At 45.0% G+C, this 56,695-nt stretch overlaps 1 protein-coding gene across 2 annotated transcripts; it reads right to left on the bottom strand.

Annotated features, from left to right (window-relative positions):
* Positions 1 to 6,023: 6,023 nt before the first annotated feature.
* LOC134352762 (zinc finger protein 229-like) lies at positions 6,024 to 54,219 on the bottom strand. 2 transcript variants are annotated; one of them, XM_063060195.1, is made up of 4 exons: positions 53,975 to 54,219; positions 47,855 to 47,988; positions 44,579 to 46,479; positions 6,024 to 12,361 (listed from the first exon to the last, which is right to left on the bottom strand). In XM_063060195.1, the coding sequence occupies exons 3-4, from the start codon at positions 45,683 to 45,685 to the stop codon at positions 11,246 to 11,248; spliced, it is 2,223 nt and encodes a 740-aa protein (XP_062916265.1). In that variant the 5' UTR covers positions 45,686 to 46,479; positions 47,855 to 47,988; positions 53,975 to 54,219; the 3' UTR covers positions 6,024 to 11,245. The 2 variants fall into 2 exon arrangements, with proteins under 2 accessions (XP_062916265.1, XP_062916264.1); XM_063060194.1 differs by lacking the exons at positions 44,579 to 46,479; positions 47,855 to 47,988; positions 53,975 to 54,219 and adding an exon at positions 27,639 to 27,745 and having other exon boundaries at positions 6,025 to 13,360.
* Between the last annotated feature and the right edge of the window lie 2,476 nt (positions 54,220 to 56,695).

Below are 56,695 nucleotides of genomic sequence, written 5' to 3'. Positions count from 1 at the left end.
CAGACACAAACACGAGGAATTCTGCAGGTGCTGGAATTTCAAGCAACATACATCAAAGTTGCTGGTGAACGCAGCAGGCCAGGCAGCATCTCTAGGAAGAGGTACAGTCGACGTTTCGGGCCAAGACCCTTTGTCAGGACTAACTGAAAGAAGAGATAGTACGAGATTTGAAAGTGGGAGGGGGAGGTTCATTATCACTGTCTGATATGATGTGACATTTTGCAGCACCAGTTCTGTGCAAAAATATAAGATTACCTATTGAGGAATGTCGGCACGAATTCAGTGGAGCAGAAACAATGGTTTACAGGACAGTCAGGTTTGTGGATATTGGGTAAGAGGTAGGAATGAGCAGGAATGATAGGTCAGGATGGGAGATCTCCAGAGGTCATGAGTTTAGTGATGCTGCAGAAGACAAGGGCTCCTGTTCAGGGGTAAATGTGAGGAGGGGTCTGCGAGATGCTAGCTGGCTTCAACAAGGTAGAGGTCAGTGTGCCGGACTACAACAGCACCCAGCTTATCTGTGGGTTTGATGGTGAGGTTGGGATTATTGAGGAGAGAGTGGAGGGCAGTGTATTCAGAGTATGAGATTCAAATAGGAGAGAGATAGTTGTTGTCTCATCAGCCGTTAGAGATGAAAAGATCCAGAGCGGGCAAATGTGTGTGATAATGAAGTAGTGTTCATGGACCAGTCAGAAATCTGACTGTGGAGGAGAAACTGTTCACAAAATGCTGAATGTGGGCCTTCAAGCTCCTGTAGCTTTTCATTAGTGGTAGTGATGAGAAGGACCCTATGGTGAGGGTCCTTAGTGCTGGATGCTGCTTTCCCGAGGAACCATCGTTTGACGATGTCCTCAATAAGGAGCCTTGTACCCAAAACGCAGCTGCCTGTTTCAATCCTGTACTTTGGAGCCTCCATACCAGATTGTGATGCATTTTTATGTGAGGGCCAGTTATAGCCTTATCCATAAATTCAAACCTCTGAATTATGGTCACTGCTCCTAAAATGCTCCCCCACCCCCCAATGAAGTTCTAACATCTAGTCAGGCTCGATCCTCATTACAAGGTCAATTACTGTCTCATCCCTAGCTGGGCTCTCTACATTTTGTTCTATACGTCTTCCCTGGGTGCATCTTATAAATTTTGCCCCATTTAAGACATGGATGCCCACATGGGGACAAACACACAGACATAGTCACCAGATATGGAGGGATATACACAGAGTGGGTCATCATACCCTCCTCCCCACCTTGCCTTCACCTGTCACACAGCAGCTCTGCGGCTGTGCTGGAAGAGAACTGACAGATGCGGGGGGGGAAACAATCTCTTCAGTCCAACATGTCTGTGCTCACCATGGTGACTTAAATTATCCCCTTTGCCTCCACGTGGTCCATGTCCCTCCATTCCCTGCCTGTCTGTGTGTCTAAGTGGCTCTTAAATGTTGCTGTTGTTTCTGCTTCCAGCCCCTCTCCTATAGCAGTGCGTTCCAGGCACCCACCATTCTGCATTCTGTGTTTGTTTTACTACATTGATGTAAATACATGCTGGTATTTTATGTATTTATGCACATTTTATGCCATATTTGAACTTTAAACAGTCCTTATTCTTAAATAATTCTTTATAATACTTGAATATTGTCTTACATTGCATATTTGTTTGTTTGTTTATTTATTTATTTATTGAGATACAGCAACAGGCCCTTTGGCCCTTTGAGATCGGCAACCCCCGATTTAATTCTAGCCTAATCACGGGACAATTTACACTGACCATTTAACCTACTAACTGGACTTTGGACTGTGGGAGGAAACCAGAGCACCCAGAGGAAACCCACGCAGTCATGTGGAGAATGCCAAGTTCCTTACGGGCAGCAGCGGGAATTGAACCCAGGTCACCTGCACTGTAAAACATTGTGCTAACCATTATGCTACCATGCTGCCATACACATGCACCAACATACCACAGCAAATTCCTAATATATATATAAATGTACACAGGGAATCAAGTTGATCTTTGCTCCTGAATGATGTGTGGCCTGGTCTGTGTGGAGGGCAAACAAAACAAAAACGTTTCACGGTATCTCGGTACTTGTAGACAATGATAGTAAACCAATACCAACTGTCTATGAATATAAAAATTACTTGTGTAGCAAATCACCTTTAAACTTACTCCCCTCAGCTTAAATCCAAGACCTCTAGTCTTGATTGCTATTAGTTTTAGTTTACTATTGCCACATGTACCGAGATACAGTGAAAAGCTTACCTCACAATACTACTCATGCAGATCAAATCATTACACAGCGCATTGAAGTAGAACAAGTCAAGAATAATCATAATGCAGAATAAAGTGTAACAGCTACAGAGGAAGTGTGGTGAAGGAAAATAATGAAATGCAGAATCAAAATGAGGTAGCTTGTGAGGTCAGAGTCCATCTTATACTAGGGAATCATTTACTACAGTGAGGCAGGAGCTGTTCTTGAGCCTGTGGTACGTGTTTTCAGTCTTTTGTATCTTCTGTCCAACAGGAGAAGTGATAAGAGAGAATATCCACCCAAAACAGTGACTGCCGGTTTTTCTGCATAGATGCTGCCTGACCTGCTGAGTTCCTGCAGCTCATTTGTGCCTAGCTGCAGGTTTCAAGCATCCACTGTCTCCTATGCCTCCAATTGACATTTTAACCCTGGGCAAAAAAAAACCTCTAGCTACTCCATAAATGCTTTTCATATATACATTAGCAGCCACTTTAGGTACCTCCTGTATGTAAAAAAGTGGCCACTGACTGTAAACTCTCAGTCTATTGCTGCTCTAGTTCAAGGTTCAATATGTTGTGCATTCAGAGATGCTCTTCTGCTCACCACTGTTGTTACACGGGGTTATTTGACTTACTGTCAGCTTGAACCAATATGGTCATTCACCTTTGACCTCATTCATTAACAAGGCATTTTCACCCACACAACTGCCGCTCACAGGATGATTTTGTTTTTTTGCACCATTTCTGTGAACTCTAGACTGCTAAGCGTGAAAGTCCCAGGAGATCAGCAGTTTCTGAGATACTCAAACCATTCCGTTTGGCACCAACATTCATTCTGTGGTCAAAGTCACTTCTATCATATTTCTTCCACATTCTGATGTTTAGACTGAAGAACCAAACTCTTCACCATGTCAGCATGCTTTTATGGATTGATTGCTGCCACATAAATGGCTGATTAGATATTTACATTAATTATAATAATGTGTACAGGTGTGGCTAATAAAATGGCAAATTGAGTGCAGTTCTGAAATTTGTTGTTTCATAGGATCAGTTCAGTGCAAGACAAAAAAATTACTGTTTTAGAAAAGGTAAATAGTACAAAAAGAGGGCAGCAAGGTAGTGCTCATAGGCTCATCTTTGTGTTTCCTTTCTCTCTCTCTCTCTCCTCCCGCTCTAAGCCTATTTCACAGGGTGTTAGAAAGAGGGATGAGATTGATTGAAACAACATGCTGAGTTCAACCAGTCTTGCTCAGTCCACCTGAATCTAAACACTGCCAGTCCTTGGACGTGGAGAGGGCAGGATCATAGTCATAGTCATAATTTATTGATCCCAGGGGAAATTGGTTTTCTTCACAGTTGCACCACAAATAAGTAAATAGTAATAAAACCATAAATAGTTAAATAGAAATATGTAAATTATGCCAGGAAATAAGTGCAGGACCAGCCTATTGGCTCAGGGTGTCTGACCCTCCAAGGGAGGAGTTGTAAAGTTTGATGCCCACAGGCAGGAATGACTTCCTATGACGCTCTGTGTTGCATCTCGGTGGAATGAGTCTCTGGCTGAATGTACTCCTGTGCCCACCCAGTACATTATGTAGTGGATGGGAGACATTGTCCAAGATGGCATGCAACTTGGACAGCATTCACATTGGGGTTAAACTTACAAAGAGACTTTTCACTTAGGTATGGAAAGGGATTCACTCCAGTCACAAAGGATTACCAGCACATTCATACTGGAGGAAGGGTGTTCATTGATTCCAAGTGGGAGGAGAGACTCACTTGGTCAGCCAGTCTGTGGAATCACCAGTGAGTCCACAAGTGACTGTAGGAGCTGGATTCCACGGTAATTGTTCCTTAGAATTGTATCCAGGATTGGACCGGGTTTACTATCCCAGCCTGGCATCCTCCTGATGATGTTTACAGCTCCTGGAACTGGAATGATTTTTAATGTCCCTTACCAATGCGCAATAAATTGCCTTGATCTTATATTTAACATATCATTAACAAGAGAAAATCTGCAGATGCTGGAAATTCAAGCAACACAGACAAAATACTGGTGGAACTCAACAGGCCAGGCAACATCTATGGAAAAGAGTACAGTCGACATTTCAAGTCACATCCCATCAGCAGGACTGGAGAATAAAAGATGAAGAGTCGGAGTTAAAAGGTGTGGGGAGGGGAGGAAGAAACACGAGGTAATAGGTGAAATTGGGAGAGGGGGATTGGTGAAGTTAAGAACTGGGAAGTTGACTGGTGAAAGAGATACAGGGCTGGAGAAGGGGGAATCTAATAAGAGAGGACAGAAGGCCATGGAAGAAAGAAAAGGAGGGGTGGGCGCACGCACCGGAGGGAGTCGATGGGCGATGGGTAGGCAAGGAGTTAAGGTGAGATTGGGATGGGGAATGGTGGTGGTGGTGGGGTTTGGCCATAACCAGAAGTTCGAGAAATCGATGTTCATTCCATCAGGTTGGAAACTACACAGACGGAATATAAGATGTTGTTCCTCCAACCTGAATGTGGCTTCATCACGACAGTAGAGGAGGCCATGGATTGACATATCGGAATGGGAATGGGATGTGGAGTTAAAATGGGTGGCTACTGGAAGATCTCACTTTATCTGGTAGACGGAGCAAAGGTGCTCAACGAAGCAGTCTCCCAATCTACGTTGGGTATCACCGATATACAGGAGGCCACACCAGGACAAATCAACTCTTTCACCTATCAACTTCCCAGCTCTTTCATTGACCCCTCCCCCTCCCAGTTTCACTTGTCACCTCGTGTTTCTCCCTCCCTTCGCCCCACCTTTTAACTCTAACTCTTTGTCTTTTGTTCTCCAGTCCTGCTGAAGGGTCTCAGCCTGAAACACCAACTGTACACTTTTCCATAGATGCTGCCTGGCCTTCTGAGTTTCTCCCGCATTTTGTGCGTGTTGCTTTAACATATCATTGAAGCTTTTGTAGTCTTTATCGATAGGCAGAATTTGTCACTGTAACATGCCTTTTAAGACCTTAAGACATAACAAGTAGAATTAGACCATTCAGCCTAATGAGTCTGCTCCACTGTCCAGTCGTGACTGATATACTGTCCCTCTCAATCTCATTCCCCTGCCATCTCCCCATTCCAATGCCCTAAGTAATAAAGAACTTATCCACCCCCAGCTTTAAATATACCCAATGAATTGGCCTCTTCTGCTGTCTGTGATAACAAGTTCAACAGATTCACCAGCCGCTGGCTAAAGAACTCCTTCTCATCTCTGTTCTAGAGGGACAAGTTTCTATTCAGCGGCTGTGCCCTCTCGTCCTTGACTCCCCTACTAAAGGCAACATCCTCTCCACACCAACTCTTTAGGCCTTAATTTGGACCAATAAACAGGCCCTTCCAGAGCAGGTTGATGGAACATTCCCACCTGGTACAATGATGAAATTTATCCACAAATGGCAATTAGTGATAAGTGAATTGTACATTTGAAAGATTTAGGAAATGACAATGAAATAATATTTCAGATCACAAAATCTGCAGATGCTGGAAATCCAAAGCAACATGCACAAACTGCTGGAAGAACTCAGCAGGCCGGGCAGCATCTATGGAAATGAGTAAATTGTCAACGTTTTGGGCCAAGACAGAATCCTGATGAAAGGTCTCAGCCCGAAATGTCAACCGTTTACTCTTTTCTATAGATGCTACCTGGCCTGTTGAGTTCCTCCAGCTTTTTGTCTGTGTTGCTTCTAATATTCAAGATGCTGGGATTCTGAAATGACAACACGAAGTGCTGGAAAATGATATTTTTATTTACATTACAGAGACACAGTACAGTAACAGGAAGTCCCAGCCCAATGAACCCACCCCACTCATTTACACCATGTGACAAACTAACCTACTAACCCATATGCCTTTGGAATATGGGTGGAAACCAGAGCACCAGCAGGAAACCCACATGGTCATGGGGGGAACACACAGACTCAATAGACAATAGGTGCAGGAGTAGGCCATTCAGCCCTTCGAGCCAGCACCACCGTTCACTGTGATCATGGCTGATCATCCACAATCAGCACCCTTAGCCGGCCTTCTCCCCATATCCCTTCACTCCGTTATCTTTAAGAGGTCTATCTAACTCTTTCTTGAAAGCACCCAGAGAATTGGCCTCCACTGCCTTCTGAGGCAGAGCATTCCACAGAACCACAACCCTCTGTGTGAAAAAGTTTTTCCTCAACTCCGTTCTAAATTGGCTACCCATTATTCTTAAACTGTGGCCTCTGCTTCTGGACTCCCCCAACATCGGGAACATGTTTCCTGCCTTTAGCGTGTCTAATCCCTTAATAATCTTATATGTTTCAATCAGACTCCTTACAGACAGCAGTGGGAATTGAACCCAGGTCACTGGCATTATGCTAACCATTACATAACCGTGCTCAATAGACAAGAACTTGCTAAGGTTGATTTGGTAGATTATTTCCAGGGAAAGGGACACCTGGTGAGGAGACTCCTAAAAGTTCAAGGTTTTTAATTGAGACTTACTGGTCTGCATGTTCCTGTTGGAGTGAAGGGCAAGGGTGGCTGGAGAAGGGACCTACGATGGGTAAGGTACATGGCCTCCTCTATTGCTATGACGCCACCCTCAGCCTGAGGCAGCAACACCTCATATTGTCTGAGTATCCTCCAACCTGACAGTATCAATATTAATGTTTCTAACTTCCAGTAATTTCTCCCCCTCCCCTTCTCTTTCTCTCTTTTCCATTCCTCATTCTGGCCCCTCGCTTATTGTCACCTACCCATCACTACTCTCGTGTGCCCTCCTTCCCTTTCTCCCATGGTCCACCCTGCTCTCCCATCTGATTCCCTCTTCAGCCCTTTATGTTTTCCATGCAACACCTCCCTTCCTACTTCATCGCCCCTCCCCCTACCTCTCAATTCTGGCTTCTTCCCCCTTTGTTTCTAGTCCTGATGAAGGGTCTTGACCTGAACTATCAACTGTTTATTCCCCTCCATAGCTACTGCCTGACCTGCTGAGTTCCTCCAGTACTGTGTGTGTGTGTGTTGCTATGAATGATGAGGGATAATGAGGTTCTCGTCAGGAGGAGGAGGCATGGGTTAGTTACAGACAACTGGGGTCAAGTGAAACCCATGAGGACTATAGGAGATGTAGTGGTGGATGGATACACAATTGAAATCAGGAGGACAAAAAGTGGACATGGCAGAGAAAATTATGGAAAATCCAATGAAGAGAAAGCAAGTAGAGAGAGAGGTACACAAAGTGCTGTAGGAATTCAGCAGATCAGGCAGCATCCATGGAGAGGAGTAAACAGTCGATGTTTCAGGCTGAGCCCCTACAAAACCAAAGAGGACATCTTTGTGTGGAGCCTCAGGAGAAGAGCAAGTTCCTTTCTGAATATTTCTCCACTGCTTTTACCATTGGGTAAGACAAGGGAACACACACCAGTCCTCATACTGGGATCAGAAGTGGAAAGGGTGTGCAATTTCAAGTTCCTAGGTGTCAGTATCTCTGAGGACCTATCTAGAACCCAACATATTGATGCAGCTATAAAGAAGGCAAGACAGCAGCTATATTTCATTAGGAATTTGAGAAGATTTGTTATGTCACTAAAAACATTTGAAAATTTCTACAGATGTACTGTGGAGAGCATTCTAACTGACTGCACCACTGTCCGATCTGGGGAGAGGGGCTACTGCACAGGATCGAAGTAAGCTGCAGAGAGTTGTAAACTTAGTCAGCTCCATCATGGCCACTAGCCTCCATAGTATCCAGGTCATCATCAAGGAATAGTGCTTCAGAAAGGTGGTATCCATCATTAAGGACATCCACCACCCAGCACCTGCCCTCTTCTCATTGTTACCATCAGGAAGGAGGTACAGGAGCCTGAAGGCACACACTCAGTGATTCAGGAACAGCTTCTTCCCCTCTGCCACCTGATTTCTGAATTGACATTAAACCCATGAACACTACCTCACTACTTTTTTTATTTCATATTTTTTGCTCCACTGATTTAATTTAACTATTTTATATTTACTGTAATTCACCATTTCCTTTTTCTATCATTATTATACTGCTGCCTCAAAGTTAACAAATTTTACGACATATGCCAGTGATATTAAACCTGATTCTGAGAATGTCATAAAGACTTCAGATCCAAGGAGGGTTAATGGGGGTACCTTGGGGATAGTTTGCATTACAGCAGAGGATGTGCTGGATGTCATAAAATATGTCGAGGTAGATAAATCTCCAGGGCATGCTCAGGTATACCCAATATCACTGCAGGAAGCTGGAAAAGAATCTATGAGATCCTTGGCTGAGATATTAGCATCAGTAGTGATGGGGAGGTCCAGGAAGATGGGAGGATGACAAATGCTGTACCTATATTAAAGAAGGCTGGAAAGAGAACCCTGGGAACTATGGACCACTAGGCATGATTATGGGGACTGTTATGGCAGACAGGGTGCATCCAGCAAGGACACCCAGGTAAAACTCAGGTATAAAACAAAGTGCAATCACCATGATGAAGTTATACCATAGTCCTTTGAAATGTCAGGTGAAGGAATAGATATATAGAATATTGATATAGATATTCTGACATGTCAGTCCATGGCCTCCTCTAATGTCACGATGAGGCCACACTCACTTTGGAGGAGCAACACCTTATATTCCGTTTGGGTAGCCTCCAACCTGATGGCTTGAACATCAATTTCTTAAACTTCCGGTAATTGCACCCCCCCCCCAACCATTCCTCATTTCTGTTTCCCTCTGTCACCTAATCTCCTCCCTCTGGTGTTCTTCCCCCTTCCCTTTCTTCCCTCTCCAACCAGATTCCACCTTCTCCAGCCCTTTATCTCTTTCACCAATCAACTTCCCAGCTCTTTATTTCACCTCTCCTGGTTTCACCTATCACCTATCCTTGTGCTTCTTCCTCTCCCCCCACCTTCTTATTCTGACCTCATCTATTTTTCCAGTCCTGATGAAGGGTCTCAGCCTGAAACATTGACGGTTTACTCTGTTCCATAGATGCTGCCCGGCTTGTTGAGTTCCTCCTGCATTTTGTGTGTGTTGCTTAGATACTTATGGGCCTGATCTGTGCAGGTCCCCACCCCACTACAGTGAGATGAAGAGGAAGCTGGGGTCTATGTGTGTCCCAATGGTCCTGATCTGTGAGTGGCCCTACCCCTCGGCAGGGAGGTGGGGAAGGTCACAGCAGGGGGCAATCAGGGAGGTAAAACACACCCACCCTGAGCACTGAGGGGGACAGCTGGCCTGTGACTATCCTGAAAGGTCAAGCTGAGGTTGGTGAGGGTGTGCACTCCCACCCTTCCCATCCCACCTCAGTGCCCATCCCAATGGATTGTGAAGACGCAAAAGATGTCAGACAGCGTCTGAGGTTTGAGGCACAGAAACAGGTCCTTCAGCCTGAGTTGCCGACCCCAACTCATCATTTGGCCCATATCCTTCCAAACCTTTCCTGTCCATGAAACTGTCCAAATGACTTCTATACACTGTAATTGTACCTGATCTACGACTTCCACTACATTGTGCGCCAGATACCCACCTCCTTCCGAGTGAAAAACTTGCCCCTAGAGAGCTATTTAAATCTCTCTCTCTCACACACCTTAAACCAATGTCCTCTAGTTTTACACTATGCCCTTCATCACTTTATAAACTTCCACAGATGATGTCCTAACCAGGGGGAAAAACAGTAGAGGAAAGTGTTTTTTGTTCCCTACACAGAGAGTGGTGGGCGTGTGGATCTCCCTGCCATTGATGGAAGCAGCAGATACATTAGGGGCATTTAAGAAACTCCTAGATAGGCACATGGATGATAGAGAAATGGAGATCTCTGTAGGAGAGAAGGATTAGATTGACTTTAGAGTAAGTTAAGAGGTTGGCACAACCTTGAGGGCCAACAGGCCTGCTCTGTGCTATGGTGTTGTATGTTCTATCCTCTATCTGGTTATAACTCAAGCCTTCTGATCCTGGTATCTTCCCTGTGAATCTATTTTGCATCTTTGTCTTCTTAAAGTTATCCTTCTGGACAATTAGCTGACCAGAACCGTACACACAGTCCAAGTGTGGTCTCACCGACATCTTACAGTTGTGACATGATGCACTGACTCTTGCACTCAATCTCCCAAGCAGTGAGGGTAAGTGAGCCAAAGGCCTTCCTCACTCCAGCCACCCGTGTTGTCACAGTCAGGGAAATCTATACACATAGGTCACTCCGTTCTCCAATGTGCCCCCGGGCACTGCCATTCACTGTACAAGTCCTGCCCTGGTTTATCTTCTGAAAATGCAATACCTTGCATGTGACTTAAGCTTCCCCCTGCGAGTTCCTTGCCCATTTTCCCAAGCGAGCCAGGTGTTGGGCCCTGGAACCACAAAACAGGATGCTCTAAGAGCTCAGTGGGTTGAGTAGTGTCTGTGGATGATAAAAGTGAAAGTTTATGTTACGTTTTCAAGACCCTGCGTCGACTGGCAACTTCAGCCTCCACGGATGCTGCTGGACACTCAGTGGGTTGTGCTCCCTGCTTTGTGTGACCATCTTACCACAGGTAAAGGCCATTCAGCCTTTCCAACTGCCCCACCAGTCAGCAAGGTCATGAGTGACGGTGACCTGACACCACTTTCCTGCCGTCCAACATCCCGTGATCCCTTCAACATCGCGAGTTTCCCACGGAGGTTGGTGACCTCCCACTTTCCCACATTTGACACTGCTGAGTTCTGGTCTGTTCCTTCAGCTTGTCCGCATCCCCTCGAAGTCTCTTCACATCCTCAAGCCCAGTTCATTCACACAAAACAGATCTATTTATAATCGATGCAGAAGACAAATGTACCTGCAGTCCCAGGGGAAACAACCCAAATGTGCCCAGTAACCGGGGTCCAAACCTGGATGTGATCAACAGCAACAATAACTGCAGAATCAGTTCCTGCAGTCACTTGTGAACTCACCGCTCTCTCAGCAGCTACAGTGTTTAAATGCCCCACGTATGTACCGCACATTTAAACTTTCCCTTTAGTATGTGTTCTTCGGTGTGACCACAGGTGAGATGACAGTGCAAAGTTCTTCCCACATTCAGGGCAGGTGAATGGTCTCTCCCCTGTGTGAATTCGTTGGTGCCTCAGAAGGCCATATGACAGAGTGAACCCTTTCCCGCACTCGGAGCAGGTGAACGGCCTCTCACCAGTGTGAATTCTTTGGTGCGTCAGAAGGACAGATGACCGAGTAAAGCCCTTCCCGCACTCGGTGCAGGTGTACGGCCTCTCTCCAGTGTGAACTCGTTGATGCACCAGAAGCTGGGATGACCGAATGAACCCTTTTCCACACTCAGAGCAGGCGAAGGGCCTCTCCCCGGTGTGAATTCGTTGGTGTGCCAGAAGGCCAGATGAACGAGTGAATCCCTTCCCACATTCGTAGCAGGTGAAAGGCATCTCCCCGGTGTGAATTCGGTGGTGCATCAGAAGAACAGACAACCGAGTGAATCCCTTCCCACACTCGGAGCAAGCGAACGGCCTCTCTCCGGTGTGAATTCGTTGGTGTCTCACAAGGCCAGACGACAGAGTGAATCCTTTCCCACACTCCGAGCATTTGAACGGCCTCTCCCCGGTGTGAATTCGCTGGTGTGTCAGAAGGACAGACGACCGAGTGAATCCCTTCCCGCACTCGGAGCAGGTGAACGGCCTCTCACCGGTGTGAATTCGTTGGTGTGCCAGAAGCTCGGATGAACGAGTGAACCCTTTCCTGCATTCAGAGCAGGCAAAGGGGCTCTCGCCAGTGTGAATTCGCTGGTGCGCCAGTAGCTCAGATGACCGAGTGAATCCCTTCCCGCACTCAGAGCAGATGAACGGCCTCTCCCTGTTGTGAATTCGTTGGTGTGTCAGAAGCTCGGTTGACCGACTGAAGCCTTTACCACACTTGGAGCAGGCAAAGGGGCTCTCTCCGGTATGAATTTGTTGATGCACCAGAAGCTCGGATGACCGGGTGAACCCCTTCCCGCACTCAGAGCAGATGAACGGCCTCTCCCCTGTGTGTGTTCGTTGGTGCGTCAGAAGCTCGGACGACCGAGTGAACCCCTTCCCGCACTCGGAGCAGGTGAAGGCCCTCTCCCCAGTGTGAATCTGTTGGTGCATGAGAAGCTCGTACGACCGAGTGAATCCCTTCCCGCATTCAGAACAGATGAACAGCTCCCCAGTGTGGACTCGCTGGTGCCGTTGCAGGCTGAAGAAATGCTTGAAAATCTTCCCGCAGTGAGTGCAGGTGAACGGCTTCTCCCCAGCGGGAATCTGCTGGCGGTTCATCAGGTCGCCGGATCACTTGACGTCCTTCCCGCAGTCAAATGTGTCAGGAGGTTGGATGACTGAATGAACCCCCTCCCACCATGTGAGCAGGAGAATGGCTTCTCACTGGTGAGTCACCAGGTGGGATGAGAGAGTGACTCTCTTCCCACATGCACACCCGGTGAATGGCATCTCCCCAGGGCAAATTTCCCAGTGCCCCATCCTGTGAACGACTGACTCCCTTCACTCACCTGAAGCAGGATGACAATGTTTCCCCAGGACCTGAGCGATCAGTCAGTAAAAAGAGGGCAAATTAATTACTTTTCTCAAGTGGAAGCAGGTGGAAAGAAGATTTGAATATTCTCAGGGAAACAGATCAAGTTTATCTCAGTCAAAAGAATGAATGTTTCCTGGTGCAGAAACAAGGATGTGGTGAACACGTTCCCAGTCACAGATCAGGTGAGCTCACCTCCCCCAGCGTGTCACACACGGTCTCTCGTTGCAGTGGGTGTTCCTTTCCCAATCTGCACTGGAGTGATCACTGCCCGCTCCTTCACAGACTGGGAGTAGTTACATGGCTTCTCTGCAACTTGGTTCCTGTTCTCACATCAGTAGTTTCTCCCCTCCCCGCTGTAGACAGTGCCTCACTACCCAGCTGTGTCACGGTCGGTGTCCTGCAACAGCCCTCACTGCCTGGGGTCTGAAGTGAAACAAACCAGCATCTCTCCTTCCACGTTCACAGGCCGATGATATTCAGGTGCTGGGGAGCTGAGTGGGGTGTAGATCTGATGTGATATTCTGTCTGAGATACCCAGTCGCAACTCCTCCACCTTTGATGTCCTGTAAAAAGTTACAAAAATCATCAGTAAGTACAGGGTAGTGACTCAGAACAGATCACTTTAATCTCCTGGGTGGGCTGCGATTCAGGTGGTAGCTCTCTGACTATGACACTGTAATTGTGACATTTAGACGTTCAGCCCATCGAATCTGGTCTGCCATTCCATCACGGCTGATTTATTATCCCTTCCAACCCCATTCCCCTGCCTCCACCCCATTTGAAGCCTGATTGATGAATACAGGACTAAAGGTGTTATATTTGAATGGATGGGAAAGTTTGAATTGCTGTGGGTAGAGCTAAGAAACTAAAATACTGCAAGGGTAAAAAGACCCTGATGGGTGTTATTTTGCAAAGATGTAGTCTGAAAATTGCAATGGGAGATAGAAAAGGCTTGTCAAAAGGGCTATGCTATGATAGTTATAGGGGATTTCAATATACAGGTGGATTGGAAAAATCAGGTTGGTGCTAGATCCCGAAGAGAGAGAATTTGAGAATGCCTATGAGATGGCATTTTAGGGCAGCTCGTGCTTGAAACCATGAGAGGAATCAGCTATTCTGGATTGGGTATTGTGCAATGAACTGGAATTGATTAGAGGGCTTAAGGTACAGGAACCATTAGGAGACAGTGATCATAATATGATAGAATTCTTTCTAAAATTTGAGCAGAAGCTGAAGTCAGATGTATCAGTATTACAGTGGAGTAAAGGGAATCACAGAGACATGAGAGAGAAGCTGGCAAAAACTGACTGGAAAAAGAACACTAGCAGGAATGACGGCAGAACAGCTATGGCTGGAGTGTCTGGGAGCAATTCAGAAAGCACAGGATAGGTACATCTCAAAGAGAAAGTAGTATTCTAAAAGGAGGATGAGGTACCATGGCTGCCAAGATGTCAAAGCCACCATAAAATCCTAAAAGATGCATATAATAGAGCAAAAATTACTTGGAATTAGAGAATTGGGAAGCTTTAAAAAAAATCAACAGACGGCAACTAAAAAAATCATAAAGAAGGAAAAGATGGAACATGAAGGTAAGCTAGCCAATAATATTAAAGAGGATACTAAAGGTTTCTTCAGATCTATAAATTGTAAAAGAGAGGCGAGAAGAGATATAGGACTGCTGGAGAGGTAGTAACGGAGGACAAGGAAATGACAGATGAACTGAATAAGTACTCTGCATTATTCTGTAGAAGACACTAGCAGTATTCCGGAAGTTCTACAGTGAGTGAGGTGGTTGGGAAACTGAAAGGTCTGAAGGTAGATAAGTCATGTACCAGATGGTGTACACCCCAGGGTTCTGAAAGAGGTGGTTGGTGAGATCATGGAGGCATTTGTAATGATTTTTCAAGAATATCTAGATTCTGGAATGGTTCCAGAGGACTGGAAAATTGTAAATGTCACTCCACTCTTCAAGAAGGAAGAGAGGAAGAAGGGAGAGAGGAAGAAGAAAGGAAATAAGGATGTGATTTCGGGGTACTTGGAGGCACATGATAAAATAGGCAGATGTCAGCATGGTTTCCTGAAAGGAAAATCTTGTCTGACAGATCTATTTTAATTCTATGAAGAAATAACAAACAGGACAGTCGAAGGATTTTCAAATGGCCTTTGACAAGGTGTCACACATGATGTTGCAAAATAAGTTTAGAGCCCATGATATTACATAAAAGATACTAGCATGGACAGAACATTGGCTCAATGGCAGGAAGCAAAGAGTGGGAATAAAGGGAGTCTTTTCTGGTTGGTTGCTCGTCATTAGTGGTGTTCCACAGGGGTCTGTGCTGGGACCACTTCCTTTTACTCTATATGTCAGTGATCTGGATGATGGAATTGATGGCGTTGTGGCCAGTTTTGCAGACGGTATGAAGATAGGTAGAGGGGCAGGTAGTGATGAGGAAGCAGAGAGACTACAGAAGATCTTAGACAGATTAGGAGAATAGGCAAAGAAGAAGCAGATATAACATATTGTCAGGAAGTGTATGGTCATGCAATTTGGTTGAAGAAATAAAAGCATAGACGATTTTCTAAATGGAGAGAAATACAAAAATCTGAGGTGTAAAGGGATTTGGGATTCATGCAGGATTCCCTAAAGGTTAATTTGCAGGTTGAGTTGGTGGTGAGGAAGGCAAATGCAATGTCAGCAATCATTTTGAAAGGACTAGAATACATAAGCAGGGATGTAATGTTGAGGCTTTATAAAGCGCTGGTGAGGCCTCAGTTGGAGTATTGCGAGCAGTTTTGGACCCCTTATCTACAAAAGGGTGTGCTGACACAACCACAGAACAGAGGCACATTCCTTTAGAATGGAGATGAGGAAGATTTTATTTAGCCAGTGGTGAATCTGTGGGATTCATTGCCACAAGCAGCTGTGGAGGTTGATAGATTCTTGATTAATCAGGGCATGAGGGGTAAGGGGGAAAGGCCGGAGATTGTTGGGGGGGGGGGGAGAGACAGAAATAGATCAAGCATGATAAAATGGTGGAGCAGTTGATGGGCCAAATGGCCTAATTCTGCTCCTATATTTTATGGTCAAATCAAAAACCCATCAACTTCCACTTTGAATATACCCATTGACTTGGCCTCCAAAGACATCTACGGCAATGAATTCCACAGATTCATCATCCTCTGGCTAAAGAATTTCCTCCTCCTCTCTGTTCTGAATGCCCTGTTCGGAGGCTGTACACTCTAGTCCTGGACTCCCTCACTATAGAAAACATCCTCACCATATCCATTCTGTCTAGGCCTTTCAATATTCAATAGGATTCAATAAGATCCCCCTCATTCTTCTGAACTCTAGTAAGTGCAAGCCCAGAGCAATGAAACACCCCTCATAAATTAACCCTTTCATCTGCAAATCATTCTCGTGAACTTCCTTGGCTCCTTTCCAACGCCAGCACATCTTTTCTTAGATAACGGGCTCAAAACTGCTCACAATACTCCAGGTGCAGTCTGACCAATTGTCCTTTGGGGGGCGGACTTATTCTACTGGTTGAAAGCTGCTTCCGTCATGATTGGTTAGTTTAGAAACTGCAGCTGCTTTTCCCATTAGTCACCTGATGTCCAGTTTCATATATCCTGGGTATAAAATACCCCTTGGAAGAAGCTTGCTCTCTCGTCCTTTGTTTAAGGCAAGCAGCACACAGAACCATTGGAAAGGTATGCTCTGTGTATGCTTTTAGCCAAATATGTTTGTTGAATATTCAATCCTGTAGATTCTGTAACTTGGGAACATAAATGTTTTGTGGAATTTTTACTATTTGTAAATAAATGATTTCTGTCTAACTCACCAGACCTGCGAACCTGATTCAACGTCACATTCAATGCAACAGGGTTTGTTGTTTGAGCAGCAATGCATTTCTTTAAAAGAGAGGAATTAACCCCCATCCCCCAAAGGAGAGACGCAGAGTCCTAGGGTGGGGAGGGAGGGGAATAATAACGCAGGCTTTGGAAGTCTCGCTAACCTACTGATGGGTTATGGAACACCAATAGATTGGTCAGACCACTTAGGTTTCACTGTGGTTGAAACTGGACATCACATTGTTTCCATACTTAAAAAGCTGGGTTGTCCTAGGAGAAAGTATAGCCAGTAGGATGCCTTCTGACTGTTTGCAGCAATTGTAAGATATCAGTATAAAAAGATTGCCGGTCTTCAAAATGAAGTTGAGGACTTGAATCTGTGCTGTGTTATTCTGAGAGGATCACTGTTGATGGCTCAGACTTGGGCTGCAAAGTTACAAGATAATATGGAGATAGCGCGTCGAGCAGGTTGGCAGCCTTACCCTGTTGAGGTTCGAGCTTTAATGAAGCAGCACGATGATCCTACTGTGCAGCTGTGGAATGGGGCCGTCTGGTTGGATGACAAAAATAAGGGAGAGAGGGTAGCATGGAGCCCTCAGTTTATCCCTTGAAATTATCACCCTCCCCTCTGTTTATCTGAAACAGTACAGGCTAGGCCAGTGATCATGCTTTCCCACACCTGCCCTGGGGGACATTGGCCTGGAGCTTCTTTCTCCCAGGAGGGGCAGGGGGAAGAGCATCAGGAATGTGTAGGGGATGTTAAAAGACAACAGAGATCAGGAAATCCTCCACTAAGGAATTAGCGAGTTTAGGGGATAGGCACAGACTAAACACAAGGGAGTTTTGGTCCGTGTGTTTATTGAGGATATGGGATGAGGGAGGTACCTATCTAATAGAGAGATGGGTGCTTTAGGGAGCCTATTGTCCCAACCCGTGATCAACAATGCCCTGAGGACGCTACTTGCTTCCCTTGAGCATAAACTTTCTCAGCTGTTCTCCGATAAATGTACTGTTTCTCTGTGAGAAACTAACTGTCTGTTTTAAAGTTTTGCAGTTACCATACAAAGTTTTTAAAAAGAGTACAGCCTGGGTTTGCATCTTACATTTCTAGTCTGTTACTTTGTTTCTTGTGTTATTTTTAGTCAGTTACTTTGTTTCTTATTTTCTTAATCTGTTATATTTTTATTGTGTATGTTACTTTGTGCTTTGTTACTTGTTTCCCCATGCAATTGGTTTAGGGATGATTCACATTTCATACTGGCCATGTGAATTTTCAGTTAACGGGGTAGAAATTTGGGCAACTTTATTCTGGATATGAGATGCACATTTTTCTGAGGGACATGAGCATTTGGAGAAAATTGTAGTAGTTCTGTTGTTTTTGTGTGTTCTAAATACCCGGTGATTAATCTGGACTGAGTGCTTTTCGTATCTCCCTGCATTACAGAATGGCAAAGTGGTAGATGCTGACTTGTGGTGGGAGATCTTGTGATACACTCTTGGGGATGGCGTTTGAATTTGCACAGTGGATCAGATTGCTGAATTTGAATGAGGGCTCCTTACTACATTGTGGAAGGGATGCTGCTAATATCAACCCCTTTTGATAACAAGAAATAAACGACTGTTGGGAGAAATTATCTGGCTTCCTAGGTTTTGGCATTCTGTTTTGGGAAAGCTGGGAGAGAGTAGTCTATTCCAGCTAACCTCAACCCAGAGTATGGTAACAGCCTTAAAGAACTTCAGCCTTCATAGCCTGATGGAGTAAATGCTTTCAGGGCTGGTATTTCCCTATGTTTTTTCTTGTGTGCCACACTCTGCTAGAGCATCGGTGACCACTTTTCAAGTGGTTGTCTTGAAGGAAAGATTCCTCCAAGTGGAGAAAAGTGGTCCCCCACGTCCTTCTCACAGCGCAGTTTTTTTTTTTACGAGGCCGAGTTGCGAGTCGATACTCAACCCGGCACAGATGGAAAGTGTGCCTGGGACTGGATTCGAACTCGGGAGCCTTCGCTCCGGAGTCTGGCGCTGATGTCACTGCGCCACCAGCCGGGTTTATTCCCCTATGTACCAAGTGTATAATTCAAAGGTCCTGACTCTTAAAGTGACAGAGTCCTGGTGTCGGTGGTTTGTTGATTACAGGTACAAGGTGACAAGGTGGATGGCAAGTACGAGCAGGATCAGTATCCTGAGGCGGCTGTGTCTACACCAAATGGTCTTGCGTAGGTGGGCACATGCTGGGTGCTGAATGGCACACTGGATATGCAGTTCCTAGGCCTACCCGTGGTTCCCACAGGGTAGTGCAGTTGATATGTGGCGCCGTAAGTATACCAGCCCAGTGCCCTGGGATGAGCACCTCGCCGGTCAGTTGGCATAGTAAGGGCTATAACAAAGGAAGAGTTTGAATGATAGCCTTTCTCATCATGGTGTGGCCAGACTATACCAGGAACTGATTTCGATGGCCTTGGATTACCTGCTCACAAAGGAAGGTGGCACTTGGTCAAGAATGCTGCACCTACATTCCTAATGAATGAGATGGTGAACATCACTCACCTGGTTGATCATATCTGAGAGTCAGTGTATAAGTGGGAGACCAGCTCATTTGCTATTACACTCTGGGGTGCAGCTGGTAGTCTTTTCAGACACTGGGAGGCTGACGGACAGCTGTAGTGTACAGGAGGGTGACTACCAAGTTTAACACATTGGGTATTGTATTCTTGTGTTTTATATGCAACTTAGTGGGAAGTTCGTGAGAGTCATACTGGTCTGACGGTTGGATCATCATGGTCACAACTTTCGAGGAGTGGAATGTCATGTGGGGGTGTGGTTTATTCTGTTTGTCAAAAGCTGCTTCCATCACGATTGGTTAGTCTAGAAACTGCAGCTGCTTTTCCCATAGGTTAACTGCCTGGTGTCCAGTTTCAAATATGCCAGGTATAAAATAGCACGTGGAACAGGCTTACTCTCTCTTCCTTTGTTTAAGGCAAACGGTGCACATGACCATTGGGAAGGTATGCTCGGCGCACGTTTTTAACTAAGTATGTTTATTGAATGTATGCTTGTTGAACATTCAACTTTGTAGTGACTGTAACTTGGGGAACATGAATGTTTAGTTAAATTTTTACTGTTTGTAAATAAATGATTAATATACTTATTTGCAGTCTGTGTTTCTGTCTCACTCAGGAGACCCACGAAGCTGCTTCAATGTTACACCAATGGCTTATAACACCTCAGCATTACATCCTTGATCTTATATTCTAGTCCTCTCAAAATAAATGCTAACATTGATTTGATTTTGTTGCTACCGACTCAACCTGCAAGTTGATCTTTAGGGAATTCTACTCGAGGACTCCCAAGTCCCTTTACACCTCTGATTTTTAAATTTTCTCCACATTTAGAAAATTGTCTTCACCATTACTTTTTCTAACGAAGTGCATAACTATGCACTTCCACATACTCTGTTCCATCTGGCACTTCTTTGCCCATTCTTCTAATCTGTTAAAATCCCTCTGCAGACTCCCACTTTCTTCAACACCATCTGCCCATCCACCTATCTTCACATCATCTGCAAACTTGCTCAAAGAGCTATCAATTCGGTCATTAAATCATTCACATATAAAGTGAAGAGACGATGTCCCAACACCAACCTCTGCAGACCACCACTATTTCCCGGCAGCCAATCAAAAGGGGCCCCTTTTATTCCCACTCTTTGCCTCCTACTAGTTTACTAACCTTCTCTCCATGGTAATATTTTTCCTGTAATACCATGGACTCTTATCTTGTTAAGCAGCTCATGTGCAGCGCCTTGTCAAAGGCCATCAGAAAATCCAAGTAGACAACATCTATTGACTCTCCTTTGTCTATCCTGCCTGCTATTTCCTCAAAGAATTCCAACAGATATGTCAGGCAAGATTTCCCTTGAAGAGAAACTTTCTGACTTTGGCCTATTTTATTACGTTCCCTGAAATCTCATCCTTAATAATGAACAACATCTTACCAGCTACTGAAGTCAGGCTAACTGGTCTATAATTTCATTTCTTCTGCCTCCCTCCCTTCTTAAAGAGTGGAGAAACATTTGCAACTTTCCAGTCCTCCAGAACCATTCCTGAATCTAGTTATTTTTGGAAGATCATTACTGTTGCTTCTAGAATCTCTTCAGCTACCTCTGTTAGAACTCTGGGCTGTAGTCCAACTGGTCCAGGTACCTTATCGATCTTTTCTCAGCACCATCTCCTTACTATCAGCAACTACAATTGCTCTGCCCTGATGCTCTTGAATTTCTGGCATATTACTAGTGCCTTCCACAGTGAAAACTGATGTAAAATACTTATTGCATTTGCTTGACATTTCTTTGTCCTCCATTATGACCTCTCCAATGTCATTTTCCCATGGTCTGATATTCATTCTTGCCTCTCTTTTACTGTTTATAGACAGTGGATTTCATTATTAAGGACCTTCAGCACCCAGGGCATGCCCTTGTCTCACTGTTACCACCAGGTAGGAGGTACAGGAGCCTGAAGGCACACACTCAGCGATTCAGGAATAGCTTCTTCCCCTCTGCATCCAATTCCTTTTTTTTATTAGTGTGCGTGTGCATCTGTCTGTCTGCGTGTGCATGCGTCCGTGTCTGCGTGTGCATGCGTCCGTGTGTCTGCATGTGCATCTGTCTGTCTGCGTGTGCATGCGTCCGTGTCTGCGTGTGCATGCGTCCGTGTGTCTGCATGTGCATCTGTGTGTCTGCGTGTGCGTGCGTCCGTGATGATGTCTTTTCCATGGCTTTTACAAGGCGCCGAGTGAGAGAGAGACTACTCCTCACACAGACATTTTCGCAGTATTTTTCCCTTTACCTTATGAGGTCGAGTTGCGATCTCGACACTCAACCCAGCACGGATGGAAAACGTACTTGGGAGCGGTCCCGACTGGTTTCGAACCCGGGAACCTCCGCTCCCGGGTCTGGCGCCGATATCATTGCGCCACCAGCCGGCCCTGCCATCCAATTCCTAAATGGACTTTGAGCCCTTGGACACTACCTCACCTTTTTTTAAAATATACAGTATTTCTGATTTTTGCACTTTTTAAAATCTATTCAAGTATACTGTTTATTTTACTTGTTTATTTATTATTATTTTTATTTTATTCATTTTTTTTTCTCGTCTATATTATGTATTGCATTGAGCTGCTGCTGCTAAGTTAACAAATTTCACGTCACATGCTGGTGATGATAAACCTGATTCTGATTAATTGGGAACTGCCTATTTAGGCCAACACTTAAAGAACAAAAATTAATCGAGAAAATAGCTGGGATTTCCTTTGGTTATTTGGGACAGTATGCTGCTTAAATGGGACGGAAGACTATTGTGTCAGTCACGTGTACTTGTGTGGCCATTACGACTTACATCTTGTGTGACACTACGTCGTGCTTAGAGTGATCAGTTTTTTGAATAGCATCAGTTGTGTGTGTTTGTGTTCAAAAAGCAGTAATTTTTCTCACTGATAGTTGGCAAGAAATAAGCAGCAAGACAATTCTAAACTATTTTGCTCACTGCGCTTTTAAGCATTTAGGCTTCGATAAGCAAGAAAACGGCCAAGAGTGAAAAAGAAACAATTTCACAACTTCAGCAAGTCAGGAACTATGAAGAATTTGATGGTGTCAACAAACATTTTGAATATTACAATGAAAATGAAAATTTGGAGGATGCAACAATTTCTAATAAGTGTTAGTCGTGTGCACTTGTGTGAGCCGTTAGACGCCACACCAAGCTTAGAGCGAACCGTTTTAAAATAGCGTCAGTTGTGTTGCTTGTATTATGTCATTTATTTGGGCCAACTGATGCAGAATTAAAAAGCAGTAAACCTTTACATTACTTCATGCAAGAAGACAACGAAGGCCATCCATGATCCACACTAAGTGTCTGTGCTGATTTTGTGGTTTTAAAGTCAACCAAAACATGGCAGGTTATATTGTGTGAATTCCTACACCAATAACTATTAGGAGTTAATGCAGTTTTACTGTACTGTGGTAATATTGGTAGTGCTCTAATTTGTTCTGTATTTAATTTTAAAATATAACTTGTTACTCAGTTAAACAGCAGTTTGTTTTTTAAAACTATTTCCTTGAAACTTCGGCTAATCGGAACAGCTGCTTAATTGGGCCAAAATGTACTGGTCCCGATTAACCAAAATCCACTGCAACTGAGAAAAAGAATGAAATCCTCTTTTATATTATTGGCTAGTTTACTTTCATATTTCATCTTTTCTTTCCCTATGCTTTATAAAAGTTGCGTTCTGTTGGTTTTTGAAAGCTTCCCAATCCTCGGACTTCCCACTAATTTTGCTATATTAAATGCCCTCTCTTTTGATTTTGTGCTGTCTTAGACTTCCTTTGTCAGCCATTTGCTTTATCCTCCATTTTGGATATTTCTTTGCCTTCTGAATTGCTCCCAGAAACTCTAGCCGTTGTTGTTCTGCCTTCATCCTGCTAATGCCCCTTTCCAAACAACCTTGGCCAGTTCTGCCCTCATGCCTCTGTAATTCCCTTTACTTCACTGTAATACTGATACATCTGACTTTAGCTTCTTCCTTTCAAACCCTAGAATATATTCTTATAATATTAAGATCATTGCGGTTTCCTTTACCTTAAGCTCCCTAATCAAATCTGGTTCATTACACAACACCAAATCAAAAAGTGCCTTTTTCTCTAGTGGGTTCAAACACTTACTGCTCTAAAAAGCCACATCATCAGCAATTTAAAAATTCCCTCTCTTGGGATCCAGACCCAACCTGATTTTCCTAATCTGTCTGCACATTGAAATCAACCCCCCCCCCCGCCCCCAAGGCTATCGTAACATTGCCCTTTTGGTGTGCCTTTTCCATCTCCCATTGTAATTTGTAGCCCACGTTCTGGCCTGTACATAACTCTCATCAGGGTCTTTTTAGCCGTGCAGCTTCTTAGCTCTAACTGCAAGGATTCTACATCTCCTGATCATACAGTATGTCACCTCATTCTAAGGATTTGATTTAATTTTGTTTTACCCATGGAACCCACAGCACCTCCTCTGCCTAACTGCCAGTCCTTTTGATACAATGTGTATTCTTGGATGTTATGCTCCCAATTATGATCTTCTTTCAGCCATAACTCAGTGATGCCCATACCATCATACTTGCCCATTTCTAAATGCACTACAAGATAATCTACCTGGTTATTAAAGGGTTTTCATCACCCTTTTTAATATTGCCCACATAATACACTTCAACTTATGCTGCTGACTGCAATTTTGCCCTGTCATCTGCCTGTCTTTCCTCACAGTTTCACTACACACTGAATCTACTGGTGTACTAACAGCCGTATCCTCAGCCCTATCACCCCTTTTCCTATTCCTCTGCCAACTTAAGTGTAAACCCTCCCAAACAGCTCTGGTAAACCTGCCTGCAATGACGTTGAGCTCAGGTTATAACCCATACTTTTTGAACAGAGGTCGTACCTTCCCCAGAAGAGATCCCAATGATCCAGAAAACAAACTGCGACCTCTGCACCAATTCCTTGGCCATCCATTCATCTGCCAAATTATCTTATTCTTGCCCTCACTGGCACAGGGCACAGGCAGCAATCCAGAGATTACTACCTTTGAGATCCTGCTTTTCAACTTTATATCTAATTCCCTCTATTCTATCTTCAGGACCTCATCCCTTTTCCTTCCTATGTGTTGGTTATCAATATGTACCATGACTTTCAGCCGTCCACCCTCACTACACATTGCCTCTGTTTGTAAACCAGCTGCCTCATTGTCAGCACTATCATCCGCCTTTCCTATGAAATATATGCTGCTCAGGACATGTTCAACCTTTTGATTCCTCATTCTGTCTGAGGGCTTACCAAAATTTGCCTCCACAACCTCTGCACTAATTGTTCTGGCACTCTGAGTCCCATCCCCCTGCAACTCTAGTTTAAACCTCACCGAGCAGCAGCAACAAACTTTTCCAGTAGGATATTAGCTCCCCCCCCCACCCAGTTCAGGTGCAAACCATCCCTTCTGTACAGGTCCCACCTTCCCTGGAAGAGAGCCCAGTGATCCAAAAATCTTATGCCCTTCACTCCTTAGCCAAGTATTAAATTGTATAATTTTCCTATTTCTGGCCTCACTAGCACATGGTACTGGTAGCAATCCTGAGATCACAACACTGGAGGCCCTGCCCTTTAACTTGGCACCCAACTCCCTATGTAGAACCTTGTCATTAGTCCTACCCATGTCACTGGTACCTAACATGGACCATAACTTCTGGCTGTTCACCCTCTCACTTGCGAAAGCTAAGGAGTTGGTCTGAGATATCATGGACCCTGACACCCAAGTATCTTGTTCTCCCCTAACAAATCCCCTATCACCACAGCATGCCTCTTCTCTGCCCTTCCCTTCTGAGTCACAGAGCCAGACTCAGTGCCAGAGACCTGACCACTGTGACTTTCCTTTGTTAGGTCATCCTCCTCCCCCCACCACGGTATCCAAAGCAGTATAACCACATTTGCCAATATATCAGGTGTTAACCTTTCACAAGGGTTATAAAAAAATTATCCGTACTTCACTACTCCTTCTGCATATTTCTACCACAATTGATTCAAACAACTCCAGTTTCCAAAACTCTATGTGCTACCCCATTTTGAACAAAGATAACCATTCCTCCACCATCATCCATTTTCAAATCACGTCTTATATCAACGTAACCTTGTAACTTAAAAATTAGACAACCAGATTTCCTGTACACATCAGGATTACTTGGTAACTCTTCAAACAATTTCTTAAATTCTTAACAAACCTCTAGCAAAATTTTAAAAAGTCATGAACAGCTCTTCCTTGCAGTCTGAATATTATCTACTCCACATAAAGCATAATTAATAACTTTTCGAATTGTCTTTTATCTCAATATGTTTTTCTGAAGCTTTTAATATAACAAATTTTTTTCTGTCCTTTTAGTTTGTGCTGTACAATTTACCACATCTGGTCGGAGGGGCAGAGCTTAGGATGATGGCGCCTAACAGCAACTCCTTTCCTTGCATCTTCGGAAACAGCTCTATTTCTATCTTTAATATCTCTTTTTTTCTTTTTTAGGGTTTTGAAGACCCTGATCTGGAGTTACACACTGACTTTGGTTCTTTGTTGAAATGGGACCCGATTTCAGGGCCTCACGACTGGCTGCTTTTGGAAATGCCAAGGACACGGCCCGGAAGACGAGCGCACCATCAGGGTGATTTTCGTGGCTCTGGAGGCGGGCAGATTCGAGGCTAGTGCCGCCGCCTGATGTGTCATGGGAGTACATAGAAGATCAAAAGCAGCGAGCTGGCTGCTGGTCGTGTGCCCAGAGACCCGAGTTCTTTGCCCACAGAGTTCGGAAAAAGCGATGCAACAGACTTTTAACACCATAAATCGGCGAGTTGTTTTGTTATGTTTCCCCTCTGGCTGTGAAATGGAGACACCTCCTTTTCCCTTAGGGAGGGAGACAGCCCGTGGTATGTTGAATTACTGGGTGAACCAGTAGTCTTTGGAGTACTGCAAGTCTGTGTCTTTATTGATACTTTCTGCATGCTTGAATGCTTGGTGGAGGATGCAGATGTTTTTTTGCTGGTGGGGGGGTCATTGCTTTACTGCTGCTTGTGTGTGGGTGGGGGGAGCTGGGGGCAGCTTTGGGGTTCTAACATTTAACTGTTATTCATTCTTCGGGGCACTCCTCTGTTTTTGTGGATGCTTGCGAAGAAAAAGAATTTCAGGATGTATATTGTATACATTTCTCTGACATTAAATGTACCTATTGAAATCTGCCGTGAAAGTAACAAATTCTAGTTTATCAACAATCAAAAGTTCTTTGTTATAAGATCTTGCATTTTACACACTGACTAATCTATCTGTATTCTGGATATTAATAGGTCGAATTGAAAGTGCTCTGTGTGTGACGCGCCCATTTTCACTCAAACACATTGCTTCTTTCTATATGTACAGAGATATCTTACTCTTCACAATCGCTCCATTTTAGCCTAACACCTTCTCCACAATTGCCATAATCATGTTCTCCACCACATCAACCGCGCCGATTTTTACCCCTACGCACAGCTGCTACATGCCCAAACTCTGGCACGGAAAAGATCAGAGGGAGCAGCACAGAGACTTGAACCATACAAGTTATATAACCCCTGTCAACCTGCAACATTTTTCCTCAAATGTAATCAACACCGATAAATGATCATCATGAAACCCTTTAAAATTTTTAAGATCCACAATTATTCCCCCAACGAAATGAATTTAAGCTTGGTGCATGGAAACATCTAGAGGTAATCCTGTGATTATTCCCCAAAGCCACCATCGCTCAGTATAATTCCTTGGTTCACTTTCCTTCCTCCCATAGCCTTTAACACCAAAGCTTTCCCACTGTCTTTAGAAAACAATAAGTGTCCCATCCACTTACTTGCACCCACAATATCGTCTATGCTTTTTTAAAAAATCCTAACTTAATCAGATTGATATGTGAAATAGATTCAACACTCAGCAATGCCTTAAACTCTTTCTTAGTTATTTAAACCCTCGCTACTGCCCTTACTGGACGATAAGCCGCGACAAACCTCAAATCGCAGCTTATTTTCCCATTTCCCAGAAAGCTGCCATTCGCTTTCCTCAATCCAGCTCCTCACCCAATACCACCTCCCGTTCGCTACCTCCGTCTTCTTCTCTTCCTGACACCTCCACCCACCCCCGTCCTGCTGAAAATCAACCCAAGATCTTTCAAACTCCCGACTCCAGCAATTCCTCCTGTCCTGCTGAAGTTTAATGGCGGGTGCCAGGCCAACATGAGGGGCATCACCCACACCGACTGATCTGGAGTTTGGAGCAAAGAGACAGGAAGTACACCCACTTTAATTCTACCTCCCAAAATACTTCAAGTAATATCAAAAAGTCTAACGCTTTTCAGAAAGCCAAGTGCGCCCTTATGTTCGTTACGACGGCAGAGATGTCCTACCCCTCAGCCGGGGGCGGCTCCCCGGTGCTGCTTAAAGCCGCGGCCCGGCTCTCCGCTCCAAACCCGAACTTCTGTCAGCGCGGAGCGGCGCGACGGTGACGTCACCCGCGGCGTCTGCGCGTGCGCCCTGGCCTTCCCCGTGACGTCACTGTCACACACTGTTTGCAAACTTGCGTTTCGGCGGCGCCTGTCGCTGTTCTCTGGTTTGTTATTGTAGTGCCGGAAGAATATATTTTCTCTGCAGATCAGTGACACGAGAGATTCTGCAACACACACACAATGCAGGAAGGAATTCAGCACGTTAGGCAGCATCTATAGAGGGGATATAAATAGTTAACGTTCGGGCGGACACTTTTATCAGGACTGGAAAGCAAGGGTACGGACGCCACACAGTCTCCATTCACTCCTCAGCACACTTAACGCTGGTACGTAACGCACAAACATGCACTCCACCGGAGTCCCCACAGAGCGTCCAGGACAGGGGACTCTCGTGCGACCGTTCACAGTCATCCACGCTTCGGATTTCCCTTTCTCACTCGCAGTCACTTGGTGGGACCCGGCCCGCAGGTGGAACCAAAACTCGGCCCGAGCTAACACGCCACCCAAAACATTGATGTCTCCACTTCTCTGCACAAATGCTGCCTGACCTGCTGAGTTCCCCCAGTTCCTTTGTGTGTAGCTCCAGTTTGCTAGCATCCACACAAAATACTCTGCAGATGCTGGGGCCAAAGCGACACTCACAGCACACTGGAGGAACTCAGCAGGTCGGGCAACATCCGTGGAAACGATCAGTCAAGGTTTCGGGTCGGAACCTTTCATCAGGACTGAAGAGGGAAGAGGCAGAGGCCCTATAAAGAAGGTGGGTTTATAGGGCCTCTGTCCATTCTCTCTTCAGTCCTGACGAAGGGTTCCGGCCCGAAACGTTGACTGATCGTTTCCACGGATGCTGCCCGACCTGCTGAGTTCCTCCAGTGTGCTGTGAGTGTTTCTAGCATCCACAGTCTCTTGTATCTTAACCTTCAGTATTTGAAAATTTCACCCTGAGAAAAACACTCAACCAACTATCCCATGAATGCCTTTTATAATTTTTATATGTATCAGGTACAAAAAAACTTTCCAAGCCTATTTAAAGTTTATTTCTATCACCTTATCCTATGATATCTTCCTTTTGATTCCCCTAACATGGTGAAAATGTTACTGACTACCCGCAGTACTTATGCCTCTGTTGTCATTTTAAGTAGCACTACATCATCACCTTTCCAATTCTTCTACTATGGAAAAATCATCCTGGCCTATCCAATCTCTTGCCATCCCTATTGTTCTCCAAGTCAGGCAACATCCTGATGAATCCTCTTTGTGATTTTTCTAAATGACTTGGATGAGGATGTGTAGGGGTGGGTTAGCAAGTTTGCAGATGACATGAAGGTTGGTGGAGTTGTGGATGGTGCAGAAGCTTGTGGTTGGTTACAATGCGACAGTGATAGGATGCAGAGCTGGCCTGAGAAGTGGCAGGTGGAATTTAATCCAGAAATGTATGAAGTGATACACTTTGGAAGGTCGAACTTGAAGCTGGTGTACAGGGTGAATGGCAGGATTCTTAGAGGTGTGGAACAGCAGAGGGAATTTGGGGTCCAAGGCCATGGATCCCACAAATTTGCCATACAAGTTGACATTAAGAATGTATGGACCTTCATTAGTCAGAGGATTGAGTTGTAATATTGCAGTTCTGTAAAACTGGTGAGACCACAAATGAGGTATTCTGTTCAGGTCTGGTCATGTCATAGGAAAAGTGCAGAGGCTTTAGAGAGGGTGCAAAGGAGATTTACCAGGATGCTGCCTGGAGTACAGGGCATGTCTTATGAGCTAAGGCTGAGCAAGATTGAACTTTTCTCTTAGGGACAAAGATGGATGAGTGGCAACTTGACAGTGGATCCAGTGGTCAGTCAGAGACCTTTTCCCAGGGCCAAAATGGCTAATGCATAATGTTAGGGTGATTGGAAGAATGTATTGGGGGGGGGGTGTCAGAGTAGGCTTTTTGCAGGAGTGGTGGGTGCATGGAATGTATTGTGGGGGTGGTGGTGGAGGTAGAGGCAGATACGTTAGGGACATTTAAGAAACTCTTAGGTGGACACATGGATGACAGAAACGTAAGGATTATGTGGGAGGGGAGGGTTGGATTGATCTTGGAGTAGTTTAAAAGTTGGAAACAGCATCATGGGCCATGTGCCGTAGTGTTCCATGTAATCGCCTCTGCATTCTCTCCAGCTCAAACACATTCCATCGGTGCAGCAACCAGAGCTGCAAGTGTGGCCTCACCAGTGCTCTGTAAAGTGGTAAATATGTTTTGGCAGCACTTATACCATGACCTATGAAGTCATAGGTCGTCTGATGAGGGACAGGGAGAAGTGGAGAGTCCGTCATCGTGCCCGACGCCGGCCCCCTAGGCCTGAGTCGATGTAGTAGTAGTATGAAGTCAAATGTGAGTTTATTGTCATATGCACAAGCACATATAGGCAGGGGTGCAATGAAAAACTTACCTGTAGCAGAATCCCAGACACATGGCATCAGATAAACAGCATTCACAACAAAACACAGAGAAAAACTTGATGGCAAGCATTCCTGTGCCTTCCTTACCATCTTTTCTACTAGTGTTGCAGGTTTCAAGCAATGATAGGCTTAAACCCCATCTGTACATCAATTTCTCTAAATTCCAGTAATCACCACCCTGTTTACGACCTCCCATCTCCCTTTTCCATTCCCCCTGCTGGCTCTCCTCCCACCCCGTCTCTCCTCCTCCCAGCCAGTTGCTGCTCATTCTCTCACTCTGGTTCCCTACCTCCTCTATTCTGTGATAAACTGCCCTCTCTCATTAGATTCCTTCTTCTTTAGCCCTTTACCCTTTCCTCCTATCACCTCCCAGATTCTAATTCCATCACCCTGCGACACTCCCCCTCCCTTGGTTTCACCCATCAGCTGCCAGGTTGTATATCCCCCCCCCCCATGACCTTTTCATTCTGGTTTCTTCTCCCTTTCTTTCCAGTCCTGATGAAGGATCTCAGCCTGAAACACCTACGGGGATTTTATTCCCATCCACAGATGCTGCCTGATTTGCTGAGTTCCTCCAGCATTTTGAGTCCATGTTGCTCGATGCACGTTAACATGTAAGAATGCTTCTCCCCTCCCCGCTGTAGACAGTGTCTCACTCCCCAGCTGTGCCATGGTCAGTGCCCTGCAACAGCCCTCACTGCCCGGGGTCTGAAGTGAAACAAACCAGCATCTCTCCTTCCACGTTCACAGGCCGATGATATTCAGGTGCTGGGGAGCTAAGTGGGGTGATGGGGTCCTGAATTACCCCCATGAACTATGCTTTTGAAAAGAGAGAGAGAGTTATTTAACATCGACATCTTGTTTTTAAGAGAGAGAGAGAGACGAAGACAGCTTTGGATGATGTTATGGGTTTTCTGCAGCATGTTTACATTTTTACAAGGACACTGGTTTCACCTTCTGTCTTCTTACAGACAGAGAGGGGAGGAGCTGTTTGAGTGACAGCTAGTATTCAGCACGGTGAGATAAATAGAAGGTCAGATGATAAACAAACAGACACATGCTTTTGGACACTGAATGAACTTTGTTGTGCCCACAGAAAAAGTGGGTTTTGGAGGGTCGATTAGGCAGATCGATCAGTGGCTCTCGCAGTGTAAAAAGGGAGTGACCGGTGGGGAGTTATTTGTGTGCCCAACCCTCGCCTGGGTTGATAATGCCACCACAGAAGAATGGTCCCCTTTGTTGTGGTCACAGTTGGTGACTTCTAAAGGATTTCGGAGGACAATGGGAAGATCGACGACATCAGTTCACCTGAAGACTTGAATCTCTCCCCCCCCTTCTCCCTCTCGCTCTCTCCATCACTACTCAACTCAATACCACAAACTGAATTGAACTTTACTCATCATCGTAAGACTATCTATTTACCCCTAGACTTGAAGAAGCTTGGTTTTCATATATTTCCACACTTACTTATATATAATCATTGCTAACCTGTTTGATTTATCTGCATTTATATTACTGTATTGTGTAGTTACTAATAAATGCCATTAGTTAATAGCAATACTGGACTCCAAAGTGCTTTCCATTTCTGCTGGTTCTTTAACCCGTCACAGGGTATGTGACAGTGGGGTGTAGATCGGTTGTGATATTCCATCTGAGATACCCAGTTGCAACTCCTCCACCTTTGATGTCCTGTAAAAAGTTACAAAACTCATCAATAAGTACAGGGTAGAGACTCAGAACAGATCACTTTAATCTCCTGGGTCAGCTGTGACTCAGTTGGTAGCTCTCTGACTATGACACTATAATTGTAACACTTAGACATTTGGCTCATCGAGTCTGCTCCAGCATTCCATCATGGCTGATTTATTATCCCTCTCCATCCCCCTTCTCCTCGTAACCTTTGAAGCCATGCCTATTCAAAACCTCATCAAGCTCCGCTATAAATATGCCTGATGACTTGGCATCCACAGCCAACTGTGGCAACAAATTCCACAGGTTCAGCAGCTTCTGGCTGAAGAAACTCCTCCTCATTCCTGTTCCAAAGGGATGTCCTTCTGTTCTGAGCCTGTTCCCCCGGTGTTTTTTTGAAACTGGAGAGTAAACTCTACAAGGAATTGTCTCTTAACTCTCTGTGGTATCTTGCTGTGCTGACAAGTGCATTTGTGATGCTTGGATAGGTACATGGATGCGATAGGTATGAAGGGCCACGATCCAGGTGCACGATCTTTAATTTATTCAATATACGTATACTGCAATTGATTTACTTATTTATTATTATTATTGTTTTTGTTCTTTTATATTATGTACTGCATTGAACTGCTACAGCTAAGGTAACAAATTTCACGACACCTGCTGGTGATAATAAACCTGATTCTGATACAGGTAAAGGAGACAAGGCTGGCATTGACTAGATGGACCGAAAGTCCTATTTCTGGGTTGATTATTTCAAGAGGGCAAGAATGTAAAAGCAAGGATGTAATGTTGATGTTTTCTGAGGCACTGGTGAGCAGTTTTGGGCCCCTTATCTACGAAAGCATTTGTTGACATTGGAGAGGGTTCAAAGGAGGTTCACGAAAATTATTCCAGGATTGAATGGCTTGTCATATGAAGAGCTTTTGATGCCTCTGGGCCTGCATTCATTAGAATTCAGAAGGAGGGGTGAACTAATTGAAACCTATTGAACGTTGAAAGCCTTGATAGAGTGGATGTGGAGAGGGTCTTTTCTTTGGTGGGGGAGTCTGAGAACAGAGGACACAGCCTCAGAATAGAACATTTAGAACAGAGATGAAGAGGAATTTCTTTAGCCAGAGTGGCGAATCTGTGGAATTCATTGCCATAGGCAGCTGTGGAGGTCGTTGGGTATCTTTCAAGATTTAAGATTCAAAGTACATTTAGTATCAAAGTATGTACAAATGATACACCTCGACATTTGTTGGCTTATAGGCAGAGATTAGTAGATTGTTGGTTGGTCAGGGTGGGAAGGATTAGTGGGAGAAGGCTGGAGATTGGGGCTGAGAGGGAAATTCATCAGCTATGATGAAATGGTGGAGCAGGCTGGATGGGCCGAATGGCCTCATTCTGCTCCTAGATCTCACTGTTTTATTATTGTGCCCGTGGGTCAGAGTCAGAGGTTTCTGTCCAGCTCCAGAGTCTTGCACACAAGACTTGGCAGAGAGGTCAATTAGCTCACACTTGGATCACAGATCACTGCATAAAGTTTAGGAATCCCTGGACACAAACTTTTGGAATTCCCTACCTGAGATTGCAATGAAGGTGGAGTCATTGAATATATTCACAGGTGATATCAAAGGATCTTTGGGCAGTAAGGGAAGCAAGAAATTGGACTTCTAGACTGCGAGGTCCAACTTGAAGAACCAGCCTGAAGATGAATCTGTTAATCATTCAGGAAACAAACTTATGGGCCATGACACGGGGCACAAGTATTTGACTCTTCTCCCAAACACCGTCTTGGAAGAATTGTGCTCTGACATCCTGCACCGGGATGGTGAGGATGCCGTTTTTAACTTGGTGCAGTGAGGTCTGGCCCCTTCACCTGTTCCACAGGCAAGAGTGAGGTGCCCTGCACCACAGGACATGAAGGACGTGATGGTAAGTGGCTACATTTAATTAGGAATTGAGGAGATTTGGTTTGTGACCAGAGGCTCTAGCAAATTTCTACAGATGCACCATGGAAAGCATTATAACTGGTTGAATCACCATCCGCTATCATGGAACCACTGCAAAGGATTAGAAAATGTTGCACAGGGTTCCAAACTCAGCGAACTCCATCATGGGCATTGGCCTCCCCACTATCTAGATCACCTTTAAAAGACAATAACTCAAAAAGGTGCTATCCATCATTAAGGACCACCACCACCCAGAACGCGTCCTCTTCGCATTGCCACCGTCAGTTAGGAGCAGGGGTGCAGTGCTAGCTGGAGCACGTCCAGCAGCTCTAAGAAAAAGCCAAAATAAACAAGCTAATTAATTAGGTGCCACCCACAGTGATTTGAATATCTCAGAAACTGCTGATCTCCTGGGATTTTTTTTTATGCACAACAGACTCTGGAGTTTATAAAGAATGGCACCAAAAACAAAAGATCCAGCAAGTGGATTTAACAAGATGTTTTCATTCACAGAACAGCCACTTGCTGGATGTTTTTTTTTGTTTTTGGCACCATTCTTTCTAAACTCCAGAGTCTGTTGTGTGTAATAATCCCAGGAGATCAGCAGTTTCTGAGATACTCAAATCACTGTGGGTGGCACCTAATTAATTAGCTTGTTTATTTCGACTTTTTTCTTAAAGAAGTGACAGATGCGCTCCAGCTAGCACTGCACCCCTAGTTAGGAGTTTTAAGGAATAAGTTCTTTCCCCCCGCCATCATATTTCTCAATGAAGACTAAACCATGAGCAATACCTTACTGTTCTTTGTTTTTTTTTCACTCCGTGCTACAACCATGGACTCTACGGCAGCACATTCAGGAACTGTGTTCATGTATTTGCATATGCCTGCTAATTACTGTTTCATCATGGTGGTATTTAACTCCTTTCTTTTCCTTGTACTCCCGTCGAGACTTAAGCAAAGCACAGCAGCAGTGCACTCCCTACTTGCAGCTTGGTCTCAGAAAGAGGATTACTGTTTCGACTGAGGCTGGAAAGGAGTGGTTTTCGTTTAGTATTTAGCCGCGCTGTTTGCATTTTGCTTTCAGTTTGAGAGTTTTAGTTGACGGCCCTGTTGGCCTAGTGTTCATTGCTTTCCCTTTCCCTTAAAATCCTGTAAAGTTTGCATTGTCCACCCGCATCGTGTCTCACTCTCTGTACTCGGACTATACGTTCTGACACTACCTGTTCATCATTCGGCTGGTTTTTCCACGTAGGACCTTGCAGTCCAGAACTCCAACTAGAGTTGCAAGGGGATGAGAACCAGAGTGCCAGAACAGATTACGAAGAGGCTGTGGAGACAGAGGTTATTAAGACCTCGGACAAAGTCAGGAATCAAAAAGTTGAGCATAGTGCGACTGGAGTCCTGAGCTGTGTATATTTCAATGCATGAACTATCGTAGAAAAGGCAGGTGAGCTGAGGGCATGGATCAACACATGGAATTATGATATTGTAGCCATTAGTGATACTTGGTTGCAGGAGGGGCAGGACTAACAGCTCAATATTCTGAGGATCCACAGATGGGGTGATTATGGAGTCAGGTCACTCGTCTGAGTGCTACTGGTACCATGTAACCCAGTACTACCTGTCGCATGGTCGGGTGGTCGGTGACTAAACCGGCTCCCCCGCCAGGCTTGCCTGGTGAGGAGGGTGGCTGGACACCCTGCAGGATGATAAACAAGACCTGTCAAAGAGTGGATGAACCCTCTCGTAGGGTCAACAGCCATCTAGCAAACCTGTGTCGTGAAGCGCAGAAAGGGCATCCCTTGCATCGAAGCTTGGTCTGGCCATTCACTGCAACAGAACTTCCCCCAGCCATCGTGGACCCCACCATGCCGCTGGATCCGGGAGGGGATGACGAGAGGGTGGGTCTGGACCTGTGCAACCCCCTACTCACCTAAAATCCACTCACGCACACGCTGTTCCTTTTGAAAGGAACCACTATCATCCTATGGGATAGAGAGATAGAGAGAGAGAGACAGACAGACAGAGAGATTATGGAGTATAAGAAATACAGGAGAAAACTTAAGAAAGAAATCAGGAGAATTAAAAGAAGACTCGATTGCCCTTTCAGACGCAACAGACTGCAGAACTCATCTCGAGGTTTTATGGGTGGAACTGAGGAATAAGAAAGGTATGACCACGTTAATGGGGCTATATTATAGACCACTCAATGGCCTATGGGATTCAGAAGATCAGATTTGTAGAGAGATCGCACATGGTTGCAAGAAACATAAGGTTGTTATAGTAGGTGATTTTAACTTTTCACATATTGACTCATACTGTGAAAGGACTACATGGACCAGAGTTTGTCAAATGTATTCAGGAAAGTTTCCTTAACCTGTACATAGAGATCCCAAAGGGAGAGTGTGTGATATTTGATCTCCTATTAGTAAATGAAACAAGAAATGTGACAGAAGTTTGTGTAGGGGAACACTTTGTATATAGTGATCATAATGCCATTTATTTCAAAATAAATATTGAAAAAGATATCTCTGGTCCGCAGGTTGATTTTCTATGTTAGAGAAAGGCCAATTTTGATGGTATCAGAAATTATTTGGCTTGTGTGGATTGGAAGAGGCTGTTTTCTGGCAAAGGTGTGCTTGGTAAGTGGGGACCTCCAAAAGTAAAATTTTGAAGTGCCTGTCAGAATAGAAGGGAAAGACAGCAGGTTTTGGGAACCTTGGTTTTCAAGAGATATTGAGGCCCTGGTTAAGAACAAAAAGGAGCAGACAGAAACAAATGAGGTTCTTATGGAGTATAAGAAATGCATGAGGGCACTTAAAAAAGAAATCAGGAGAGTTAAAAGACTAGGTTGCTCTAGCAGACCAGTTGAAGGAGAAGCCCAAGAAATTCTTCAGATATGTTAAGAGCAAAAGGATTGCAAGGAACAAAACTGGTCCTCTGGAAGATGAGAATAGTAGCTTATGTGTATAGCCAAAAGAGATGGGGGGAGATCTTAAATGGATTTTTTTTCCATCTGTATTTACTCAGGCGATGGACACAATGTCTATAGAAGTGAGGCAAAGCAGCAGCGAGGCCATGGACCCTATACAGATTGGAGGAGGGGGTGTTTGCTCCCTGTTCCTTCAGACCCCGCAGGTGGCAAATAGAGAAATTGCTGAGGTCCCTTCCAGAGATACTAAAATCATACTTAGTGACAGGTGAGGTATGGAGGATTTGAGGATAGCTAATGTTGTTTCACTGTTTGAGAGGTTCCAAAATAATCCAGGAAATTATAGATCAGTAAGCCTGACATCAGTAGTGGGAAAGTTATTGGAAGGTATTTGGATAGACAGGGACTGATTAGGGATAGTCAGCATGTCTTTGTGTGTGGTAGATCATGTCTAACCAATATTTTAGAGCAAGTTACCAGGAAAGTTGAAGGCAAGGCAGTGGATGTTGTCTACATGGACTTTAGCAAGGCATTTGACAAGGGCACACAAGAGGTTGGTCAAGGCTCAGTTGCTTGTCATTGAAGGTGAGGTAGTAAACTGGATTAGACATTGGCTTGGTGGGAGAAGCCAGAGAGTGGTAGTAGATGGTTGTCTCTCTGACTGGAGGTCTGTGACTAGTGGAGTGCTGCAGAAACTGCTGATGGGTTCCTTGTCTGTCACCTATATCAATGATCTGGATGATAATGTTGTTAACCAGAAAATTTGTGGGTGACACCAGGATTGAGGTGTAGTGGACAGCGAGGAAGGCAATTGTGGCTTGCAAAGGGATCACAATCAGCTTGAAAAATGTCAGATGGAGTTTAACGCAGACAAGTGTAAGGTGTTGCACTTCAGTAGCACCAACCAGGGTAGGTCCTGCACAGTGAACGGTTAGGGTACTGAGGAGTGTGGTAGAACAAAGGGATCTGGGAATACAGATCTCTATTTCATTGAATGTGGCAGGACAGATAGATAGGGTGATAAAGAAAGCTTTCAGCACCTTTGCCTTCATAAATGAACATATTGAGTACTGGGATTGGGATGTTATGTTGAAATTGTATAAGACGTTGGTGAGGCCTAAATTGGAGTATTGTGTGCGGTTTTGGTAACCTACCTGCAGGAAAGATGTAAACAAGGTTGAAAGAGTATAAAGAAAATTTAAAGGATGTGGCCAGGACCAGACGACCTGAGTTATAAGGAAAGATTGAATAGGTTAGGGCTGTATTCTTTAGAACATAGAATATTGAGGGGAGTTCTTAGAGGTATACAAAATTAAGAGGGGGTATAGATAGGGTAAATGCAAGCAGGCATTTTCCAGAGGTTGGGTGGGAGTACAACTAGAGGTCATGGGTTAAGGGTGAAAGGTGAAAAATTTAAGGGGAACATGAAGGAAAACTTCTTCACTGAGGGTCATGGGTGTGGAACAAGCTGCCAATGCAAGTGGTGCAAGCAAATAGTCAGAGTCATACTTTATTGATCCCAGGGGAAATTGGTTAAAGCTTGATTTTAACGTGTAGTCAGAGTGCAAGCTGATGGGAGAAGACACTTTAAATGGCTCAGCACAGTGGTATGGACCCAGGGGTCAGTTTTTGTGTTGCGTTTCTCTGTAACTGCTTATTTACTGTTTTCAAATACTATGTTTCTTATTGTAATTTAGAGTATATTTTACGTACTGCACAGTACTGCTGCCACAAAACAATAAATTTCACGACCCATGTCAATAATGATGAACCTGATTCTGATTCCGAATCTGAAATCCTTACAAATCATTGGAAGGGTTTCAGCTGGTTTATCAAGATAGAAATCACAGAGGACATGATATTGTACAACTGTAATACCACGAGGATCATGATTATCTGGTGCAGACACTGAGATTCTGCAGCAAGCAGACTGAATAGAGACGTTCAAATCGATGAGCTGCTTCTACAGAGGGGATTGCGAAAATGCCTTGTTAATAAGAGGGAGATCAGACGATAATGATTCCGATTGGTTCAGGCTCACAGGAAGCAACAGTAACTTGTATAGCCCCATATTACAAGTGGTGTGCAGAAGAGCATCTCTTGCCGTGGATGGGTTACAGCAAGAGAATATCGTGCACATACTGTCAGTGGCCATTTTATTAGGTGCAGGAGGTGGCCACAGATTGTACATTATGTCTTTAAATTTCCTTCCATCATTTTAACTGCTTGCTGTACCTGCACACTCACTTTCAGTGATTCATGTACAAAGCTCTCAGGTGTCTCTGAACACCCTCACTTCTGAATCTGTAGTCATTTAAAAAGTAATCCACTGTTCTATTTATTTCGCTGAATTGGATGAGCTCATTTAGAGCCAGAGTCATAGACCTCTGCATGTGATATTTCATTTGCCCTATTCTCATCCAGCAGGGGTAGCATCTCTGGTGAAGGTGCTTGTTGTGTCCATTCTGGGGCAGCTCTCTCACTTTCAATCCCCAGTGGATACTCAGCTCTCACCCGTGGCTCCCATTAGCAGTGCCACACACCGATACACCGATCACGCACACTCACCCAGTTTACACCATCAGCGAATGTGGATAGAGGACATTTGGCCCCAAATCACTGATCATGGCTCGTGAACATCTGAAACCCTGCATCAATCCCTACAGCTTCCTTACAGTTCAAAATAACCGGTTTATTCCTAACCTTTTTTCTATGATGCAATCATCAATTCACACAAGCATAATATCACCAAGCCTTTTTTAAAAATGTCTATTTATTTAGAGATACAGCATGGTAACAGGCACTTCTGGGCCAACGAGCCCATCACCCAATTACACCCATGTGACCCATTAAACTGATCGTCTTTGGAAAGTGGGATGAAACCGGAGCACCCACAGAAAACCCATGCGGAAAATCCTTACAGACAGTGGTGGGAATCGAAGCCAGGTCTTTGGCACTGTAACAGAGTTACACTAACCGCTACTCTACCATGCTGCCCGAATTATGTTTCACAACCATGCAGCAGCTTTCAAAGATCTTCTGAAAGTGCAAATACACTATATCCACCCTTTTCTATTCTTCTAACTACAAACTAAAATTAATCATTTTATCATAAATATGTTGGAGTCATAAAGAGATCCAACATACTGAAGGGCCCTTTTACCTGTACACATGCGAAATGGAACACTAAACCTTTATTAACTCCATTTTACTCTCTGTTGCTTTTATCTAGAAAAAAATATCCAGAATAGAGATAGATTCCTATAACGTGGCAAGCAGAATATTCCAAACAAAACTTAAACAAGCTCAAAGTAAAATTATCAAACTACATATGTTACCAAATGCTACCTTGAGATTCATGTTCTTGCAGGCATTTACAGAAAAGAAAGAAATACAATGGAATTTGATGAAAAGCTGTAGATAAACTGGCAAATAACAAATGTGTAAAAGAAGCCAAACTTAGTAAGTAAGAGTAACACAGAGAACACGAGTTGGAAACGGACCCTGACAGTGAGCCTGTCGGTGATAGAATTAGTTCAGAGCCGAGGTGAGTGGTGATATCCATGCTGGTTCAAGAGCGTTATAGTTGTCGGTTAATAGCTGTTCCTGAACCCAGTGGTGTAGGACCCAAGGTTCCTGTACTTGCTGTGAATAGTGCTAGTGAGAACAGTGTATGAGCTGAATAGTAGGGTCCTTGATGACGGATGCTGTTTTTTGTGTGTGTGGTAGCACTCCAGGTAAATGTACTCACTGGTGGGGAGGGTTTTGCCTCTGATGGACTGGGCTGTATCCACCACCGTCTGTAGACTTTTCCATTCCTGGGCATTGGTGTTTCCATACCAGACCACGATGGAGCCAGTTAGGATACTCTCCACTGTGCCTGTATAGAAGTTTGCCAGTTTCAATTGACATGTTGAATCTTCGCAAACTTTTAAGAATGTAGAGACACTGTCACGCTCACTTTGTGATGACACTTGCTCTACATGCTAGTTCCAAAACAGATCCACTGAATGCCAAGGAATGTAAGGCTCCATCTATCACCTTCTCCGATCCCCTAATGAGGACCAGCTAATGGACAGCTGGCTTCTTCCTCCTGTAGTCAATGATCATCTCTTTAGTTTTGCTGATGTTGAGTGAAGACTCGTGCGGCCAGATTTGGGAACAGCTTCTTTCCAACTGTGATAAGACTGCTGAACAGATCCTGACCCGGATCTGGGCCGTACCCTCCAAATATCCGGACCTGCCTCTCAGTTTTTTTGCACTACCTTACTTCTCATTTTTCTATTTTCTATTTTATGATTTGTAATTTAAATTTTTAATATTTACTAATTTTTAATATTTAATATTTGTAATCCAGGGAGTGGGAAGCACAGAATCATATATCGCTGTGATGATTGTACGTTCTAGTACCAATTGCTTGGTGACAATAAAGTATAAAGTTAGACGTTGTGACATCATTCAACGAGATTTTCAATCACTTTCTGATTTGAGTACTCCAGATTCCATTCAATTCACGTTTAATTGTCATTCAACCATACATGATTGCTCATGAATACAGCCAAACTCCAGGGTCAAGGTGCAAAACACAGTACCAACAGTCATACACAGCATAAAGCACAGTCATACATAGCAAATACAAGATAGCAAGCAGATGTAAGATAGCAGTTAAATATAGCTACGCAAAAAAAAGAGTCCGGACCCCAAGCCGATGAATGCCGCAGGAATCTGCAGCCGACCACAATTGGGTCGAGACCCTTCGAGAATCAGGCCCCTCCAAAGCCACAGAGGACAACTTTGTATGGAGCAGCAGGAGATTGTGCAAGTTCCTCACTGAGTATTCCTCCACTGCTTTTACTCTGGAGAAAGTTGTGAAGACTTCAGGACGAGGGAAGATTAATGGAGCTATCTTGGGGGTAGTCCGCATTACAGTAGAAGAGGCACTGGGTGCCATAAATTTCATTGAGATAGATAGATCTCCAGGACATGGTCATGTATATCCAAGAACCCTGTGGGGAGCTGGAAAAGAATTTGTGAAATCCTTGACTAAGATATTTGCATCAGTAATGATGGGTGAGGTACAGGAAGACAGGAAGATGGCTAATGTTGTCTTTATTTCAGAAGGCTCAAAAGAGAAACCTGGAAACGATAGATCAGTAAGCATAATTATGGAGACTTACTGCAGAGAGGGCTCATCCAGCAAGGACACCCAGGTGGAAGTCAGGAATGACAAAGTGCAAAGACCAAGATGTTATACTATAGTCCTTCGAAACGTCAGCAGGAGCCAGAGGAACAGATATATAGAATATTGGTATAGATATTCATATTCCTGAGCTGTGAGTGTCTCCACCTCACTGTAGTGGGGCAAAGGGGAAAAGAGAGGTAGAGAGAGGGGGAGGGGGAGGGGGAGAAGCGCGTGTCTGTCCGTATCCTGATGGTGGTGATCTGTTACATTTGCGAAGGTGCACAGCGGGGCAGGGGAGGGGGGAACAGTAAGCCAAGCACTGAGGGAGGGCCAGTGTGAGATTACCCTGGGGAGTCAGGGTGAGGCAGGGAATGGGGGCATGTTAATGTGAAGTTCTCCTCGTCCTGCCTCACTGCCCGTCCCACTGGTTGTGTGAAGACACAAGAGACCAGAGATCAGCTGAGGTCCTTCAACCCGGCTGGTTCAGGCTTGCTGAGTTGCCGATCTGAACTCGTCCAATTTACCCGCAATTGGCCTATATCCCTCCAAACCTTTCTTGTCCATGAAACAGTTCAAATGATTTTCAGACACTGTAAATGTCCCTGCCTTTACCACTTCCTCTACGTTGTGTGACGGACACCCACCACACTATGTGAAAAACCTGCCCCGAATGAGCCATTTAAATCTTTCTCTCTCTTCTCATCTGAAACCGATGCCCTCTAGTTTGACCCTGAGAAACAGCTGTGATTATCCACCTTCTCAATGCCCTTCCTCACTTTATAAACCTCTTTATAATAAAGTGTTTTTCTTTTTTACCCGACAGAGGTGGTAGAAGTAGATACATTAGGGGCATTTAAGAAACTCTTAAATAGGCACATGGATGATAGGAAAGTGGAGAGCTATGTAGGAGGGAAGGATTAGATTGGTCGTAGAGGAGGTTGACAGATCGACACAACAGCACGTACCAAAGATCCTACACTGTACTGTTGTGTTCTATGTTCCATCCAGTCTCTCTTTATAACTCAATCATTCCAGTCCTGGCACCATCCTTGTGAATCTATTTTGCACCTTTGCCCTTTTAATGTTATCCTTCTTATAGTCAGGTGACCAGAAGTGTGGTCTCAACAACATTTTGAGCAGCAGCAACATAACTTGCTGAGAACTGCACTCAGTCCCCCGACTGATGAGGGTAAGTGAGCCAAAATGCTTTCGTCACCCCAACTACCTACGTCAACACTTTCAGGGAACTCCATACACAGAGGTCGCTCTGTCCGCCAATGCTCCCCAGGATGTTGCATTCACTGTGCCAGTCCTGCCCTGGTTTAACTTCCCATAACGCAACACTTTGCACTTGGGTTAAGCTCCCCCTGCGAGTCCTTGGCCCACTCTCCCAGGTGGGCCACACTCTGGACCCTGGAACCACAGAACAGGATGCTCAGAGCTCAGCATCTCTGGATGATGAAGGAAAAGGTTGAGGTTTTGGTTCGAGACCCTACATCAGCAGACTCAAGGCTGATTTATACTTGTGCGTCAACTCGACACCGTAGGTACGGCGTCGCCGCGAACCCTAGGCTGAGCCTACGTGGATCCCTACGCCGTAGCCTGACGCGCACCTCTCCCAAAATGTAACTTCGTGTCGCAGCAACGCAGACTGCAACGAGTGTGATTGGTCCACCTGGTAGCATCGCATTTCCTCCTACGCTGCAGTAGCTTCCTGTCGGGCGACTGACAGGCAGGGAAAGAACTCTGGCTGCAATGCTTTCCATAAAGCTGTACAGACCTCCGAAATTATGGGGGACACATTTCGCTTTTACGAAAACAGACGCTTGCTTTAAACTTCTTTACCCCCAAGGAAGACTACCATGACCGTGAAGCCTCGCGTGGGCGGGTGTGTGAGCATGCGCGATGTGCCCGAATTGCAGAGCGACGCAGACACACCAACGCACAAGTATAAATGCTCACAACGTACATAGGCCACTTGCGTAGGTTACGGCGTCGAGTTGATGCACAAGTATAAATCAGCCTTCAGACCAACAGCTCCTACGTTCCACCTCCACGGGTGCTCCTGGTCCCTCACTGGGTTCTACTCTCTGCTTTGTGTGGTCATTGTACCACAGGTAAAGGCCATTCAACCGTAGCCACACCTGCCAGCAAGGTCAAGGTTTTCGGCCATCCAGCATCCCATCATCCCCTTACATCAGGGGTTTCCCCACTGAAGTTCATGACCTCTCATTTACCCACATTTGACTCCATCTGCCGTGTTCTTGCCCGTTCTTTCAGCTTGTCCGCATCCCCTCAAATTCTACCCACATCTTCCTCAAGCCCAGTTTCTTCACACAGAACAGATTTATTTATAATCGATGCAGAATACAAATGTACCTGCAGTTCCAGGGGAAACAACCCAAATGTGCCCAGTAACCAGGGTCCAAACCTGGATGTGATCAACAGCAGCAATAACTGCAGAATCAGTTCCTGCAGTCACTTGTGAACTCACCGCTCTCTCAGTGCTTGCCATGTTTTAACACCCCACACACAAACTGCACACTTAAACTTTCCCTTTTGTGTGAGTTTGTCGGTGTTTCGACAGGTGAGACGACCGAGCGAAGTTCTTCCCACAGTCTGGGCAGGTGAACGGTCTCTCCCTTGTGTGAACTCGTTGGTGTCTCAGGAGGTCAGTTGACTGAGTGAACCCCTTCCCACACTCGGAGCAGGTGAACAGCCTCTCCCCGGTGTGAACTCGCTGGTGTGTCAGAAGGACAGACGACCGAGTGAATCCCTTCCCGCACTCGGAGCAGGTGAATGGTCTCTCCCCGGTGTGAATTCGTTGGTGCGCCAGAAGCCCTGATGATCGTGTGAACCCCTTCCCGCAGTTAGGACAGGTGAATGGCTTCTCCCCGGTGTGAATTCGTTGATGCCTCACAAGGCTAGAGGACAAAGTGAACCCCTTCCCGCACTCAGAGCAGATGAACGGCCTCTCCCCAGTGTGAATTCGTTTGTGTGTCACAAGGACAGATGACCGTGTGAATCCTTCCCCACACTCCGAGCAGGTGAACGGTCTCTCCCCGGTGTGAATTCGTTGGTGCACGAGAAGCTCGAACGACCGAGTGAACCCCTTCCCGCACTCGGAGCAGGCGAAGGGCCTCTCCGCGGTGTGAATTCGCTGGTGCCTCACCAGACCAGATGAGAGAGTGAATCCCTTCCCGCACTCGGAGCAGGTGAACAGCCTCTCCGTGGTGTGAATTCGTTGGTGCCTCACAAGACCAGACGACAAAGTGAAGCCTTTCCCGCACTCCGAGCAGGTGAAGGGCCTCTCCCCGGTGTGGGTTCGCTGGTGCATCAGAAGGACAGATGACCGAGTGAATCCCTCCCCACATTCTGAGCAGGTGAACGGCCTCTCCCCGGTGTGGATGCGTTGGTGCACCAGAAGCTCGTACGACCGAATGAATCCCTTCCCGCAATCCGAACAGGTAAAGGGCCTCTCCCTGGTGTGAATTCGTTGGTGGGTCACCAGGCCAGACGACAGAGTGAAGCCCATCCCGCACTCGGCGCAGGTGAAGGGCCTCTCCCCCGAGTGAATTCGCTGGTGTGTCAGAAGTTCAAATGACCAAGTGAAGCCCTTCCCGCACTCGGGGCAGGTGAATGGCCTCTCCCTGGCGTGGACTCGCTGGTGTCTCTGCAGGCTGAAGGAACTGTTGAAACCCTTCCTGCAGTGTGAGCAGGTGAAAGGCCTCTCCCCGGCAGGAATCTGCTGGCCGTCCATCCGGTCACCAGCTCACTTGTGCCACCGTCAGGATGTGTCAGGAGGTCAGACGACCAGTCGAACCCCCTCCCACGAAGTCAGCCGGAGAATGGCCTCTCCCCAGTGTGAAATCAATGGTGTGTTACCAAGTGGACGAGGGACTGAATCCTTTCCTGCATGCAGAGCAGGTGAACATCCGCTACCCAGAGATGGCTGAGTGAGTCTCTTCATGTGCCCGAGTCAGGGTGACAATGTTTCCCCAGGACCTCAGTGATCAGTCCGTAAAAAGATGGCCAAATTAATTTACTTTCCTCAAATGGAAACCGGTGGAAAGAAGATTTGAATATTCTCAGGATAATGGATCAAGTTTATCTCAGTCAAAAGAAGGAATGTTTCGCTGGTGCAGAAACAAGGATGTGGTGAACACGTTCCCAGTCACAGATCAGGTGAGCTCACCTCCCCCAGCGTGTCACACACGGTCTCTCGTTGCAGTGGGTGTTCCTTTCCCAATCTGCACTGGAGTGATCACTGCCCGCTCCTTCACAGGCTGGAAGAAGTTACACGGCTTCTCTACAAACCTCATGAAAGTGGTTTCTCCCCTCCCCATGTAGACAGTGTCTCACTACCCAGCTGTGTCACGGTCGGTGCCCTGCAACAGCCCTCACTGCCTGGGGTCTGAAGTGAAACAAACCAGCATCTCTCCTTCCACGTTCACAGGCCGATGATATTCAGGTGCTGGGGAGCTGAGTGGGGTGTCGATCTGATGTGATATTCTGTCTGAGATACCCAGTCGCAACTCGTCCACCTTTGATATCCTGTAAAAAGATACAAAATTCATCAGTAAGTACAGGGTAGTGACTCAGAACAGATCACTTTAATCTCCTGGGTCGGCTGTGATTCAGGTGGTAGCTCTCTGACTATGACACTGTAATTGTGACAGTTAGATATTTGGCCCATCAAGTAATTTCATCATGGCTGATTTACTATCCCTCTCAATCCCCTTCCTCTGCATTCTCCCCATAACCTATGAACCCTGACTACTGGAGAACCTGTCACCCTCCGCTTTAAATATACCCAATGACTTGGCCTCCACAGCCGTCTGTGGTCACAGATTCACCACTCTCTGGCTAAAGAAATTCCTCATTTCTGTTCTCAAGGGATGTCCCTCTATTCTGAGGCTGTGCCCTCTGGTCCTAGACTCCCCCGCTATAGGAAACATGCTCTCCACATCCACTCTATCTAGGCCTTTCAATATTCAATAGGTTTTGGTGAGGTCACCCCTCATTCTTTTAAAGTCCAGTGAGTGCAGGCCCAGAGAAATCAAACACTCTTCACAAGGCCTTTTCTCCTTGGTGCAACGGAAGATGAGAGGTGACCTGATAGAGGTGTGTAAGATGATGAGGGGCATTGATCGTGTGGATAGTCAGAGGCTTTTTCCCAGGGCTGAAATGGTTGCCACAAGAGGGCACAGATTTAAGGTGCTGGGGAGTAGATACAGAGGAGATGTCAGGGGTAAGTTTTTTTACTCAGAGAGCGGTGAATGCGTGGAATGGGCTGCCAGCAACTGTGGTGGAGGTGGATACGATAGGGTCGTTTAAGGAACTTTTGGATAGGTACATGGAGCTACAGAGGGCTATAGGTAAGCCTAATAATTTCTAAGGTAGAGACATGTTCGGCACAACTTTGTGGGCTGAAGGGCCTGTATTGTGCTGCAGGTTTTCTATGGTCTATGTTTTCTTAACCCTTTCTTTGTCAGACTCATTCTTGTGAGCCTCCTCTGGGCCGCCTCCAATGTCAGAACACCCTTTCTCAGATAAGAGGCCCAAAACTGCTCACAATTGTCCAAGTGGGGCCTCAGCAGTGCTTTATAAAGCTTTAGCATTACGTCCTTGCTTTTGTATTCTAGTCCTCTCGAAGTGAATACTGACGTTACATTTGCCTTCCTCACCACGGACTCAGCCTGCAAGTTAACCTTCAAGAAGTCCTGCACGTGGATTCCCTAGTCCCTTTACACCTGTAATTTTTGAATTTTTCCCCATTTAGAAAATAGTCCATGCCTTTATTCCTTGCAGAAAAGGGCATGACCATAAACTTCCCAATACTATATACCATCTACCACTTTTTTTTAATCCGTTCTCCCAAGACCTGCAGAATCCTTCCTTCCTCAAGACTACCTGCCCTTCCACCTACCTTTGTACCTTCCACAAATATGGCCACTAAACCATCCGTTCCATCATCCACAGACAAGAGAAAATATGCCGATGCTGGAAATCGAAGCAACACACGCACAGAATGCTGGAGGAACTCAGCAGGCCAGGCAGCATCTATGGAAAAGAGTACAGATGATGTTCGGGCTGAGACCCTTCAGCAGGGCTGGATAAGGGCAGAGCAAGAAGGTGGGAGGAGGGGAGGAAGAAATCCAGGGTAGGAGGCGATAGGTGAAACCAGGAGAGGGGGAGGGGTGAAGTAAAGAGCTGGGAAGTCAATTGATGAAAGAGATAAAGGCCTGGAGAAGGGAGAACCTGATAGGAGAGGTCAGAAAGCCATGGAAAAAAGGAAGGGGAGAAGAACCAGGGGGAGGTCGATCAGGTAAGGAGATAAGTTGAGAGAGGGAAATGGGATTGGGGATTGGTTGGGGGGGGGGGGAGAGAGAGAGGGAGCCTTTACCAGAAGTTCTCCCAGAAACCACACACACAAGGAAATCTGCAAATGCTGGAAATTCAAGCAACACACATTAAAGTTGCTGGTGAACGCAGTAGGCCAGGCAGCATCTCTAGGAAGAGGTACAGTCGACGTTTCAGGCCGAGACCCTTCATCAGGACTAACTGAAGGAAGAGTTAGCAAGAGATTTGAAAGTGGGAGGGGGAGGGGGAGATCGGAAATGATGGGAGAAGACAGGAGGGGGAGGGATGGAGCCAAGAGCTGGACAAGTGACTGGCAAAAGGGGTATGAGAAGATTATGGAACAGGAGGCCCAAGGAGAAGAAAAAGGGGGAGGGGGGAAGCCCAGAGGATGGGCAAGGGGTATAGTGAGAGGGACAGAGGGAGAAAAAGGAGAGAGAGAAAAAGAATGTGTGTATATAAATAAATAAACGCCAACTGTACCTCTTCCTAGAGATGCTACCTGGCCTGCTGCGTCTCCCAGAAACCACCCATTTTAATTCTACTTCCCGTTCTGACATGTCAGTCCATGGCCTCCTGTACTGCCATGATGAGGCCACACTCAGGTTGGGGAGCAACACCTTGTTTTGCGTCTGGGTAGCCTCCGGCCTGATGGCATGAACACTGATTTCTCGAACTTCCAGTAATTGCACCTCCGCCCCCTCCCTTCACCATTCCCCCAGTGCAACGGCTTTTCCACTTTAAAAATTCTGCCACACGGGTTTCACTGTCATCGTTGGATAGTCAATCATTCTCACCCACACATATCTTGCACACTCGATCGCTTTCTGTATCCTTGTTACAATACACACAGTCACCCAGCTCTGCACCATTGGCAACACTTGGCCCCAAGTCATTGATCATGGTTTGTCAACAGCTCAGGGCCCCTGTATCAATCCTTACAGCTTCGTAACCACGAAAAAACTGCTTATTCCTAATCTTTTGATCTACTTCTATTACACAGTCTTCAATTCTCACCAGAATAATATTGGAAACCCCTTGTGTTTTTTCCCCCCCACCCACAGTTTTACAGCATGGTAACAGATCCTTATGGCCCCAAGAGCCTGTACTGCCCAATTACACCCAAACGACCATTAGCTCACTATGAAAAGTGGGAGGAAACCAGAGCAACCAGGGGAAACCCACATGGTAACAGGGGACATATAGACTCTGTACAGACAGCAGTGGGTCACTGTTGCTAGAATAGCGTTACGCTAACCGCTACACCACCAGGTTACCCTAATTTTGCTTCACAACTTTGTACGGCACCTTTCAAAGTCCTTCTGAAAATGCAAGTACATTACATCCACCCTTCCAATTCTAGTAACAATACCAACAAAGTTTTTTTTTAAGAAGTCAATCATCATTATCTTATCCTAAATTAAGTTGGAGTCAGAGAGATACAGCACAAAGTGAGTGCAGGGGAGATTTACAAGGATGTTGCCTGGATTGGAGGGCATACCTTATGAGAATAGGTTGAGTGTACTTGCCCTTTTCGCCTTGGAGCAATGGAGGATGAGAGGTGACCTGACAGAGGTGTATAAAATGACCAGGGGCATTGATCATGTGGATAGCCAGAGGCTTTTTCCCAGGGCTGACACGAGGGGGCATAGTTTTAAGGTGCTTGGAAATAGGTACTGAGCGGGTGTCAGGGGTAAGTTTTTCACACAGAGAGTGCTGGGTGCGTGGAATGCACTGCCGGAGGTGGTGGTGGAAGCGGATACAATAGTATCTTTTAAAAGCCTCTTAGATAGGTACATGGAGCTTAGGAAAATAGAGGGCTACGCACGAGAGAAATTCTAGGCAGTCTCTAGAGTTGGTTACATGATCAGCATAAAATTGTGGGCCAAAGGGCCTGTAATGTGCTGTATGTTTCTAAGTTTCTATGACAACTATGCACACCAAATCTATACTAACTCTGTTTTGTAGTCTACACACATTAAATCCTCACCTGGACACTCAGGGCAATTTATCTACCAAAGGAAAAAGGCGATTGTTCTTGCATCATCTGTTATAATCAGCAGCCAGATCAGAGATTTGTTTTCTTTGTTTACTAGGAGTGTGACTCAGTTTCTCCTCGTCCCAGCTCCAGACGCGTATCGAGAGCTCGGCAGGGAAGCCACATCATCTGCCTGCAGCACAGGGTTCTTCTTCTGACTTTTAATGGCGCTTGGCAGTCCAGCTGAAAGGTGCATTCCTGCTACCAAACGGACTGGAGTGTGGTGTAGAGAGTTGGAAAATAAAACCTCTCCTAGCTCTTTATCAAATGAAAACTAAGCTGCCCCAAAAAGTCCTATAGATTGTAAATAATTAAAGACAATATTGTGATCTAAATTAAACTTAAGGTTTTTAAATGAAAACTATCAACCCCTAAAACTACTACTGCAGCTTGCATTGGTTTTATTTCAATCTTACATGCTTCACATTGTAAAAGAATGAGTTGAACTGTTTCATAATGATGGCAATACCTACACTCATTGATTTCTCAAACTTCCGCTAATGCCCCACCTCCCCCCTTGTACCCCATCTGTTATTTATTTATATACACACATTCTTTTTCTCTCTCTCTCCTTTTTCTCCCTCTGTCCCTCTCACTATACCCCTTGCCCATCCTCTGGGCTTTTCCCCCCTCCCCCTTTTCTTTCTCCCTGAGCCTCCTGTCCCATGATCCTCTCATATCCCTTTAGCCAATCACCTGTCCAGCTCTTGGCTCCATCCCTCCCCCTCCTGTCTTCTCCTATCATTTCGGATCTCCCCCTCCCCCTCCCACTTTCAAATCTCTTACTAGCTCTTCTTTCAGTTAGTCCTGACGAAGGGTCTCGGCCCGAAACGTTGACGGTACCTCTTCCTGCAGATGCTGCCTGGCCTGCTGCGTCCACCAGCAACTTTGATGTGTGTTACTCCCCAGAGTGATGGTTTCCAACATATAAGGGATAATTAATAGTATGCCCAATTCTATGTCATGTTAAAATAATCCCTTCCCTTCTTGTTTTACCTCTTCTCCCATAAACCCAATAATTTTTTTGAGTTTTGTGTTATGCCCATTATCCCACAAATCTTGCCATAATCCCCTAATTCTTAACCCCACCAATCCCTTAGCTTCTGATTTGCTAAGTGGAAGGTCTATATCCATAGATGAACCTTTAACAGCTTTTTGGCCAAACAATCAACCTGCTCATTCCCCTCAGCACCTCTAGGTGTAGGACCCACAAGAAGACATTATTTCTGAAAGTGAAATAATGTTTGAAGAGCTTCTGCTAGAATCTGACCTCCTGCTAGAATGACCTGTTTTAGGACTAATCATAACCAAAAAAGAAACTGAACAAATTGCAACTTTGCACGGACAAATTCCCTCCACCCACTGTAAGCCCAAAATGATGGCTGTATATACTGATACATGATTAATAAGATGTTTCTTTATTGTTACCTGTAATTCAGACACAAAAGCAGCCACACCAACATTCCCTGCTAAAGTATCTTTTGATCACAATAATTTTCTTTAACATATTGATGAACCAACAGACTCTCAGGCATATCAGGATCCTTGGGCTTCATGAAATCATGCAACCTAAAATTAACTAAAGTCATTGGGAAAAACCACAGTGGGGTTACCAAAAAAGCTACAGTGGGACAAATTGCGTAACCCAACAAACCCATATTTCTAGCGTGATAAGAACCCAGCGACTCAACTAAAAATACTCTTCTTGTGATGTTCCCAACAGTCCCCCAATAAAGCTTTGACATGACGATCATTCCTATGTCCCACAAATTAAACCAGTATGTTAACATCAATTTCAGCCTTCATGTTGTCCCATTTCAACCAGTAAAGCCAAAACAGGGGACGACTTTACTGCACCACAACACAGTCTTAAAGCCTGCGCTTGTATCACACCCAAACATTTTAAGGTTGAAGATGAAGCTGATCCATAAACCACACAGTCATAATCAAGTATAGATCTAATTAAACAAATATGGTTAGAGGTTTTCGTGCAGCACCCCAAGAATGTCCACATAGACACCTAAGGATATTTAACGCTCCTTTACATTTGACAATTATTTTATCGCTATAGTGCTTCCATGTCAGTTTATTATCCAGCCACATGCCAAGAAATCTTACCACTGACACTTCTTCAAGAGTTTGACCATATAATTTCAAATCAAGTGCAGGTCTATTGATCCTCTTAATAAAACACACAACTTGTGTTTCAGCTACTGAAAGCTTAAAACCCCATCTATTTGCCCACTGTTTGACCCTATTAATCACTAATGGCATCCTTTAAACATATAAATTGAAATTTCTACCTCTGATCCATGAAGCTCCGTCATCTGTGAAAAGTGATTTACCCACCCCAGTACCAATCTCAGAGAAAACATCAATAATCATGATATGAAACAATAAAGGGCTACAAATACTGCTTTGTGGGGTCCCATTCCCTATATCACAGAAGCTTGAATACACCTTACATACCCTTACCTGTATAGACAGCCCAAATAAAAAAAACAAGAAATTATATAGCCCTCCTCTCACTCATAATTTCCATAATTTAATCAAAAGACCCTCCCTTCATAATATATCATACGTTTTTTCTATATCAAAAAATACTGCTATTACAACTTCTTTATTTACCTATGCTTTCCTAATATCATCTTCCAAACATAAAACTGAATCCAATGTCATTCTACCCTTCTGAAATCCACACTGATAAAATACTATATCACCTTTTTTTTTCCAAAATATAATTCAACTACTCTATTACCATATGTTGCATAGGTTTACACAAATGGGCCGTTAGTGATATTGGTCGATAACTAGAAAGATCCGATGGGGGTTACGGAATAGGCACCACTATTGTAATTTTCCATGAGAAGAGAAGATGACCTAAACTCCAAATATGATTCAAAAATTTTAATATTATCTCAAGAGAGTTGTTGGCTATATGTTTAAACATACAATAAAATATCTTATCCGTTCCTGGAGCCGGTTGACCTGTACAATTAATAGATTTCTTAAATTCACACAAAGAAAACTCAACATCACTAATTCTATTATTGCTACAGTTAGCTTCCAACACATCAGTGTATTCAGTTAGAAACTCATCCCTACGTTGTTTAGCCTCTTCACTTAAATTATGAATGGCAGCAAAAGACCAAGTCAGTAACTCAACTTTCTCTATTTCAGTAACAATCATATTACCTTCTTTAACCAATACTGGAATGTAATTAACCCTATGAATCCCCCCATTTTCTTAATCACTCCCCAAACATTTTCAAGGTTAATATCCCTTCCAATACTATCACAATATGACCTCCAGTAAAATTTTCTCACAAGCTTCGCCCCATTCCTCACCACGTACTGTGCCCTTTTATTCTCAATAAGGTCACTTGGAGAGAGATACTCCTTAACTTTCCTAAACGCCTTATTCCTCTCCCTAATTGCCTCAGCACACTCCTCAGCCAACACAGTGTTCTCGTGGAATCAATGGCCGCCTCGTTGACCACAATTCCAGGCGCTTGAGCAACTGGTCTGCGCCACAGGTACGCCTGCCACGTACATTTCAGGCAGGCGTCCGGCTCCGGGCTTAGAGTCCTAAACCGGGCGGGGAGGGTTTATCCTCACTGCGGTAGCCCATGATGTTTGTGGCGCCCGTACCGTCTCTTTCTGCCGTCGGGGACTGCTCCTCGGTAGTGATTAAATCCACATCCCGATGCTTGGCTGAGCAACTTCTCCTCCCAGCACCCTCTGACTCTGACTCCTAATCTCTTTTCCTCCAGTCCTGATAAGGGCCTCGGCCCGAAACGCGTACTGTTTACTCTTTTCCATAGACGCAGTCTGGCCTGCTGGGTTCCTCCAGCATTTTGTGCATAAAACTTCCGTCAGGACCGAACTGCGGTCGATGGCGTCACGTCCGAAGTCGGGCGCATGCACTCTGGGCTCCTGGGCAAATATCTCTTCTGCAAACTACTTGCAAAATTTGCATTTAAACAGCGCCCGTCACTGCTTTATGGTCTATCATTATATTGCCAGAGAAGTGTATTCACAGCAATTCAGTGACGAGAGCTCTGCGGATGCTGGAAATCCTGATCCTCACGCTATATAGCTGCAGGAAATCAGCAGGACAGGCAGCGTCATTAGGGAAATACAGACCGAGAACTTTCATCAGGTTTAGAGAGGAAGAATGCAGAAGCAGGAATAAGGTGAGAATAGGAAGGAATAAACGTTGGCAGGTCGCAGCGAGAGAGGGTCTCATTGAATTTCTCTCCTTAGGTCCTGCCGGGTTCATCGGGCATTTAGAAACCTTAGCGTGACTGTGGAAGGATATGTATACTGCTGACTGGGGAGCAAATATTATTTGGGACCTTGGGAATAGTTCTCCAGCTCTGGTTGACGTAGCAGCGTTTGCTTGAGAAAGCAGTTCTTCTGAAAGATGTTGCCACAAGCACTGCTACAACCTTTCCTGACAACATCGGAGTAGGGGGCTGCACCATTGGACTGTTCACCCTGTGAATGTTCAGAGTCACGCACAGAAACAGGCCCTCCAGCCCAACCCGTTCACGGCTCTCTACACCAATCCCACTTGCATGAACATAGAATATATAACTTTACAGTACAGGCCCTTCGGCCCACAATGTTGTGCTGACCTTCTGACCTATTCTAAGATCTAACCTTTGCCTCCTAAACAACCCTCCATTTTTCTATCATTGAGTTTCTTAAATAATCCTAATGCATCTGCCTCTACTAACACCCTTGGCAGTGTTCCATGCACCCACCACTGTCAACTGACAGTGCCCCCTCCCCGTGCTTTCCTCCAATCACTTAAAAATTATGTCCTTGTATTAGCCATTTCTGCCCTGGGGAACAGCCGCTGGCAGTTCACTTGATCTATTATCTGCTTTACAGCCGGTGATGAAGGTTTGAACTCCAGGAGTGGATTCAGCCGTTATTACTGCTGTTCTTCACTTCCAGTTGTAACCATTTCTGAGCACTGTTGTGGGTTGTTTCTGTTGGTGTGCAAATGGACCTAGTCAAGTAATTCAATTTGGTTTTAAACTAGATGTGTTTAAAGTTCTTCCTTATTGTCACTAGTCAGTTGGTTGTGGACAGGTTTAATGATTAGTACGTTTAGCTGCAATACCATAATTGGCAGTGTACTTTACAGAGAAAAAGTTGTCTGAGGTCACAACCTGCTCTGAGTGAACTGGGAAAGTGGGCAAATGGAATTTCACTCGGAAAAGTGTGACATCATACATTCTGGGAAGTTAAATGATGATAGGACAGACATGTGAATGACAGGATCCTGCAGAGCATTGTGGAACCGAGACCAACAAATACAAGTAAATAATTAGAGACGTCTGAAGAGATGTTGGTGAGGAAAGTGTATGACTTACTTTCCTCCATCTACCAGAGTTTGGAGGCCAAGTTACAATTCTACAAGACAATAGTGAGACAGCACAGGGACTAATGCGTGCAATTCTTGTCGCCGTGCTATAGAAAGGATGTGATTAGCCTTGTCGAGGTGAAGAAAAAATTCACTTGAACATTGCCGAGACCAGTGGATTTCAGTTACAAGGAGAGCATCAATAGGTTGGGACTTTTCCCTGGAATGAAGGAGAATAAGGGCTGACTTTAAAGAGGTTTGTAAAGTCACGAAGAGCATAGATAATTATAATTAGTAAGGATAGGCAGCAATCCCCTCTGCCATGATTATTCTCAACATCGGTGTCCACAGGGCTGCATCCTCAGACTCCTACTCTACTCCCTGTACTCCCTAATGTGTAATGTGCTCTCTAACTCCATCTACGTTCACTGATGACCAGATCTCCAATAACCACGAGACAGAGTACACAAAGGAGTTAGAGAGCCTCGTGGCTTGGTGTTGTGTTAACAACCTTTCCCTGAATGTCAGCAAAACTAAAGAGCTGGTCATTGACGTCAGGAAGTGGGGCAGAGTGCACACTCATGGAGGGGTCAATGATGCTGAGGTGGAGATGTTTGAGAGTTTCAGCTTCCTAGCTGTAAACATCACTTGCCTAGTCCAACCACATGTACACAACAATCAAGAAAATGCACCAGTACTTCAACTTCCTCAGAATGCAAAGGAAATTCAGTGTGTCCCAAATGAGGTCACCAATTATGACAGACGCACCACAGAAAGCATCCTCTGCAGGTGCACGACAATCTCGTTTGGCAACTGTCCTGTTCACATCTGCAAGAAACTGCAGAGTTGTGAACACAGCTCGGTCTACTACGAAAATCAGCCTCCCCTCCATGGAATCTGTCTACATGTTTGCTGCCTCAGAAAAGACCCCACCCACAGCAGACGTTCTCTCTTCTCCCTCCTTTTTTTTGGCTAGAAGATACAAAAGCCCGATA

The sequence above is a fragment of the Mobula hypostoma genome, chromosome 10, assembly GCF_963921235.1.
Source record: "Mobula hypostoma chromosome 10, sMobHyp1.1, whole genome shotgun sequence".
NCBI classification, from domain to species: domain Eukaryota; kingdom Metazoa; phylum Chordata; class Chondrichthyes; order Myliobatiformes; family Myliobatidae; genus Mobula; species Mobula hypostoma.
Note: the sequence above shows the minus strand (reverse complement) of the source record. Positions and strands in the feature narration are given on the sequence as shown.

Bases quoted from the DNA above. Each gene is read 5' to 3' on its own strand.
- LOC134352762 (XM_063060195.1), bottom strand. From the start codon at position 45,685: ATGGACGGCCAGCAGATTCCTGCCGGGGAGAGGCCTTTCACCTGCTCA. The intron at 12,362-44,578 runs GTTCACACAAGG...ATGCACCAACAG, and splicing joins ACCTCCTGAGACACCAACGA to ATTCACACTGGGGAGAGGGC.